Here is a 72,089-nt window from a genome sequence, read left to right as displayed (position 1 = left end):
AAGGCAACTGGCCCACGAAAAAGTGCTAGCCCCACGAATAGCTAGATTTTAAAATTAAACGACACCCATACATTCTATTGGAATTTGAAGACTTTTTTTTTCTCGAGTAATTTAGTGCGGAATACAAACCCTACCCGTTTTTCAAATGGTAAGGTTTTCGAAGCAGTCAGTGGGATGGAATTTGGAAGACCTGACCCATAATATTACGCAGGTCGGATAAGTTTTTGCAAAATCAAATACCTCCTTGCAAAACTATATACCGCAAAATTAGATTGGGCAATGTCATTTTAACTAATCGCACGGAGAATGAACATTCTAAAAAAAAGGCAAAAATGGAATGAGTGAGCGATTAATATAAATTTACTCAAGATTGTGGATTTAAGATCATCTATTTTGGTACAAAGCCCTAGAAGACGTGACAACTCAGGATGTGTCATAAATTCAAAAAATATTGTTTACAACTTTGAACCATGTTAATGTCACTTTTAACTCCATCGAGTTTAAATTTAACAATAATGAATAATTATGGCCTCATTATATTAAAAGTGAAAACCTCCTCGTATTAAAAGTGAAAATGGTTTAAATTGGGTTTGAATCCACAGGGATTCAAATTTGAATAAAAAAAGTGAAAACGGTTTAAATTGGATCTGGATCCACAGGGATTCAAATTTAGATAAAAAAAATATACATGGGATCTAGATTTGGAGCCAAATCTGATCGGATCGAGAATATCTAGAATTGGATACAAATTCAAAAAGTATACATGGGATCCGGATATGAATTTGGACCCGATCGGATCCAAATATATCTGTAAAATAATATATAATATATTAATAACTAGGTTGGATCCAGATCCGATCCACTTATACCCAAACCCAATCCAAATTACTATTCAGATTCAAAATTTGGATATGGATCCGACCAATCAGATCCAAGGCTCCACACTCATATCCAAATAGGATCCAAAATTCAGGTTTTGGATCAAAACTGGGTAAACACTCAGCCCTACGAGCATACGCGTAGAGGTGGCAACATATTGGGTTTGGGTCGGGTCTAGCTGAGGCCGGACCCAACCTTTCAAGTACAAAATTTGGACAATACTCGGGCGTGAGGTCGGGTTTGCTTGTCGGGTCCCACGTCTGGTCGGATGCATTGCAGATCCCGATGTTATAAACTCCTTATTCTATACCGTGAATTTCGAAAGTTTCAAAAGAGCTGGCTCTAACCTAGAATTCCTTAATTATAAAAAAGTTTTAGCGAAAGAAGATGTGCGGCACACGCGTGGCGTTTGCTACGTGATTGGCAGTGATAAATTATCGTTTAGAGAGGAAGCTTTTCGAAAAGTAGAGATAGAGAGAAGGAGCCAGCCGTACTGAGCATTGGTTTTGCGAAAGGAAACTACAAGCGCTTGCGTCCAAAGCGCAGGAGTAGAGAGAGAGAGAGAGACATTTGGAGGGGCTCGTATAATGAATCCAATCCGACGCGTTCTGCATCTAACATGCTTTGGCCTCTTTTCTAACTCCCCCTTTTCATTACCAGAAAGGTTTTGGCCTCTTCTCTTCTTTCTTCTTCAACCATTCCCACACATCTCAATCACCAATCCCACATGAGAGAGTGAGAGAAATGGTCAGTTTTCTTTTATGTTTGCAGCTGGAGAGAGAGAGAGAGACAGAGAGAGGGAGAGATGCCTTCAAGCTGTGACAGAGAGATTTGGTCAAAAGTTTTTGTGGAGGGTACATTGTGCTTGCACCCATGAAATTTTATGTTGGTTACTAAAAGTGAAGAATTGTATTTACTTGGTAGTGTGCTTCCAGCTTAATTAAACAAATGGACCTTTTTACAAGGAAAAAGTTTATATAAGGTTGACCCCTAAACAATCAAACTAAGGCGCACAACAAAAATTCACTAGCAGTAGTTGTTTTGATGTCTCAAATCCAATCATCCCGACGTTGAGACACATGAACATAAAAAAGAAGAAAAGAAATTGAACTTCGAGTCTTGGAATTAATTTTCAAGTTTTTCAAGTATTCATGGATCTGCTTCATCTACACTATTTTTTAAGCTTTAAATTTTACAATTAGAGATGAAAATAAAATTTCAAGCTATCATAGAAATTGCTGGTATTGAAACAACATCATCTCGACATCGAGATGTATGACCATGAAAAATAAAAAGAGTTTAAGTCTAAAAAATAGTGCATTTTACGACATATTAGATACACCGTCTATTTTCAAGATTTCTATTATATATTTACTGTGGAAGTAAGGTGCACATAAACAATCCAATTGGAAAGATTATTCCAATATTGATGGTCATCTCAACCCGAAAAGAAGAAAAAAGGATTTCAAGTCTTATAAATAATATATCTAGCATTGTATATATAAATTGTCCATTTTCAAAAAAACTTAAGCATTTATAAATCTAATCAGTCGGCACAACAAGATATAATACAACATCGGTTGGGAGGTACGGTATGATTCAAGTAGAAAGCTCCAAAATGGTAAAGATAAGACCCAAAAAGAAATGGATGGAAGTGATGAGAAAAAATATGGTTACTTATTGTCTTACGGAGAGTAAGACCCTTGATAGACTAAAATGATGAAACACGATTGTGCAACTGATCCCAAATAATTGGGATAATACTCAAATGATGATGATGATTATGACGATGGTAGATTTACTCAATATAATTCATTTTTGGAGCTTTAAATTTTTACATTAGATGGTGAAAATAAATTTTTAGGCCAATGTAAGGATTTCCGGTACCACAACAACATCTTTTTAGCTTGATTTAAGGGTTTCCTTCGATTATTAAGATTGACACCCTAAAGAATTTACCTCCAACACTCCTCGTGTAAGGTATACTTTCCCAAACTTTTGCTAGTATGAAAAGGATGGGACCTTGTACATAAAGGAAAAAGTTTATAAAAAACTGAGGCTGTAAACAATCAAATTAAGATGCACCTTAAAAATTTACTAGAAGAGGTTGTTTGGATACTGAAAAACCCTCAATTAGATCATCTCACTATGGAAATAGTGCATACTGTAATGTATTATCTAGACTGTCAATTTCCAATATTTTCAAGTATTCATAGATTTGTACGATCTGCATTGTTTTTTAGTCTTCGAATTTTATAATTAGGGATGAAAATAAGTTCTCAGGCTATCGCAAAGATTTTTGATACTAAAACAACGTTTTTGGCACTTTTTGAAGGTGCGCCCAACTTTTTTGACACTATTTGAAGGTAAGCCTTACTTTGATTGATCAAGGTCACAACCTTATACAAACCACACCCCTACATAAAACGTGTCTATATACTAATTACAAATAGTGGTACTTTATACCTTATACCTGCTCTTTGCACCTCTTTCTTCAACCCAACCTAGACAAAGTGACATAAGGTGGACTATAGTTTTATATTTGCATTTATTTATGGTGTGCACCATTCTATGAAAGATTATAAACCAATTCCATTGGGTTGAGAATCTAAAACATTGACTTTGTTAATGGGTTTATTATTAACAAAAAGAAAAGCTAAGAATGTCATGAGGAATGAAATCATACCAAGGTTGGAATCTTAATTTACTAAAAGAAAACAAAGGCATCTTAGAAAAAATTTGTTGCCATGTTGGTCATTTGGACAAGACAAGCAAAGAACATTTGTGTTTGGAAAGATCCCACTTCAAATTCCCCCAACCCACCCCTAATGTGGGATGGAGGAATAAAGATTGCCTAGGAGTCACACTCTACAAAGCTTTAAAGCAACTCTACGAACCTATGTGATCTCTCTCTCTAGGGAGCTATCTCCTCTCTCTCTCTCTCTCTCTCTCTCTCTGAAGCTCTCTCTCTCTAAGAAGATGAAGCTATGTGATCTCTATGTCTCTCTCTCTAAAAAGCTATTATATCCTCTCTCTCTCTAATAGTTATGTGATCTCCCTCTTTCTCTCTCTCTCTCCTTAGGAAGCTATGTGGTATCTCTCTCTCTCTCTAGGAAGCCATGTGATCTCTCTCTCTTTAGGAAGCTATGTGATATTTCTCTCTTTCTCTAGGAAGCGATGTGATCTCTCTCTCTCTCTCAAGGTCTCTTTCTTTTGTGCATGCCATGTGATTTCAAAGTGGTTTGTTGAATGCCAGTAAAGTGGACATGCCAACCACCTCTTTTGGCCTTCTTTCGTAGTTGCCCATCAATTTATCCATTTCACATCTACCCAAGCAAAACAAGGAGAAAGTTTGAAAAGTAAATAGAGAAATGATCCCAACAACATTAGTTGGGTTCCAAAGGATTTTTCATGCGACCCATTCATTGCCAATCAAATAGAGGCATCCAAACGGACTCTAACTATGATGCCGACAACTTTGTTTTCCTTTGGGTCGTGGTGCTAGCACCCCCATATCTAGTATAATGTTGCGGTTTTCAATCTTGTTGACATTATTTAGTAACGCCTTCAGAAAAACTAACTTCTTAATTTATATGAAAAAATAAGTTAAGTTGGGGCCCGGCTACCCCACTTAATTACCCAAAAAGCAATTTTGTTTTCTTATGTGAAAAATATTATTTAATGGGTCAAAATTCTTCATGAAATTATTACATTTCAAGACATCATAATTAATATAAAAAGATTTATTTTTAAAGTTTTATTTCATTTGAATACCATATCGAAAATATCTTCAAAAATATCCAAATTACCCCTATTCAAAGGTTGGGAAGCGTGAACAACTTGGGGCATGTTAATATTCAACCCGCAAAAGAAGCCTGAACTAAACAATAGGAGTAACCATTGTGTGTGCAGTTTAGGGTATTTTTTGAGGAGATACACGAATGAAGCGAAAATTGAAAACTAAATTATGTAATTATACTTTTAAGGCCCCTTAAATAGTATTTTCCCTTTACAAAATGTATCCAGGATTCTGAAAACAAATATTTTTCCTTCAATTTTTGGGAATCCTAAAAATGGCTCTTATGTTGCTAGTGGGTGATGGCACCTTTATTCATGGGTGCGGCAAGGCCCTTTCTCAACAGGCTTGTTTCCAAAACAATTTTTTCTTGGGCTACAATCTTTTCAATTAACTCTATATAATTGATCCGGCAAAAGGCACACATGAGGTGCCACCGGTGAAAGAGATAAGAAACCATTATTTTTTACTGTTATTATATATGGTCCTCATCATCATTATTATTTATTTATTTTCTTAGATTTTGGGTTAGAAGTGGACATATCAGGTTGGGTAAGGAGGTCAAGGGTTTGAATCTTTGTAGTACATTTTATTAATAACAATAATAAGAAGCAGAAAGAGCAGCAGCAGTAGCATTAATAATAACAGTTTTATTATTATTAGAAAAATTTATCGAATTATCTGTGAGCAATTTAATAAATTGCTTACGAGTAATTTAACATCTCACCCATATCTTTTGATTTAATTCCAGCATACCCATAAAAAAACATATGATCTAGGTTCAAATCATTGGAATGTTTTATGGAAATGTATACAATAAGGATATTTTATTTTGATATATGGAAGGCACAATCATTATCGACTATTAGTTATAAAATCAGGTGGTTGGGAGTGTGCCATTGACTTGATATAAAGTCAAAAATAAATTTGTTTAAACTATATACCACTCTCTAAGCTGTTTGTTTTCACATTTGATGACTAAGAGTGATTATGATCTCCTTGTCTTAAAAGTGAATGGTCTTATAGTATAAGATCCCATGTTTTATAGTTCATCTCTTATAGGTACTTTCATAAGTTTATATCTAATGAGTAGTTTTATGAATTTTTATATTATTATTATTATTATTATTATCATTATCATTATCATTATCATTATCATTATCATTATTATTATTATTATTATTATTATTATTATTGCTTCCATAGATATCCTGAAAATGATTTTTTATTTTTTAATAATTCAGTGGGTAAGATGGCCCTTTCTTGTTTTTACTGATAAATTAGGGAGTTAGCTCTTTTTTTTAAAGTGTTAGAGAGTTGTCGGCAAGATTGAAAACCACAATGTGGTAACCAGTAGTGGGTGCTACCACCACAACCCAACCTTTTTCCTATTTCCTGAAAATGGTGAGAACAACTAAAGGTAAAACATTGACATCCTTGATTGTTTTTGTCTTTTCTAAATAGAAGTGATATCAAACTTTAAATTTGGAAAGAAGCTCTGCAATGTGAAATCACGTTTGTGCAGATTATTTGTCTTAGGAATATCTTTTGTGGATGGCTTGGTGGTCCTTTCCAACCCTTTCCTACCGATTCAAAGATGAAATGATTGTTTTCCATATTGGCCAATCTCTCCCTCTCTCTAAGATTATTTACAAGTATTTTTTTAACTCAAGTCTGTCACTCTCTCTCTAAAAATTTTTGAAAGTATTTTTTTTAACTCAAACCTCTCTTTCTCTCTCATGCATGCACAATACATCTACATATATATGTTTACATTTTTTATTGATACTCTCTCTTTCAGTAACCCATTTTTTAAGCATATTTATATGTAGATGGATGGAGATGACCTGATGTTCGAGAAATCAAGCTTATGAGCCCAAGGCATGAAACTAGTGTATCTGAAAAATCAATTTGATTTTATATTGGGAATGTCAATAATAGAGGCTGTTTTCTTACTTAAACAACTGATTGAGAAGTTTAGGGACAAGAAAAAAGACCTCCACATAGTCTTTATTGATTTACAGAAAGCTTATGATAGAGTATCTCGAGATTTGATTTGACAGTTGTTGAAAAAGAAAAGTGTTTCTAGACACTACATCAACTTGGTGAGAGATATGTACGATAGAATGCAGACTAGTCTATGAAGAACTAGTGGAGAGACGAGTGAGTTTTCAGTGACAATAAGTTTATATCGAGGATCAACATTGGACCCGTACCTTTTTGTATCAGTTATGGACAACTTAATTAGGCATCTACAGGATGATGTACCGTGGTGCATGTTGTTCGTAGATGACATAGATTTGATTGATGAGGCCCGAAACGATGTCAACACAAAATTATAATTTTGAAAGGATGCTCTAGAATCCAAAAGTTTTAAAATTTGTCGGACTAAAACGGAGTATATGGAGTGCAAGTTTATTAATATTAAGAGTAGAGACGAGGAAGTAGTTCAGATTGATGGTCAGGAAGTACAAAAAAAGACCGCACTTTCGATATCTTGGGTTGATGATCTAGAAAAATTGAGAAATCGACAAAGATTTTGCACACAGAATTAGAGCTGGGTGGGCCAAGTGGAGATGCGCAACTGGAATTTCATGTGATCGCAGCATACCAATAAGGCTGAAAGGTAAATTTTATAAGACAATGGAGAGACCAGCTCTGCTCTATGGGGCGTAACATTGTGCCGAAAAAAAACACTATACCCATAGATTGAGTGTAGCCGAGATGAGGATGTTGAGATGGATGAGCGGTAAGACAAGACGGGATAGAATTCGAAATGAATCTATTCAAGAGAATTTAAGTGTGGTATCAATAGACGATAAAATGAGAGAGAGTAGATTTAGGTAGGCTGGCCATGTGTGACACCGACTAAGTACAATGCATATTAGAAGGTGCGAGATAATTCAAATGGAAGACTGAAAATGGCAAGAGGTAGGCCCAAAATAACGTGGTTGAAAATAGTATGAAAAGATATGGGGACTTATGGCCTCAATGAGGATATAACTTTTAATAGATGATCAATTAATTGAAAAAAAGCTAAAATGATGATGAATAAGATGGAAATCTCGAAACAAAAAATCTCATCCGTCCATGATCAAAAATCAACGCTGATACCCACCCTTTTGCTTGTACCTTCTTTTTATGTTTATATTGACCTCAATCATCCCCTCTTCCCCTCTAACCGAGTCATTCAGCATTTGACAGTTCTGACTCGTGTAACGCAATCGTTTTGGTCCAAACTCTCTCCTCTCTTCTCTCTCTCTCTCTTTTAGTAGTTAATATCCCAAACTCTCTCTTTGAAGTATTTAATTTCTCAACAACGCATACTCTCTCTCTCCCTCCCTCCCTCTTTATAGAATTTAATATCTCAAACTCTCTTTTTGTTGGGCTGTAATGGGCCAGGCTAAGCCTGCCCTACCTGGCCCTAGCCCTCTCAGGGCTGGACTAGGTGGGGTTAGAAAAATTAAAGAATAATACAGAGAAAGTAAAGAAAAATGAGGGCTCAGTCTGCTCTATCATGGCTCTACCCCATTCCGACTCGGCCCTGAGGCCACATTTTACGGCCCAAGCCCAAATTTTTTACAACCGGGCCACCCGACACCACCCACTGATACCTTCAAAAAATGCTGACTCCCTCATCTATATGAAAAAAAAGGGTAAGGGTCTGTCTTCCCACTGAATGACCTTAAAAAATAAAATAAAATAAAATGCATACACTGTCCCCCCCCTTCTCTCTATACGTATAACCCAGCTCAATGGATTATATTACAATTCTCATTTGGATTTTATTTCCCAAACTTTGTTTCTTAGTTATCCTTCACTATAGAGGGCGTAAACAACTGCGGAGACAAAGTATGATGCATTTTAAAATTGGGGCAAAGTGGCTTGCAAACCTTTGAGTAATGAATTGCAGTTTAGTTTGACTTTCTTTTGTATTATAACAGCCATGCCACCACATGGTTGCTAATTGCCACTAATTATGGCATGACATTGAGATAAAGTAACCTAAAAAGTGCACACATCATTGACCCTGGCGGAAGGATCTTAATTAGAAACTTGTAATGTGGGTTTCCTTTGCTAAAAACAAACTAAGTAACATAAGAAATGACAAAACCACCCTTAATTTTTCTTTGAACTATCTATTCTACCCCCAATCATCAATAAATCACAAATTCACAATTGGGTTATCCATTTTATAGTGAACTGTGAATTTAAAGGGCTTATATGCTACTAGACTATTTATCTTTGGTACAAGAAAGTTACAAGCGCCGTAATCATTAGATATATAGAATCTAACAGTTTGGAGTGCATCATAAACTTTAATTTTTTTGTCTTTAAAAATATTGAACCCGATCAGTGGCACATTCCTAATCGTTTGGTATCACATCCAATAACCAAAGTTGGTTGTGGCTTTTTTGTGACAAAGGTAAATAGTTTTATTTTTTTTTTCTAATTATGGAAAAAAAGGATAACTATGGATCATTTTTCTAAACCAATGTTTTTAAACGTGGAATCGGGTTTTGGATTGATCGTCCAAAATACAATAATAGAGTAAGAGAATAACCATGGATCATTTTACTAAACCCTTGTTTTTAAACCAGATCATTTTATAGATCTAGTTTTAAATGGTGATCTAAACCGAAATGATTGTCCAAAAATTGGTAAAAGGGTTTAGTAAAATAATGATATGGACTGGTTCTAGAGGGTGGGAGATTCAAATCTCCCACCCACCGAAATCTATTTGCTCAACCATTGCCAATCCAAATTGCAGGGCTTTCGAACCCTTGGCTCGACACGAAAAATAAATGCTAAAGTTTGAGAATCTTTTTAGTTAACAATTTTCATTCCTCAGCTGATGTGCCCATAGTTATTTTCCAACTACATCTTTGTTAAGGGAAAATATCAATTAAGGGGTTGAACTCCCCCTATTTTCCTCTAAAGTCACTGAAGGGGTCAGATCATCACAACTTACACTTGATGGTTTTCTTTTAATTTTGTTTTTCAATTAGGTACGACCACGTAGAAACAAAACAAAACAAAAGGCTGATTATTTTTCTCAAGTTGCCTTTATTCAGATTTAAGAAATCTGAACAATCAAGAGTATTTTAATAATTTCAAAAGCATTCAGTATGTTATGAAATTACTAAAATGCACCTTATTATTTGGGCTTCCTAAACCTAAATAGGAACAATTTGAAAACTTCATAATTTTTTTTTCCAAAAACATATTGAAATGAAATAAAAAAATGAAAAAACAAACTCCCGAAAGTAAATTGTAATCATTTGACCCCCTCAATGAGTTCAAAAGGGGTTTCAACCTCGACCCCTTGCATGACATTTTCCTATTTTGATACCTATCCACCAAGAAGGGTAGATTAATTGGATAACTTCTTCCCCGCCCCTTTCATTTGCACGAGGGCATGTCATGTCAAGGACTGCATATCTCGTACGTGTGCCAAGACTAATAATTACAGCTTGGGCCAAGATGCTGTAGAGAGAGGGAAGAAGAGAGAAAAAGAGAGAAGGGAAGAAGAGAGAAAGAAAGAGAGAGAGAGAGAGAGGAAAGAAGAGAGAGAGAGGACCCCATGCCACTCATTAGCCTCCATCATCTTTTAGATGCTTCTTCCTAGCACTTGGTGTCTCTTTCATGTCTGGCATTCTTTCTAGTTGGGATACCTTTCTTATCCTATTAATGCTTTTTATCACCTTTGTTTTGGTTTTTGTCTTTCCTTGATGGGTGCACATGGTGTGGTGGCTCATCTACAAAAAGAGACTTATCAACCAAAAACAAAGGAAAGGAAGGAGAGGGGGAAAAGCAAAGGGGAAAAAAGGAGGAAGAGGAACCATACTTTTATCTATTATTTTACATACATACATTTGGGTCTCATACATATATATATATATATATATATATATAAACATATGCTGACACCTTTTTTTCATCCACCCTCTTTCTCCTTTTTCTGCCTTCCAATAAGTATTTGTGTTTTTTCTTCTTTTCTTTTCTTTTTTAACATCTTTTGGTTCTTTTTAAGCTTTTTTTTTTTTTCACTTTCTATTCTAATAAAAACAAACATAAATGGATGATGTCAACGACTTTTCAAAAGGGTAGCCACAAGGAGAGTATCCGGAGGTCTTTTGGATTGGGAATGGCGGTTTTGATGGTCTTATGTGACAGTGATGTATTCATATTTATTACCCTTAGGAATTTCTCAATTGACTCCTATGTCCTCAAATTTTAATTGTTTTTTAGGAATTTACCGTTGAACAAGATCTATGGATTTTGAAAAAAATACGAGGAACATATAAATTTGATTGGGAAAGGGTTGGGGTCGTGGTGGTAACACTCCCCATACCTTAGTAGGGGCCCGTATTCCCTACACTTGGTCCCTTGGGCGAAGGACCTGTACATGAGTCTTTTCTCGATCTAAAATTTTGAGACCCACTTAAGAATATTGTGATAATCATTTTCAAAAAAGAAAATAAAGTTTGGGTTCTTACACAGATAGATCCGCTCCCATCCGAAAATTGGATGGTCCTTGTTCATTCCTTGGATATACTATTTTTTGCTAAATATATAATACGTTTTAAATATTTTTAAAATTGTTTTCTTTGAGTTTGATCACTGGGTTGAAAAAGTAAATTCGAGGTCGTAACAATACTCCTAGAATGGGTTTTTCCAAAGGAAGTGAATAATGGAATGCTTCAAATCTTTGATCCCTTTCTAGATGTTATTATTCTTTTTCTTTTTTTCCAAATTTTATTTGTAGAGACCCCCCACCCCGCGACCGCCCCCAAATGAGAGTGTTTTGACATATAAAATCCTACAAATGAGAGTGTTCTGACGTTGGAGAACCCTTCAAGTAATCGATATGAATGGACATGAAAAAAAAATAAAAAATTTCAAGTCTAAAAAGTAGTGCATCTTGTAACAAGTTATTTGAAGCACCTATTCTAAACGACATCTCTAGGTGAAATTTATAGGCACGCCTTATTTCTACATTATAAGGAGACAACCATATACAAACCCCACCCTTATTTTTTCATCAAAGAACTTTATTGAAATTTCGTAAAAAGGGGGAACAAAAGTTCCCATAAGGTTTAATTTGGTCAATCTTAATAAAACCCATCACTACTAGTGATGAAAATCAGTGGGAAAAAGAAAGTAAGTAGAAGTGGAATTTGATTGTTTAAAAACCTAATGTATGTGAAGGTTTTGGATAGGGGTTAAGGAGTAGAAGGTGGTGGGGTTTAAGGTGTCGGGCGTGGGTTTCTTGTTTGTGACCCCCTCCCTCACACTTTTGCAAAGGCTGCCAAGACATGGCCTTCAATTACAACCTTCCCACTCTTGTAGAGGAGGGCTTGGTTCTAGAGAGAGAGAGAGAGAGAGAGATAGAGAGAGAGAGCTTTATTGGGTGGAGGAATATGCACTTTGCTCTCCTGTCCAAATACCCACAGCTTTAAGCATGTGATATGGAGAATTTGGCTTTTGTTTTTGGTCGGGGTGTGACAGGAGAAGTCACATTTTATATTCCCCTAAACCCTATTCCTTATCTTGTCTTTCATCATGTGCCTTAGCTCCAAGGGGAAGAGGCATCCCCTCTCTTGTTCATTTCTTGATTTTCTTCCTTCCCACAAATTTATCCCTTTTTAGGCATTATTTTGGTGTTGTAAACCTTCTAATTGATTGTCTTGTCCTTGATATATGTGGATATAAAAACAAAAAATAGCTTCAAGTCTTAAAAACGGTGCATCCTATAACATATTACCTTGGCTATTTAACTACAAGACTTTCAAAGGTTCATAGATCTACTCAATCAACACCAATTTTTAAATTTTTAAATGTTATAATTAGGTTTAGAAATAGAATTTCAAGCTATTATAAAGGTTTCTGCCACCAGTACCTTCTATTAGGTTTGGAGTTGTGCCTTACTTTGATTGTTTATGGTTGGCAGCTTTATATATATATATATATATATATATATATATATATATATATATATATATATATATATATATATATATATATATGGGAAAAGTTTATATAAGGTTGCAACCTTAAAATGTAGAATTACATATGCACCTCAAAAATTTATCAAAAAGGTTGTTTTAATGTTGAAAAATCCTTCATTTGATCATCTTGACATCGAGATGTATGAATATAAAAAAAAAAAAAGTTTTAAAGTCTAAAAAATAGTGCATCTTGCAACGCATTATCTAAACCATCCATTTTCAAGATTTTCATATGTTTATAGATCTCCTTGATTTTAACCATATTTGGAGTTTAAAATTTTCTAATTAGATATGAAAATAGATTTTAAGATAATACTAAGAAATTTTTATAACAAAATTACATATTATGATAAAAGTTGGATGTGCACCTTAATTGGATTGTTTAAGGTTGCAACCTTATAGAAACTGCACCCTATATATATATATATATATATATATATATATATATATATATATATATATATTAGAAAAGCAGGTTGATCTAACCGGTAACCACCCGGTTAGATCAAAACTAGATACTGGCCGGTTCTAGTTTTGGTGATCGGCTGATATTTAAGAAAAAAAATTCAAAAGAAGTATATAAATTCTAAAAAATAAGGAATCTGGTTTGTAATATATTTTTTAATATTCTTTACATTATGGGAAAGATTAAAATTTATTTTGGTCACTAATACTCACTTTTATATTTTCTCATATTTAAAAAAAAAATTTAAAAATACCCCTAGGCACAAATCAATTTTTTAAAATTCATTTTTCATTAATTTTCAACTTCATTTGAATGTGTTTTATTTTAATCATTCTTTATATGTTTATTAGATGTCTTTTTGTATCTTTTTTATTTTTTTGCAATACTTTTTCACCGCTCGGGACTTAGAACTCTTGAATCGGCTGGTATACCTGTTAGGGTAGTTAAACCGCTTCCTAGCCCATGTCCGGTTAACCGTTTCTATACCACTTTACGAACATTGATATATATATATATATGTGTGTGTGTGTGTGTGTGGTTTCCATAAGGTTGCAACCTTAAACAATCCAATTAAGGTGCAACTCCAAATTTTATTATAACATGTAATTTTGATCCAAAATACTCCTAGGATTATCTCAAAATCTATTTTCATATCTAATTGTAAACTTTTAAACTCTAAAAATGCTTAAAATCAAGGAGATCAATAAGTATATGGAAATCTTGAAAATGGACGGTCTAGATAAAGTGTTGTAAGATGCACTATTTTAAGGACTCAAAATTATTTTTATTTTTTAGTGTCATATATTTCGATATCGAGATGATAAATTAGAGTTTTTTTCAACATTAAAACAACATTTTCCGATAGATTTTTGAGGTACATCCGTAGTTCTACATTTTAAGGTTGCAACCTTATATAAACTTTTTCTTTATATATATATATATATATATATATATATATGAAAAATACTACGCAACGCCTATAGGTAAAAATGAACAGTGATTTACCCCTATCACCATCCAAAGTTCATCGCGCGGTCACGATTGTCCGGCAGTGTTTTATTTTTCATTTTTTTTACAAATCGGAATGACCTAAAATTTAGAGTGTGTATTCATCAAAAATAGGTGAATCTTTGAAAAATATAAAAAAAATATTTTATATGAAAATAATTGATCAAAATACCCCTGAAATGTTTCAGGGGTACTTTGATCAATTTTGTTTTCACGGATAATGTTTTTTATATTTTTATTAAATGAAACTCAGTAAGATGTACATACCCTCCAAATTTCATGTCATTCTTATTTACATAAAAAAAATGAAAAATAAAAAATATCGGACAATCGTGATCGCACGATGAAACTTGGACGGTGATGAGGATAAGCGAAATCACTATTCATTTTTGCCTATAGGCATTAAGAAGACTTTATATATATATATATATATATATATATATATATATATATATATATATATATATATATATGAAAAGATTATGTCAGCCCACAGGCTTACAGCTACAGTATCAGCTAACGGCCTAGATTGAATTTGGGCCCAATCCATAGGTTACGACTTCATGTTGTTTTTTTATTTTATTTTATTTATACAAATTCAAATAACTTGAAATTTTGAGCATATATTCTTGTAAATTGTAGAATCTAATATAAATTGATCAAAATACCCCCCGAAATATTTCTGGGGTACTTTGGTCAAATTATATTTTACGAATTATTATTTTTTATATATTTATTAGGTACGCCTTTTTTAGTAGAATGTATGCTTAAATTTCCAAGAGATTTGGATTTGTAGAACAAAATTGAAAATTCAAATACGAAATAAGATCGTGAGCGTCAGATCGATCTAGATTCAATCTGGTCATTGGCTGATACTGTAGCAGTCAGCACCTGGGCTGACAACATCCAATATATATATAAATTTCATGTGCCACCCCTCTCCTAACCATCCGATTTCAATGGATGGTTGAGATGGCCCAATTGCTATGTTACACCAAAATATTATTTTATTTTCCTTTTTTCTACAAGTCATTTTGGCACCAAATTTGTGGCGTCGTATCCTCTCATAAGGTCCCACCCATCAGAAATATGAAAAAAAATATCTGAATAAAGTATAGTAACCAAAATACCTCTGAAAATTTTAAAGGTAGTTTGGTTATTTAATTTTTTAAAATATTTTTTAAGTGCACCTTAGATCATGTTCATATTTTTTTTACATATAACATTAAAAATAAAATACCCTGAGATATCAAAACTTGATCAAACGCTTAGAGATTCACTTCTGACATTATGGCTGAAGTTATCCCAACCATCCATTTAGACCAACAATCGGGAGAGAGTGGCATCTATAAATTCTCTACGCCGATGGGTATATAGAAAGCTTTCCATATACACACAATATTAGTACTGTGCAAATAATGCACATCAACCTTTGTTCTGATGCACGCATCTATCACATTCACCTTTTTATGTGTTCACTTTATTTCATGTTTTTTTTGCCTTCCACCACCTCTCTCTCTCTATATATATATATATATATATATATATATATATATATATATATATATATATATATATATATATATATATATATATATATATATATATTGAGGTTCAAGTTAGAAGGGATTGTGATTTGTGTATTTATCAAAACAATCATTATTTTTTATTAAATAATTATTTAAATAGGTAATTATACTATTAAGCAAAGGTAAATTTGAAATTTTTATAAAAGTACAATGGCATTTTAGAAGTTAGTGTATTGAAACTTTATTTGTAAAGAGACATTGTCTTTTTTAAAATTTTAATTTTACGTCTTATGGAGATGACAAAAATACCCTTTGTCTTGTAGTAATATTTACAAATTTGCCCCACAAAAGTAACTTTTTTAAAAAAATAGACAGTAAAATTAATAAATCCACCATTCACAACTCTTTATATCTTGAACTTTTTTTGTAATATATATATATATATATATATATATATATATATATATATATATATATATATATATATATATATATATATAAGTCTTCCCAATGGCTATAGGAAAAAATGAACAGTGATTTCGTCAACTCTCATCACCGTCTAAAGTTCATCGCACGGTCACAGTTGTCCGATAATATTTCATTTTTCATTTTTTTTTTTACAAATCGAAATGACCTAAAATCTAGGATGTATGTACATCTTAGTGAGGCACACCTAATAAAAATATAAAAAAATATTGACCAAAATACCACCAAAATGTTTTAGGGGTATTTTGATCAATTTTTTTATGTAAAATAATTTTTTGTTTTTTTTTGTAGATTCGCCTATTTTTTATGAATACACACTCCAAATTTCAGACCATCTTGATTTGTAATAAAAATAAATAAAAAATGAAACACTACTGGACAATTGTGACCGTGCGATGGACTTTAGACGGTGATGAGGGTAGGAGAAATCACTGTTCATTTTCACCTATAGGCGTTTTGTCATATATATATATATATATATATATATATATATATATATATATATATATATAGTGTATTAGGGTGCTCACATTATGGAGTAATTTATCATTATACTCAACAAATTTTGGACATTTCTATACCCTTATTTTGTACATGGACTATTTGTTTAATAATCATATTTTTGGTCATTTGGAGGGGTGTGACGTCATCCATATGGGATGTAACATCACCCATATGGAGCACACTAGTGGAATTTAATGCACCATGTGGGTGATGTCACACCCTTTGTAAATGACGTCACACCTCCTAATGACCAAAATACTCTTACTAAGAAGAACTCCATGTATAAAATAAAAATATATTAATGTCCAAAATTTGTTGAATACAATGATAAATTATTGCATAGTGTGAGCACTCTAACATAACTATATAATATATATATATATATATATATATATTCCTCTACCAATATGCACAAACACAAACCATAGACATACCCAAAAAAAAGTCTAAAGAACAACTGATGTGTCAAGTCCAATGGCTTGGCACACTTGTTTGAAGAGCATCATTTACTCTACTGACGGTCATTCCCTACTCAATGGAAACGGACACAATAAGGCAATTGAAGTTATTGTCCAATGCCACATCAAGAAGGACTTTGTTAAGTAACAATGACCTAGGGCCATTGAAGTGATTGTCTGATGCCACATAGAAATCTTGTTTCCCCTAAAATGGACAACACTCACTACGGTCTATTTTAGAAAAACTAATGGACACTTTTCATGACCAATATCTCCTATACCTTGAGACCGTCACATGGATATGGCTAGATTCTCAAGAATAATATTTCACTTGATATCATGGGAAATTTTGTCTTTGTTGCAAACTGTTTCTTGCAAGTTATGACAAAATAAATGCATGGTTTCATGTAAATAAGTGGTTATCAGAATAAATAAAATACAAAAAAAAATAAAAATAGAAGCTTACAATAAAAATGGAGTGGGGAAATTTTTGTTATTTTACTTGAATAGAGTATTTTTGTTAGTCTTATATTTCACGAGATTTTTATGAGGAGCTATCATCATCCTCAAAGCTTTTTCTCAATTGTTTAAGACTAGCAACATGAATCCTGATCTGCCCTTTAATTCTGTCAAGGGACATCACCTAAGTCATTTGAGGGCTATCTTGCCAATCAAATTTGGATAATAGAATTTCTCATTATAGGGGTGTCGCTTTGGGGGTTTGATAATCATCTTTGAAATCAGGTCAATTTAGGAACTTTTATAGGTGTGGGAAGTCTGTTTCTAGTATTGAGGTGCCTCGGAAAAAGATAACTCTTCTAACCCTGATAAGAGTTCAAGAAATAAATAAGGACCCAGCTTTTATGAGTCCCCCGACTCATACTATTCTTGTGCGGGCTTCCTCTAACATCGATTTTTTATATGGGAAAGTATAAAATGAGACCATTTACCTTTGGTACAAGGTGAGATATTAATCTTGACCAATAGATGTGGAATTGAGTGGCTACAATTATTCTATTAACCAAGGTCAAACTTTAAAAGAAAATTTATCGAACTTCGTGACACATCCAGGCTATCAAACTTCATATCGGATGGTTGTAAGTAATTGTGACCACCTTGTATCAAAGGTAAATGGCCTCATGTATACAATCCCTTTTTATATAGATCTTGGACCCAAATTTGTAGATATCCATGATCTACACCATGATGGTCATGAATATAAAATATAAAATAAGATAAAATAAAGTTTTAAAATAGTTTTTTTTTTTTTAAATTATCCTATACATTGCATAGGAGTCTTTAGTTGCGGAGGTTCATCTTTATCTTAAAGATGAGCGTTTGCGAGTCAGTGGGCCAGTGTGTCTGCCGACTCACAAAATACTTTTCCATAAAATAAAAGGATTGTCTATAAAGAGACCATTTATTTTTTTGTACATGAAGGTCATCATCATTCACACTTATTAGATATCAAATTGGATGGGTTGGTGTGAGTCACGAAGTCCAAAAATTTTGTTTTGGTACTTTGTGTCTATTCAATAACACTCTTATAACTACCCATTGTAAAATTTAGTCAGTTTATCACAAATATATCTTATTTTTTATCTATTTAGAAAAAAAAAAAAACCCCTCAACTTTCATAAACCTCACTCACACCCTTTTTTTAAAATTTTGGGTTTTTTTTTACCAAAATAACATTCACGATAGTTGTATAATCGTGGAGCGCCATTATGTTACTTTAAATACTGTAAAATCTAACCCATGTTATATGGCACTTGAAACCCTACCCAAAACCCTTTTATCATTTATGGTTCTGTTTGTGTTTATCTCTCTAATTCTTTTTATATTTATCTCTTTTTTCTCTCCCTGAACCATTGGAGAGAAAGATTTAAGAGAGAAAGAAGAGATAAACATTAAAAAGAATCAGAGAGAGAAAGAAAAGATAAATATAAAAAAAATCAAAGAGAGAAAGAAGAGATAAATACAAACAGAACCGTAAAAGATAAAATGGTTTCGAGTAGGGTTTAAAGGGTATGTTACTATTATAGCATTTCGAGTGCCGTAATAACAAACTCCTTATGGTGTATAAAATGCCCGTATAATATAGGTTACTTTTTATGGTACTTAAAGTACTGTAATGGTACTTCACGGTAATACGACTACCGTGAAGGTTATTTTAGTAAAAGAAAAAACCAAAATTAAAAAAAAAGGGTGTGGACGATGTTTATGAAAGTTGAGAGTTTTTTTCTAAATAGACGACAATTAAGGTATATTTGTAATAATTTTTTTAAAATTTAAAAGATATGAATGATTTGTGACCTCCATATACAAAAAATAAAAGGTCTCTTCTGTAGAATATCCCTAAAATACCTTGTGAAACGATTTTCTTGTTTAATAAGGCCTAAGTTTATATTCAAGTCTAGAGAAAATCTTATTAGTTGGAAGAAGGGATCACAATGTAGTGGTTGTTTTAATAAGGCCTAAGTTTATATTCAAGCCTAGAGAAAATCTTGTTAGTTGGAAGAAGGGATCACAATGTAGTGGTTATAAATGCATTTGATAATAAAGCATGAAGGGTGAGGTTTGTGTAATGTAGCCTCCATATCCTCTAGAATTATGACCGCATCTCTAAATTTTGTTTGGAGTAGTAGTTCCAGTATCAGAAACCTCATAATGGTTTCAAAATCTATTTTTATCTTCATTTATAAAACTTAAAATTAAAAAAAAGGTACAAATCGAGCAATTCTATGGACATTTGAAAACCTTGAATACAGATTATCCAGATAATTTGTTACAATTAAAAATTCTTTTTTTCTTCATATCAATGCATCTTGAAGTCTAGTTGATCAAATTGGAAGGTTTTCCAACATCGAAACACTCTCACGAGAGGATTTCTGAGGTGGACATGACTTCAACAGTATAACGTGGACACCATATATAAACGTTTTTCAAGAGTGAGAGGATATAAATAAACTTCCAATTCTATTTGGGTCTGATCCGTTTATGTGTGGGTATACTGGTATTGAAAAAGACCATACAATCTTCACAACAAATACTATGTTGATTAGTTTGAAAATGGAAGCTTAGGGGACAGTAATGGAGTAGGTGCTAGAATATCCCATCCTTCATTCTATAGAAAAAGACAACAGGCATGGGCCAAAACCATGGGAAGGAATAGTTGCCCCTTACAAGCTAAGGAAAAGGAAAGATCAACCAACTATCATCAAGTAACAGCCCTAGTCCTTGTTAAGGTTGAACAATCAACTTCACCATCTATGTAATGGAAGTCGAAGAAGCCTCATCCTCTTATGAAAGACAATCGAGGCTCTCCATCTCTTGCGAAACAGTGAGGGCGATTCCAAAAATGTTATACAACGGACAAAGAGAAAAAAACAGATACCGCGGTGGCTTATTCCAATTTTTGATCCAATTTCAGATATCTTGCAGGGCCCAAATGTCGCTGTTACAGGGAAAACAATTATGAAGCAGATGCCGTTGCCAAATCTGGCTTCTCCTTCTCCCTAAGGCCCCCCCCTTTGTGCTTCCCTTATTCTATTGTTTTTTCCATATGTTTCGTTTCCTTGTTTTCTCCTTCTTGTATATTTCTCCTAGTTCAAGGGAAGGTATCAAGTTAATCAATGTCAGGTTTCTCAGGGAGGTCCAATATATCAAGTCGCTCTTTAATAATGTCCTGGTGTGCAGGAAGAATAGGCACGTTCGAATATGAGTAGATTTTTTTTTTTTGTGGGTAATTCAGTGGGGAAGACGGGGCTCCTTCCTGATTTTTTTTTTTTGAAAATAGTTTAGGAGTTATTTCTTTGAAAGTGCTAGCGGGTAGTGTCAATGGGAATGAAAACCATGACGTGGTGACTGAGCCATAGGGGTGCTACCATGACGACCCCAGTCCCTTCCCAATATGAGTAGATTTTTGTTACTTGAATGTTACATGATCCAAAAATGATTATGCTCTCCCAAGTCTCAGCAACTATACTATTACTTGATTCCACAATTGGACATAAAGCTTCGTAGATGAGTCCTTAGATTATAACATAAGATAAACAACTCACCGCATTTTGAATACAAAAAAAATAATTTGTGTTTCAAGGCCAAGGCCACTTGCTGGGAAAAAAAATTCATGCACAATGTATCCGCTAAGTAGATGATTATCTTTGGTGAACTTCCCACACCATATGGTGACTAGCGTAGGTGACCTAGCCATCCCGTTATGGTCTTGTTGTGGCCTTTGAAAAAATCTACCCTCTAAAATGCAAACTTGGGTTCACTTTGGGGAAGTTCTTGGTTTCATTATTTGCCATAGAAGCATCAAAATCAACTCTATGATGATCTTGGTCATCTAAGAAATGCTGCATCCATGGAAGCCAGGAGACTCAATAAATGACTTCTAGGACCGAACCTATCAAAATGAAATCGGTACATCTCTTAATCCCCTTGGTCTGATCAGGCCCTATAAAGGGAAAGGTCCTTATACTCTGCTACTAAAGGATCTTTAGGGGTACTTTAATACAACACAATGATGAGGGGAAGGAATTTGCCTTATGCCATATCAGTCATATGATGATTACAGAGGAACTCAAATATGCACCCTTAGAAAAGATGTGCCCCATGTAATGTTCGTAAAATCGAACCGAAACAGTTAACCGGGCATGGGCCCGGAAGGGATTTAACCGGTCTAACCGGTAAACCGGCCGATTCAACCGCTTTAATCGGGCAAGTCCTAAACGATAAAAAAAAATGCTGAAAAAATAAAAAATATACAAAAAAAATCTACGAAAATATGAAAAGCATATAAAGAATGTGATTAAAAACAAAACCTACTCAAACGAAGTTGAAAATTAATGAAAAAATTGATTTTAACGAATCAATTTGTGTTTAGGGGTATTATTAAATTTTTTTGAAAAAGATGAGAAAATAAAAAAATGAGTATCAATGACCAAAGAAATTTTTAATCTTTACCATAATGTAAAGAATATTAAAATAATGTTAAAAAAATCGACTTGACCAACTATTTTAAAAAAAAAATTAAGAAAAAATTAAGTTATATATAATATAGGCCCTTCTTTGTGGCAACTGAGTAGTAAATGGTATATTGGTTAGTGGGTCTAATCATCAATTAAATAGTAAATAAAATGGCATTTAAAAAAAACACTATAATCTAAATAGTAAATAAAATGACGTTTTTTCAGTAGTAAATAAATGGCGTCTAAAAAAAAATGCACTGCTAAGTAGTAGATAAATGGTGGGGGTTTAAAATAGAGAGCGACAAGGATTTGAACCACAAATCATATGAAATCTTCTCGTCAAAGGTAACCAACTTATCATTGTAACGTAGCTGATTCAAATTTGAAGTTATATTTTATTTAACATTTAAAATACCGGTGATCACTAAAACCGCCCAAAACCGAAACAGGCCACGGGCCGGTTTCGATCTAACCGAACGGTTAGCAGTTAGATCGGTCGATTTTGTAAACACTGGCCCCATGTTGATCTTTGTTTTTCAAACGTTTGTCACTACCTACTGGCTTATCTTCTAGCATAGCTCATCTGCAGGACTGCCCAGTTCATATCTCATGACATGACCGTTCTTCTCTAGCTGTCTATCCAAGTGAATTTGATTTAACTTGTCTCTCAAAATAATGGTAAAAGGACATGCTCTAGTTAGCTCCCAATCAGTTCACAAGAAGAGATCCCCTTTGAATGAAGATTTACTTGATGAGGGGGTCCTCATGATCCAATTACTTGTAGAAAAGGAAATGCATTTTGATGGGACTTCACAATGTCAAGGGGTATTTACAGCGCAAATATGAAGAGATCTCGAATGAGATCTCCCCAATTTTATGCTTTAAACTTAGACAATTAAATTTGATAAGGATTCATGGGGTCCATCAAATTATGGTTCAAATAAATTTATGATTTTGGGAGATCAGCCTTCTCTGAGAAACATATGTAGAACGAGCATGAATCACACAAAAATCACAATAAAACCCAAAAACTAAAATTAAATTGAATTAAACTAATGAAGCTAAAATTAAAGGAAAAGAAAGGAAAATTTATCTTCCTAGGGCCGCTTAGCCTTGTACACCTGAAGACTTGGAGTTGGTGCTCGTATCAGAACGTGGGTTATTTACACCTTTCTCCTTCTCTTTTCATGAAGAATGCCTAGGACATGTTCATCCTAGGTCTTTTAGTTTGCTTAGGTGTTTATACTCAAAATTGTGGGCAGGGGACTTCGCCCCTACCTTGGTTTCGGGTGCAAATACATCAATGAGTTGGTAAAGTATGGATTCCGTCAATTACTTTTTAAGGGAGAGTCGGGTCCAAAGACCTTTTCTCTCTCTGATCGCCGATAAAGTCGGCTTCTCTCCTTTCTTTATCTTAGAACTCAACAAAGGAAGCTTTCGAAATGAAGTTTGAGAAAAAAAATGAGATTTTAGAAAAATAAATTTAGAAAGAGAGCAAGGAAAGAGAACCACAAATAAACGACTACGCTAGGGAGAAGAACATAAACATGGGTAAATAATCTAATTACAAAATGCAAGAATAATAAGAAAGTAAAAATCATGGAGATAAGTGAAGAAGAGGCTAATCTATACATACATAGCATAGAATGAAAGAGAGAGAGAGAGGATTGTAGAGATGCAAGAATGACTATGAAGAAAGGCGAAGAGGTCCTCCTCGATGAGGCACATAGATATAAGCAAAAGATGAGAATAAAAATAATAAGATAGCATGGATGGGGTAAAAAGAAGATAATAGATACTAAACTATTGAACGAAATATAAGGAAAAAGGTGTAAACATAAGGGAGAGTAGAGAGATGAAAGAGCTGAGATTTGAACCATAAGAAGAGGGAAAGAAAGAAAAAGAGAAAGTAAATATCCTAACTAAAATGGAAAGAACATAATGAAGAGAAGAGAATAAACATTAAATAAAAGAGATGAGATAAGGAGAGCGGAAAGAAACATAAAGACATAAGGCCTAGCTTATAAGATAGGGGAAAGTAAGAAAAGAAGAATAGGTAGCATTATCTGAAGAGCATAACGAAGACGGGAAATCAAATACTAAATAGAAGAGATGAGAAAGGGGGAGAGATCCATATCATAATAGGTAAGAGGGGAGAGAAACAAATACATTAAGGTACAAGAAACAAATGCAATAAAAAGAAAGAAAATAACCATTTGGCAAAAGAGATGAGGGATTGGATGTGAGGAGAAGATCGACCCTACCAAATAAAAGAAATAAAAAAGAAGAACAAATGCAACCAATCAAAAAAAATAAATGCAGCAAATAAAAGGAAATGTGATCATACCATAAAAGGGATAGGAGGAGTAAAAGAGTATTAAACCTACCCTATGAGATAAACAAAAAGAAAAAGAAAAAGAAACGTAACTAACTAGGACAAGTAAATGAAAGGAGGGGGGGAGGGGGGGAGAGATCTACAACATAAAATGACAAAAGGGGAAGGAGAAAGAGACACAACAATCCTATCGAGAAATTAATAACACCAAGAAAAAGAGGATAATTATTCAATGAAGAACGTGAGAGAAAGGAGTGAGAGAATAAGATCTACACTACTAAATAACAAAATCATGAGAGAGAAATATATATAAGAAACCACAATAAATAAATATAAACCAATAAAAGGAAAATGATCATGCAATGAGAAGGAAAGAAAATAGAGAACTAAGTATAAATAACTATGCATATTAAAGACTAAATTAAATGAGAAAACAAAGGAATATAGGTAGGATCATAAATAGGGAAAAATATACATAAAAATAGCTAAGAGAAAAATAAATGCAATAATCAGAAGAAGAAGAAGAAAAGAGAAGTTAAATCATGAAATGAAGAAAGGGAAGAAGAAAATCATAACTATGAAAATAGATGCTAGAAAAATCAATGAAAATAGAAAGAAAACTATATTTAGGTCTGGCCCCTAGGCCCGACACCTAGAGTCAGCGTCGATTCAGATTGTAAGGTTACAGAATCAATCCCAAACTTTCTCGATTTTAACAGGGCAAGTGAAAATAGAAAGAAGAGAGCTCGAAAGGTCTGATTATCCAGGCCGCCTTCGGTTTGAAGTGTACCTCAAATGAGTTTGTAGTTATAATTTTGGATTGAAGGGTTTGGTAGAATGGGGGTTGCTCAAGGGGGCTCATCTTGGGGCTTTTCTCATAATCTCAAGCTTGAGCTCCAAATCAAGGAGGGTGAAATTTGGGCATAGCATAGGCTCAAAAGTTATCAAGATCTCAGACCTTTAGAATGAGGCAACATGAGCTATTTATAGGTAAAATGGATCCATGACAGCCTGTAAGTTAGTTTTATATAATTTTCAGGCCATCAAAACCTTGATGACACTAGTTGGTAGGTTAGTTTTATATAATTTTCAGGCCATCAAAACCTTGACGACACTAGTTGGAATGGCGTCATGTCATTAATGCTACAATATTGAAGATCAACAAATATTAATTGCTCATTAATATAGCTTTGGTACTGCCTGTCAGAATCTAGTGCCATTAGCAATGGCGTTGGCGACATTTTGACTGCCTTCAAATAATGTTCTGGACACGTGTCGCATTCTGATGACTATGATCTGGTCCAGATGGACCAATTACAGCTTGAAGCTATTCCTTCTGACGCCGACGGCATTTGGGCTGCCACCAGATATTAGTTGACATGACGTCTTGGTTGTAACTTCGCCTGATCATCAACCAATGAAAATTTGACAACCTTGTGCCTTACTGACGTCTGACATGTAAGTCTGTACGGGCCTGTCATGTTGATGCGTACGGACTGACATGCCAACCTGTCACTTCAGTCACATCGCCCAGGTTGTTTCCCGCCCAGTGGAGATCTCGAGACCTGGTGCTAGTTGAAATGGAGCTAGTGTCATTCCCAATAGCGCTAGATTTCTGTTCATCTTTGGAGCTCATAGGGAGGCCTAGAATCTAACGCTAGTTGGAATGGAGTTGGCGCCATTTGAAGTGGTGCTAGATTTTTGTCTTTCTCGGGCCCCCATTCTATGATTGAGTTGACTTCGGTATTCCATCATCGGACTCTTTGTAGGGCTTTGGTGTAACATCAAAACCTTTCCTTCTAAAATGTTTCATGGTCAGGTCGTTCTAAGTCTATGTTGTCTTGCTTTGCTTTTTGACGCCTTTGGTCCCACCGGGTCTATAAGGGTTTGATGGAGGCTAGATTTACAGAGAAGGGGTTCCAGTGGGGTGAATATTTTAAAATATTGGGGTGGTTTAGCTATGATATTTCAATCAATCCATAACTTCTCCAGTCGAGATCAAGGTGTTAACATTAGGGAATTCACATGCTAAGACTTCTAAATTTGAAATTAGGGTTTTTAAATTGTAGAGCTTAGACTTAGGGTTTCACCTGGGGTTAGCATTTCCTCAATCTAGGATTTAGGCTAGCCTAGGGATTTTTGGGTGCTTTCCTAAGATTTTCTAGCATTTTCTTGTCTCTCCAATTTTTAAAATATTTATAGGGATTTGTTGTGAATTTTTATGGATATTTGGGTTGTAGGTATTTTCCTAGGGTGTTGGTCTATTTTTCCTAATATTTTAGACTTTCAAATTTCTAAAGGATTTCTTTAAGTTTTTTCTAAGATTTTTAGGATCATTTTTCTATATAGGGTTATAGAGGGTTTATATAGAACTCAATTTGGGTTTAAAGAAAATAACCAATTTCAAATGGGCTGCCTTTGATGTACCCCGTTCTTTGAGGAACAAGTGTGCGGCAAAGAAGTAGACATCTGCAAAAAGTCTTTAAACTTTCTTTTCCTAATATCAAATGGCCAGAGGGCACACACGTCAATTTTTAGCAACCTCGAGATGCTACATCATCCTATTCAATCACCTAGGCTGATTTCATCCTAGAGTTTTGATTTGAGCTTTTTCTTATAATGTTTCTTTAGTCTAGTTATTATTGGACTCTGAACTAGTTTTTTTTGGCCATGCCATTTAATCTTAGGCTGTCAATTTTTCAATTTTAAAATCTTGAACTTGGTCACTTTTCCTTGGTTCTCCTTGGGGTTTTTCAAGGCTGAACTTTATGCTAGGAAGGCTCTCCTAAAACTTTTAGGTCATTCTTTAAGAAATTTTGAGAAGGCAAAAGCGCAACTATATTATGTGCGACCTTTCCAACTCCTTTGTTTTAGAAAATATTTTAGAAAATTTAAAAATATATGGAATTCTCAAAATCAGATTCAAGCACCGGGCGTATAATTTTACAAAGGATTTAAGATTTTGAATTTTTTTAAGAATATAAGACATTTCATAAAACAAATTGGTTAGAAGTTTAAGCTCCTACAAAAATGGAGCCCTCTAAGGAATTTTACATCATGCAGCCATAGACATTTCTCGATGAGACAGTTTAACGTCATGCAAGCAGATTCAACTTGGTAGTTTAATGTCATGTTATGGCAGACTGATGCACTCTAGCACTTTAAGGCCATGCAATGGTGGGAATTATTTGAAAACATTTTTTGAAATACATCTGACCTTTTATATCATATGGGGTTAGACATTTTAACTTTTGAAATAGATTCGACATCTTACATAGATGTTTTAACTTTTAAAATACACCTAACATTTTACATCATATGGGGTTAGACTTCACATGACCTTTCAAGGTATATGGGGTTAGACATTTTGAAAGGACTTGAATTGGTTTTTATAAAGATTTTATTGATTCTGTTTAAAAAAATGATTTTGAGAGTGAACGACAGTTTAGGCTCATGCCATTGTGGAGCATTTGTACTTTTTGTTTTAAAAGAAATTTGAAAATTTTTAAGAAGATATTTCGAAAATTCTTTGAAATAATGGGGTTTCAATTAGCCACTTGTGACCTTTTTGGTGGACCTTATGAGCTCTGCCCATCCCTAGCTAGAACTGTCAAAATGATGAATCATTATGTACTTATTCATCTTTGAATTTTGGCCTTTGTGTTGCAATCCAAAAGAGAGTTCTTTGAAATTTTCAAACGAACCAATGCCTTAGAAAATGTGGGATACTACCCTTAAGTGCTTGGAATCTTTTAGAACTTCTAATTTTGTTCCTCCACCATCTACCATTCAAGTTCAGATGGTTGCAGCCCTTTGGTTTTATTTGGAGAAGTCTTAACCATGATCCTTAGACTATGCCCCTTTGATGCTTTGGGAAACAAACCAGTATTGACTTTGAATCTGTGGCATCTTCATTGTCTTTATGATATCAAATTGCCCTATTCTTGACTCTTAGAAAAAAATTTCTTCGAATTTATAAGCCTCCTTAACTTTGGATTTATTTATTTTTCAATTACTCATAAGGGGTTCCTTTCGGATTTTTAGCTTGACGGCCTTTTTTTCAATGCTTGAAGTTTCTTTCAGATTTTCAGCCCAACATACTCTCTTTTTTCTTTCTTTTTCATTCAACCTATGATTTGACTTTGATAGGTGGTTAAGGCTTGATATTTGAAATTTTGTGTGGATTTTCCCTTATTCAGCTTTATGTTTGAAGATGGGGTCTTCTTTTCTTGCTTGAAATTGGTGGTGCTTCTCCTTGTAGTTGCCATTTCAACTTCGAATATGGATCACAAGTTCTTTTAGCCCCTTTGAACACAATCATCTTTCACATTCTCTAGGTGATAAAGAGGTTCTGATCTTGGTTATTTTTGGATTTCCTTTGGCCCATGTTGATATCTTATGTTTCTCCAAGAGTTGCCAAATTCCTGTTGTTTTCCCTTTGAACTACACTACTTGAATTTTAGACTCAGAATTAGTCTCGACTTCTTAGTCATTGAAGCTCTTACTTGGGTGGCTAAACTCATTTAGTTTTTCCTTATCAAAGGGATAATTTTTAATGTATGATTCCCTAGGTGGATCATCCAGGAAGTATTTTGAAGTTGGTGTAGGTGGCCCCTTTATAACTTCTGATTCATCCTCTTATGCTCCTTGAAGTGGGAATATTGAGTCCATAGTCTAGAGAATACTCAAGCTTAAATCTTTTATGCTCTAATCTTCTGATTCAACCCAAAAGTGAAGTGGGTCTACGCCCTTTGGGTTGGGTTCATTTTCCCACATGTGTAGGTTGTTGATTCCATTTATTTCGAAGAATAGATTAATAAGATCATTAGCCCTTGCTTTGATATGCATTTGTGAGGATATTCTAGATTCATTGTTGGCACATGCCTTCAACTACGATTGGAGTTGTAGACACCCTATTTTCCAGTTTTAGGAAATTCCAGCAAATAAAAAACCCTGGAAACCATAGGGACCTACCTTGGAGTTTCCCTAAACCCATTCCAAGCAAATCCCCAATTTTTGCTTCATCCAAATGTCATATTTTTAACCTAAACCACACTAAGGACCATACTGCATTTCTATGTCCTAGCGCATCCTACTCCCATACACCATACACCCCATTAGACCCTTGATTAATTAGACTCCTAGTTAATTATAGCATAAACCCCCTTAGCCAACTTTAAACATACTTGGAAAATCCTAAACTTACCTCTCTAGGGTAAGCCCCCTTTAAAATCTACCTAATTAAGATAAACAATCCTCAAGTCCTTAAGTCCATTATAAAACCTTCCTAAACTACCTAAACCCTAGATTAAGAATCCCTAAGAGTTATTAGACATTGATATCCCTGTTGACCATCCCAAACCCTTGTTGACCCACAAACTAGAAAAAGAATAAAAAAAAAAATATTTAAAGGGGTCTTAACCTCATGTAACCCCTCCATTTTAAACCCCATCTTAAAACTTCGAAACTCTTTCTAAACCCCAATCTTTAAACCCCATATGACCTCATAGAAACCCCTTAAAAAAATCGAACGCCCCACCTCTTAAACCGTCTTCCCTTCTAGTTTAAAAAGGTGGGGCAAATAGGTACAATCCCCTTGCACCGACTCTTCTAACTCAGCCCTCCAATTCCATGTACAGGGTGGGCTGGGCCCAGCTTTGTTAATATGTAGGCTCACTTCACTTATTTTTCCTTTATTTTTTCAATTTTATTTTGTCTATTTTCTTGTTCTCTATTTCTAAATCATCTTCCAAAAGATTTATTTCCCTGTAATTTTCTAAAATTTCTTTGTTTTGTTTTTGACCCGCACGGCCGGTGGTCCACAAAAGAAAGGACCGTAGATCATTTTGCTTTCGTTACATGAGAAATGAGGTGGAGATCACATTTTCTCTACTAAAAAAAAGTTCTTAAGCATATATGCTCGACCTTGAGGAATGGAAAAGTACGTCTTAAAATGGAGTGTCTCTCTATCTCTCCATTCGGCCTTATGGTACTAGTCTTCTCCCCTATTATTTAATTAATGGGGTAATTATAGGAACCTATTGATGGTAAATATGGTCGGATCTTGTGCTTATCCAATACCAATGGGTTCAAACCAATGGTTTAAAAACCGGATCGGTGATCCGGATCGGGCTTTTCAAAAACCGATCCGGATCGGCGAATCGGCGATCCGGATCGGCGAATCGGCGGTCCGGATCGGAATCGGGTGAATCGGTCAGAATAAAGCTTCAAAAAAATCCGAAAAAATTATTAAAATTCATTATAAATATTGTTTTTTAGGAATTCAATAAAAAATGAGGGTACTCCATTAAGAATTTTCATGTTTTTGGATGAATATGCGAATATTGATATGTTCTTTCCCTGCATGAACCGCCATTCAACATTTAATTTACATCACACAAAAGGATAAACATAGAATTATCATGGAATAAGTATATCAACATACATGGACTACAATAAAGCATAAAATTAATAACATACGATCTAAAAATAAAATGATAGACGACGTTGTTGTTCTTCTTGGTCACGCTGGTGCCATTGATTGAATTCGTTTGACAATTCATTGATTCGATCTAAAAACGAATCATCGATATTAGCGGGCGTCTGACTATTCCCAAATCCCTGAGTGTTAGTGTTTTGTTGTGTTCCCAGTCCAAAATCCCTGAAGCTTGTCCATCCTTCATGCTCACCTGCACTGTCGTGCTCATCCCTACAATGTTGCTGTTGGGACTCGATATGTGAATAATATGGCTGGGATAGGGTGGCCTCAGAATCATCATCTCTCTCATTTTCTCTTAGACCCCCTTCCCACTCTCCCTCATTAGGTGCAATATCATCGACATATTGTGGATACATTGGCTGGTTGCTTCCTCTTTCATGCCACTCATCAGTTTCTTCAATATCTTCATCACCGATAGCCTCAAGGAACGCTCTCTTGTGCAACACTGGCTCCTCCTCTTCGACTACCCATCGGTCTGCTGTGTCTGTGACAAATATTGTGTCTAAGTCTATCGGCCCATAGTCTTCAAGCTTCCTTCTTATTTGTCGCTCTCTGAGGTTTAAATTATAATGAACGTAGACTAGTTTATGAAGCTTCTCAGAAGCGAGTCGATTCCTTCTAGTAGTGTGCAACCATTGGAACGTACTCCAGTTGCGCTCACAGCCAGTAGCAGAACATGTCTGGGAGAGCACCTTGATTGCTATCCTCTTTAGGTGAGGTGCAACAGTACCATATATCTCCCACCATTCAGCTGGATTAAAATGTAAAAAGCATTGTAAGGGCAAGAACAATTCATAAGATTAAATATATGAATAAACAAAATATTAGCGAGGGGATAACCTGGATCCATCATAGTTCGAGAATTTCTGGCAAATCTAGTTCCGAACGATCCTATAGCATCCCTATACATAGCAAGCTAAAACAAATATATTACGTTTTAGTGCATTATTCCTCACAAATATAACAACTCAATGAAGTTCTTACCCAAACATTAAATAATACCTCTTGTATTGCTGCTACTTGGTTTCGATGGCTTCTCTCCAACCTTGCAATAATGTATCTGACCCCTTCCATAATCTTGTGGGGTTGTTCAGGTGTCAAATAGAAAAATTTTGGGTTGAAGTAGTAACCTAAAAAATATATAGGTAGAAAAATGTCATTTACAATTTCATAAAAAAAATGATTTAAACTGAAACATTGTAATGATATAAATATATATTTACCAGCATAATGAATTGGACGTCCGAATTTGGTGTTCCACCTCTTTTCTATAATCTCGATCACTTTGATAGCAAAATTACACTTCTCCCCAATAGCTGATTTCGCCCTCTCAATACCTTCATAAAGGATACCCATGGTAGCTTTCTTATCAGCATCCACCATTCTTAACACCTTGACCAAAGGGGTAGTGGCCTCTACAACACTGGAACATCGAGATCAGAACAACCTATTTGAGATTATGTTATCCACTTTTACAACGGTACTGGACTTCGAGAGGCGGTCATTTAACCACTCTTCACGAGTAAACAATCTCTTTAATGCACCTTCAGATTGTCGAATGGAGTCCACAGCTAAGTAATCGGTCGCAAAGCGGGTTATGGCAGGCCTGATTATCTCTTTTTTCTTAGAGTGTTCTCTAAACAGAAATAATATTTTCGAGTGGTTGTATATAAATCTCGACACCAACCTTGCTTCATCTAGAGTCTCCTTCACAATTTTGATCTCACCGATTTCCTCTAACATAAGATCGATGCTGTGTGCAGCACACGGGGTCCATACTAGATGCTTCCTCTTATCCATCAACTTGCTGCCCGCAGAAACACATGCACGCGCATTGTCCGTAAAAAACTAGACTACATGCTTATCCCCCACCTCCTCCACTATCTGATCATATAGTCGTACGTAGAAGTTTGCATCCTTCTTCGTCCCTGATACGTCCTTGCTAGACAAAAAAGCTGTACCTTTTGGGGAATAGGCCAAGAAGTTTAAAAACTCCTTTTTGCTAACTTTATTCAACCAACCATCACTCATGAGAGTAATTCCTGTCCTTGGCCAACTCTGTTTATATTCTTCAATCCACTTTTTAACTTCCTCTACCTCTTCGTCTAATATTGGCCCACTGAGCTCATATGCCGTCGGGGGTTTTACCCCGGGCCCGGCTCTCTGGATTGCTCTAACCATAGGTGGAAAAAATGGGCTATTGGCTGCATCAAAGGGAATCCCTTTATCGTAGAACCATTTACCAACATATCTCCCTAACATGTTTCTTGTACCTTTAACCATGCCTTTTAAGGTCATCTGTTGTGACTTAGGCTTTGAGAGAAATGGGTCTTTACGACCATGACCTGCAATACTGGCACTCCTAGGTAACTTAGAAACAATTTCTTCAACAACTGATTCTTCTTGATACATATTGCCACCAACCTCTCCATACATATTTGAGCTGGGCCCGCCATACATGCTCGAGCTGGACCCGCCATGCATATCTGAACTAGGCCCACCATGCATATCGGAGCTAGGCCCACCATGCATGTCTGAGCTAGACCCACCAGGCATTCTAAACCCACATTCCCTCTGATATTGTTCATGTAAACTCAATCTTGTGGCCATGTCCAGCTCATTATTATATTGCTCTTTTAGGTCATAATTATATTGCTCTTCTGTATCATTCCTGCTTGATGGTGTATATAAACTAGCTATCTCCTCAATCATCCTATGTTTGGCAATTTTTTTACCTTTGCTAGCATTAAGAATTGCCACCATCTGTTTTTTTACATTACTAGGGACACTAGTGCATGCAGAAACTTCTCCCTTAACCCCTGCCAAGTGTTGCTTGAACCTATGTACCCCACTACTTATCACTCTTTGACAGTAATTACAAATAATTTTGTCTTTCTTGTTGGGATCAAGTCTGACCCCATGTTGCCATGCAGGGTCTTCTGTAGATCTTGACATGATTCAACTGTTTTAAGATGTAAAAAGTTTAAATTAACCTGACAGTTCAAAAAGAAAAATAATCACCATATGTAGTGATAATATGTTGCGGTAGTTCATGTAGTCATATTCGTTGTTATTTGTTATTGCAAAATACCTTTTTTGACAATAATATTTCGTACATATCAATTACAAACATTTAGAATAATACAAAATGCAAGCTCCAAACATGGCTACAACTCAATTATCAAGAACATACATTTTTTGCATTAAAAAATTAATAATAAAAACAATTCTTCAAAGAGCCGGCTAACATCAGTCATTCCAACTTAAAAATCCATGAACAACAGATAAAAAAAATACAGTTTTGTATTGAAAATATAATAACATGCATTTTTTTGCATAAATAATCCATCAACATACAATTTTTTCAACAAAAACTTTAACAATAAAAATTTAAAATATGGTTTAATACCTCATGATAATTAAAACCTTGTCACGATTTTCACATCTTTTCGGAAAATCATCAATTTTCAAAAAATTCGATCATGAAAAAAAAAAAAAAAAAATTACAGCAAACTCAAACAATAAAAATTAAAAATTAGGTTTAAATGTTTAATACATCATGATAATCAAAACTTTATCACGATTTTCACATCTTTTCGAAAAATCATCATTTTTCAAAAAATTCGATCATGGATAAAAAGAAATAAAAAAAAAAAAGTACAGCAAATTTTCAAAAAATTCGATCATGGATTAAAAAAAAAAAATTAACAAATTTTCAAAAAGTTCGATCATGGATTAAAAAAAAAAATTCATAAATTTTCTAAAAATTCGATCATGGATTACCAAAAATTCGATCATGGATTACATAAAATTCGATCATGGATTACAAAAAAAAAAAAAAACATAAAAAAAGAAAAAATTCGATCGTGGATTACAAGAACAAAAAAAACAATTCCATCATGGATTACAAAAAATTCAATCATGGGTTACAAAAAAAAAAAAAACACAAAAAATTCGATCATGGATTACAAGTAAAAAAAACAAACATTTTGATCATTGATTACAAAAAAGTCGATCATGGATTACAGAAAATTCTATCATGGATTACAAAAAATGCGATCATGGATTACATAAAATTCGATCATGGATTACAAAAAAGTCGATCATGGATTACAGAAAATTCTATCATGGATTACAAAAAATTCGTTCATGGATTACATAAAATTCGATCATGCATTACAAAAAAAAAAAACAAAAAAAAACAAAAAATTCGATCGTCGATTACTAAAAAAGAAAAAAACAATTACATCATGGATAACAAAAAATTCAATCATAGATTACAAAAAACTCTATCATGGGTTACATAAAAAACAAAAAACAAAAAATTCGATCATGGATTACAAAAAAAACAAACATTTCGATCATGGATTACAAAACATTCGATCATGGATTACAAAAAATTCTATCATGGGTTACAAAAATAAAAAATAAAAAATAAAATTCGATCATGGATTACAAGAAAAAAAACAAACATTTTGATCATGGATTACAAAAAATTCGATCATAGATTACAAAAAATTCTATCATGGGCTACAAACAAAAAAAAAAAAAAAATTTGTTCTTCACAGAGTCGTTTTACATAAGCGATTTTAACTCAAAAATTCACCTCCAAGTGAATAAATTACATCCAATTGACTATATTTTCTGATAAACAACAATATAAGGAATCAAAAACCTAAATTTTTAACACATTATTTCTAATATATCATGAAAACAAAATCAAAAGGCGGAAAAAAAAAAAAAAAACAGCGGAATTTGGTTCCGCAGACATCTCACTGTTCATATCAAATTTCTTGTTGTAATTGACCAGATTACGTAAAATTGAAAATTTTAAAGCATACTAGACACAATAAAGATTAAAAACCCTAATTATTGAACTCATTTTGTTCAAAATATGCCATGAAATAAATCAAATGGCGGAAAAATAAAAAAACCCAAAGTTCTTACCTGTTTTTGTGAACCGAAGCTTTCAATCTCCAAAAAAGTCTGTTTTTCTCAACGATTATCACAAATTAGTAACAAAATCTTTTGATTTACAGCTTTAAGATCAATATGCCTACAAATTTTGAAAGATTCATGCCCTATTTGGCATGAAATTTCAGAAATGGCGGAAACCCTAAACCCCGAATTTTTCTTGATCCAAAAACAACCAATTTTTCCACCATTAAATCGTTGAAAAAGCTTAATAAAGCTGTTTACAGCCTGCAAAACAGATCACGTGCCGAAAAAAACAAAAAAAATGATCAAAAAATGACAAATTTGAAAAAAATCCGTGAAGAACACTGTGCAACCCGTGTTCTTCACAGACTCGCCGATTCCGCACAGTGAATCGGCGAGTCACTGTGCGGAATCGTCCGGTACTCTCTAGAACCGGACGATTCCCGGTTTTTGAACCGATCCGGTCCCTTTTTCGTGAATTCCGAGTCGAACCGGGCGAGTCCGGTTCGACTCGGCGATTTTTAAAACGCTGGTTCAAACTGTTGAGAGAGAGAGTATTGTAGTATGGTCCTTACCCAAAGGGTAATATAATCCTTTAATTCTTTTTGGTACCATATATATATATATATATATATATATATATATATATATATATATATATATATATATATATATATATATTACCCTTTGGGTAAGGACCATATAAATATATATCTATATATATATATATATATATATATATATATATATATATATATATATATATATATATATATATATATATATATATATATATATATATATATATATATATATATATATATATATATATATATATATTATTTTCATTGTAAATGTAGAATGCAGTGATTCGTATGAAATGGGTTTTTCTTCTTCTTCTCTTTCTCGGTTAAAGTTCCCAATCTAGGGTTTTCAATTCTTAACATGGTATCAGAGCCAGTTAACCCTATACATCTTTCAAATCAACCATCTTGACATCAAGATGCATGGACATGAGAAAAAAATAGATTTCAAGTTTTGGAAATAGTGTATTTTGTAACACATTTTTTGAGCATTGATCTTTAAGATTTTCAAGTTTTCATAGATCTGTCGATCTATACTATTTTTGAAGCTTCAAACTTTATAAATAAATATAAAAATATATTTTAAGGCTCTTACAAAGATTTTCAATATTAAAACCACATTTATGAACACTATTTGAAGGTAGGCTCTAATTTGATTGTTTAGAGCCTAGGTGTCACACCCCAAGAATTTACAATATTGATATTCCTGAGATGTGACCGTCAAATCATATATACATCTCTTGATAGGACAAATTTACACTGACGAATTCTTACAAAGTAACAAAAAAAAAGCTTAGACACAACTACAATATCTTCCAAAGTTGATCTTGACGAGGACACAAAATGAAGCCGCAATTATCCTGAAAAATGTTTACCATAGTTTGATGAATTTGGCTACAGTAAGTGATCATCATAATCCTAAAAATAATCATGGTTGAAAGATATCAATATTTTCCAAAATGAGATCTATTAACAGAAATGCCTCAACAATTTCACTTTCAATAAATGCATAATTTAAGTATAATCCGAGTAATTGAAATGCTTATAACACTTTTAACGACAGACAAAATTCAAAGGATTTCACAAAATACCCTACTGGCGTCCCAAGTAAGTCACCTATATACCCCATCAGCGTCCTGATGGGTCCACTTAATCCCTATCGACGTCCCAGATAAGTCCACTTAATCCCTGCAGGTCCACTTATACCTTACCGGCGTACCGGAGTCCACTTAATCCCTACCGGCGTCCCAGATAGGTCCACTTATACCTCACCGGCGAACCGGATGAGTCCACTTGCATACTTAAATTATTTCTAAATCTCTTTAAACATTCGAAAGCAGCAATATCATGTACTCAACATATCACTGAAATCATTAATATGAATTTCACATAAACCATTAATAACAGTCACTCTCTATAACATTTCAAAAATAACCAATCAAATATTTTGGGCTCAAATTTAGAAAGGTAGCAGTTTGTAAAGGCATTCTAGCATAATTGCCAATTTAATATGTATAGAAAAACTCTTATAAAAATTCAAGAATACGGAATTATCACAATTTATGGAATATCAATTCACAAATAAACATTTCACAACAATACTATAATCAATTGCAAAAATGTCAATTTTTAAATAATAAGGCAGTCATTTGCATATGAATTTTACAATGTCTAAATATTCAAAACAGTAGAAAGAAATATCACAATTTTACTAAAAGCAGAAATATCACATTTATTTCTAACAATAGACAAGAAAAATAAATAAATTTATTTTTTTAATTTACAGCATTCAAAATTTCTAACATAGATAAAATATCACAATTTTTATTAAAAAGATTATTTTTCAAGATAATGAGGTCACGTGCGCATAAAATTTATCGCGCCTAAAATTCATGCTAATAAGCAGAAATAATTATTTCATTTTATTTTTAAAAAGAATGGATTATTTTTCGAGACAATGAGGTCACTTACACATAAAAATGATAAAATAAAGATTCTAGACGGAAATATCACTATTTATTAAAAATAGACTATTTTTCAGAAAGACGATGTCACTTACACACAAAACTTATAAAATAAAGATCCTGGACGGAAATATCACTATTTATTAAAAACAGACTATTTTTCAGGAAGATGATGTCACTTACCCACAATTATTTGAGAGGGAGCTTCCGATAAAAAAATTCGGTTCGAGAGATAAGTTCATTGTGTTTCGACCAGAGAGAGAGATCTCTAAATTTTGTTTTAGGGTGGGAGTGCTCACATCCCCTATTTAAATTCTTATAACGTATTATTATATTGTTTTATTACGCTCTACCTCATACCTGAGGTGTCGCGTTAAAGCAAACTTTTATCGTACGAAAACCACGTTCGCTAAAGGACGTTGCCAGCTGCAAGCAGCAGGAGGCAAAAGGAGGCAAAGCAAAAGTTAAACCAAAGTAAAAGTTTTGAAAAGTAGAGATGGTCCCTAAGGACCATCATGTTCAAACGAATCATTATGTATTCAAAGTTTATTTTCTTCTTTTCCTCTTTTTTTTTTTTTTTTTTTTCAAAAGTTTAGGATTGTTACACTAAGCTTTATACAAACCGCACCCTAATCTTAAAGGCCACCTTGATGGGTCTAGTGGACCACTAAATGAATGTGTCTTTGAGAAACCAAAAGCAAATCAAAGCATCAATATGGATGTGTCAGAGGTCTCCTCTAAGAAAAAAAATTAATTCTAAGTTTCTAGAATGGTGAATGAAATATAAAACATTGATGAGCTGGTTACTTTCTACCCTATCTGATGACTTGCTCATTGAAGTGATGCACATAAAGACATCTCAAGAAGTGTAAGAGATCATTTATAACACATACCACAAGGAAACATTTGCTAATGTCCTCCAACTCAATATTGAATTGATTAATTTACAGAGAGACTCTAAATCCGTGACTGAATACTTGAACAAGTTCAAAATTATACGTGACCATCTTGCAGTTATTAGTAGTCCAGTAAGTGATCAAGATATGGTTCGTTATACACTCAAATGTCTAAGTCCAAAGTTTAAGTCTTTTGAGACCTCATTATTAACCAAACCTCAATTTCCTTTATTTTATGAGCTTCAATCTTCTCTTCTCACATATGAAGCTCAATTTGTATTTTCATCAAGTGTTGAGAATAACCCTCAAGCACTTCTTAGTACACCATCATGGCAAAGAGGTGGCTATAGTCGAAGGCGTGGATGTTATGGAGGTAGAGGTCGTAACCAAAATCAACAAAGTATTCTCGAAACCAATCCAACTTATCACCGACCCCAACAACCAAGAGTGGGCACACAGTCTCATGGGACTTGCAAGTTTTATGGACGACATGGGCATATTGCAAAAAACTGTTGGGATATCAAGGGTAACTCATCTTCTCACAATGCATTAGCTTACAACTTCAGCAACCTGGCAGTCACCTCACCAACCAATCGCTCTTGGATTATGGACACTGGTGCAACTGCTCACATGACAGATGACAACTCACAACTTTGAGGTACGATTCTTTATCACGGTTCTTGTATGGTATTCACATGAGGCAGTACTGCCTTACCCATAACTCATATTGGAGTTGTCTTTATTTCCACTTCCTTTGGCTCTTTAACCATTCCAAATGTCTTACTTGTACCCAAATTAAAGAAACAACGTATAGATGTATCCCAATTTACTAATGATTTTCAGTGTGGCTTTGAGTTTACTCCTCATGGTTGTGTTGTGAAGGATCTACAAAGCAGGAAGGTGATTGCTGAGGCAAGGTCTTTATGTACTCTAAAATGATCAATTGTATGGTCCTATTATGTCCATCTCAAAAGCTAAAAGAGGAATGTCGTTTTTGTGGCATGAGCGCTTAGGTCATCCGAATTTATTTGTTGTTTGTCATCTTGGAAGATAATTAACTCTCCTAAATTTTGTTGATGATTTACCTTCCAATTCATTGTGTTCATCTTAACATTCTAAAGTTGTATTTAACTCCACTGATAGAAAAACTACTGCTCCACTTGATCTAATTTACATTGTTAGTGTGGGGTCCAGCACCAGTTACATCATTACCAAGCTCTCGGTTTTATATAATTCTTGTGGATGATTATACTCGATATACGTGGGTATTTTTCTTGAAACAAAAGTCTAATGTTTTCGATTGCTTTGTTAAGTTTCATACCTAAGTTGAACGCCAATTTGCTTGCAAACTCAAAACTCTTAGATCTGATAATGGTGTTGAATTTACCTCTCACACTTTGAGAGAATATTTGAGTCAACATGGCATTCATCATCAATACCTATGTCCATATACACAAGCACATAGTCGAAATATAGAGCTATGAGTATTGTAGCAGCAGAAATTACTTGGTTACGTATGCTACTTCAAGAAATTGGGGCTTCAATGACTAAGTCCACCACTCTAGCTTGTGATAATCAAAGTGCAATGCGACTAGCTACAAACCCTGTATTTCATGCTCACACTAAACATATAGAGGCCGATTATCACTTCATCAGAGAAATCTCTTATCATATGCTATTTCTATAGTATTTGTTCCTTCATCACATCATATTACACGTTCACCAAAGCATTGAATAGAGCCAAACAACTTGAGTCAATAAAGAAGCTCTCAATGCACCAAATGCATGTTCCGCTTGAAGGGGGTGTTAAGAGAGATAGTAGCATAATATAGTCCTTACCCAATGGGTAATATAGTCCTTCAATTCTTTTTTGTAATATATATATATATATATATATATATATGTCATTGTAAATGTAGATTATAGTGTATGAAGTGCGTTTTTCTTCTTCTTCTCTTTCTCTGTCAAAGTTCCCAATCTAGGATTTTCTATTCTTAACACAAACTACTTCTCTCTAGAAAGATCTTGAAAGGATAAACCCCACTTAAATTTAAACTCTAAACAATCTTAGCATAAACATTAGTTCAAATTTGAAACGAAATTGACTCAAGTATAAGCTAGGTTCAGATTTGAACTGAAACCAACTCGAGATGTAGCAACTTCCAACTCGGATTTATTTCTTTTCCTTGGCCAGTGGCGGTCACACTTGTGTGCAAATGAGTGCACTTGCTTTCAGATGATGCAGCTTTGTGATGGTGAATCCTTTTGACATGAGATTTTACAAGCCGATAGACTCAAATTGAACTTCGATGAAAGTTCAGTGGCTAATCCAGGCCTGGCAGAGGTGGGTGGTATCATTCGTGACTGCCTAGGAAATATATTGTTAAAGTACTCGGGTCCAGCTGGGAATATCACGGCAAATGAGGCGGAGTTGAGATCATTGCTTCAAGGTGTTAAATTAAGTAAGCAATTTAACAAACCAGTTATGGTAGAAAGGGATTCACTTAATGTAATTGAGTGGATAACGAGAGAAGTTGATTTCCCTTGGCTTTTACATAGTTTAGTAAGAGAAGTAAATGTGGAATGTGAAGATCTGACAGTGAGGTTTGGTCATGCTTCTCGTGAATCAAATATAAAGCCGATCGACTTGCTAAGAAGGCATTGCTTTGGTGAGTTTAATTGTTGTTATTTTGTGATTGCTTTTGTTTTTGAACTTTTTTTTGTTTTGATATTACGATTGTAATAACTGGTTTCTGGGCTTTTTGGCTCAAGTATTTTGATGTTTGAGTTTATGATGATATGATTGGTTAAATATTTCTCAAAAAAAGAAAGACTTAAAGATGAAACAATTTCCAAATTTCACTCCAAATAGATTATTAACTAGTGAGATGATTAGCTGAAGTTGAACCATTTATGCTTTTGACTTTGTCAATAAATCAACGTTTTGTGGGCCCAACCGATTTCATCGTAAAGGATTATAAACCTTGAAATTTTGATATTCTTGTAGAGGAGTTTATCAGGAACACATCCACAAAATTTGGTGAGAAAACTCTACATATATATATATATATAGGAAATTTGGTGAGAAAACGCCATATATATTGGGAGACATCTTAGACTGGTGGTGAGGCTGTTGAATAGTTTTGAAGCTCATGTTGCACTTCCAACTGCTTTTTCATGAGAGATCTTTGGGCCACCACCTTCCCTTAGACGATGGGATCTCGATTCAGGAACCCATTCAAGTCTTTGAAAACAATTCCTTATAGATTTATAAAATCCCAATTTTAGTGGTCAAGGATCATATTGCTTGATAAAAATGTTCCTGGCAGCAAGTGGATATAAGCCTTGGCTTCCTTAGTGTGTGAATGAAGGGTCAAATTATCTCCAAATAAGCTGAAACTTCAAGAAGAGTCTCCCCATGCCTCACATAGGATATCTAAGACGTTTCAAATCAATCCCAAACATCATGAAGGGACCGATGGTCAAGCCCTGGCTTCAGGTGGGTTCGGAGATGTATCAAATGAAGTCCGAATCGTATGAAATATAGTGCCTTGCTATGAACAGCTCCAGAGTTTCATCATATTCTCATATCATCGGATGGGTTTTCACAAGGACAGGTAGCATAAGCCCCTCTCGACGAACGATGGACCTCCAGACACATCCAATCTTATCCAAACTTCCCTGAATTTGGTGGAGAGGAATATAAAGGATTTGGGAATGTATATCCCAAAGTTTGGTCTAAATTTCAGATTCCCTGTTACTGATTGGTCATTGTGATATGTATGGTAACCAGCTGCTAGGCTTTTTAGGGCATATTGCACATAAACTTTGGTCTAAATATCCGTTCTTGCTGGTCAGGTCTTGCACTGGTCTATTGCACATAAGATAAGATAGTGCCTAAAAGATGGTGTTTACCCTCGAGTATTTTAGTATCTCAAATTTTGGGGATGCAACCTGTTCAACTTATAGATCAACCTCAATAAAAAAGATTCCGAATTGTACCTTATATGCACTTGAAAAAAATAATGTTTCTAGACTAAACAGAGACATTCAATTTTTAGATGTTGAGATCAAAGTGTTAAAAAACTCAAATTTCGAAAAAAAAATTTAGATTAACTATCTTCTGATTTTAAGTGTTTCCCAAAATTTTAGATTGAAAAAATTCCTCCCAATTGGGTCTTCTGGTTGAGGGAGTAGAAATAATCTAAGCATAGTATATGTGCTCCTAAGCTAATTTTTAATGAGAAGTGCACAACCCAAATAGTGAGATAGGTTCACTATTGGTCACAAGTTAGAGAGATTAAGATTGTCTATAAAAAGATTATTTATCTTTTGTACATGAAAGTTATAATCGTTATTGTCCTTTAAATTTCAAAACAAGTGATTATAAGAGTGCCATTAAATACACAAGAAAAAAAAATTAGACTTCGTAACTTATGATGATTGTGACCTTTATATACAAAAAGATAAACAATCTCTTTATTTATAATTCAAAACAATAAACACAGAAATTCAACTAAAAGAAACAAATGCAAAGAGTTATGTGGAGAGAGAAAGGCCCCTCTAACATACACCCCACTTGTTTACAGCGAAGTAGGGAGCACAACAAGGTCCTGTTCACATCGGGTGCACAAAAATATGGTAGGAATCACATCATCACCGTCCACTCTCGAGCACCTCGCGTGTTGCCAAACCTCACATACATCACAACACACCATTCTCTCTCCATCCTCCTCTCTCGCTCCGCACAAGCAATCCACCACCCCTCCCTTCTCTCTCTTCCCCTCGCACCACACCGAGCCACCAGGCACCCTCCCCCGTGCCACCACCTCGTGCCCAGACTTGACCATCCGACCCACTGGGTCCGAGGCTCTCGCACCCACCACCTCGGCCACGAAAATACCCCTCAATCCAAAATAAATTTCACCGAAAGCGCTCTCCAACTCTCTCTTCAAATCCCCAACACTCGCCCTCGCTGGAATCGATACGAACTCGGCCGGAATCACAACTGACTCGGCCGAAACTCTTGCTCCCGAAATTTCGCCATCCGCCGAAATGTCGCCGTTCTCGAGTGAAACAGAGCACAAAACCCGAACCATGGCTCCTTCATGGCTCGATCCGCCCCTGTCCGTGGCGGCTTCGTAATCTTTGACCAAGTGTTTGGCGTCGAGCACTGCCCTTACCGCCTCTTTGATTGCCGGGAGATGGATTCCAGTCGCCGGAAAACCAGAATTCCGGCCGTTATCCCTGAGCACGTTCTTGTACAAATAGGCCAGGTCCTTGGCCACCTGGGACCTCGAAATCTGAGAGTGCGCCATCTTCACCCCTGAAATATAGTTTTCCGGCCCTGAAAACGGATTCCGGCAAAGATCCTCGAGCCTATATTCGAGCACTTTAGTCACAGGATTCAGGACTCGTCTTATGACTCGATCTCCGATTACTTGATTTCCGAGTGCTTTGAGAACAAAATCCAAAAGCCCTGTATCCCCTACATAAGCTCGAGCCGAGTCTCTAACCTCTTGCCTTGAAACCCATCGATTTTTAGCCTGGTTTAGGGCTTCGATAATAACACAGGTAGCCATTTCCAGGCGCTTCGCCGACCATCTACAGGCAGTTGCTGGCGCCGGGAATCCATTTTCCGGCGACGAAAGGCAGTTTTCTGACGACGAAAAGCTGTTTTCAGGCAGCTTAGAGTGGAGGTCAAGGAGCAGTTTGAAGAGGTCGGATAGGGTTTGCAAGGGAGAGGGAGAGAAGGGCTGGTAACGAGAGAGGAGGAGGGGAAGGTGGACGAGGGCTAGGGTTAGGTTTTGGAGGGGGGTTGAGCGCAGGGCGTGGAGAGCCTTGAGGTAGGCGTGGTGGGTGAGGTTGAACGAGCCACGGACGAAGCGATAGGACCAGCGACCGAACCATGGCTCGCCGTCGGCCACACCGTGGAGCAGGCGCAGGTGCATGCGCCGCGTCTTAGCCTCGTCCACTAGGCTGATCTTCCTGCACTAATCCCGTTTATCACAAGAGGCGACAAGCCATCCCAGGTTAATTAGCGGGTATTTGTTAAGGAAATCACTTTCAATGGTTAAGGTTTGCAACACCCGGGCCTGCTCTAGTCCAGCCCTAGCCCTGATCCTAGCCCGGTCCTTGCGCGGTAGAGCCAGGCCGGGCTGAAAACAAATGAAGAACGACAGGACAAAAAAGCAATAAAAAACGAGGGTCAGGTTGGTTGGGTTGAATGGACCACAAGGTCCTACTTTTTTTTTGACCGGGCTCCCGACCCATTGCCAGCTCTACAAATCGTAGACATGAGGGTTTAAAAAACAGCAATCCGGATTGGGAGCCAAAGGGGCTAGGTTGTTTCCCCCAAAATATCGGGAATCGGCCCATCATTCGCTCTATGAACCAGTCGGTTCCGGTAAGTTCTCTAACAGAGTTGGCTTGGTTATGTCAGATAACTGACCTCACCTTTTATATTTTAAATTTTTCAAATTTTTTGTTGTCCAAATTCTTTTAATTAACTCGGACATAACTGATTTTCTTGATAGGCGATCCGGGTCACCGATCTATTTTTCTAAACTTTGGTGGATGTGCTTATCTTTCTTTTTAATGGAGATTTATCCAAATATATCAAAATTTCAATTATTTAGCATTTTATCCTAAGCATATTTTGATAAATTTCAAAACCCATTTTGATGTTTGAAATTTGATCATTGAACTTGGATCATAAAATACGAATAAGACGTTAAGAATATAAATCTTAGGTGTAGTTTGATACATTCTCTTTTTTTAATCTAAAGAAAACAATAAATCGTTCACTTCTATGTTGTTTTTCTTCACTGCTCTTTTTCTCCCCAAGGCAGGAAAAACCGCCAAAAATTTTCTCAGCGACAAGTTGTTAATATTTACTTACGGGATTGTTTCCTATAAGACCATTTAATTTAGTACAAAAAGGTCAAAATCAGGATTAATCATTAGATGCCAAATTAAAAAGATGAAAATGTGTTACAAAATTCACGAAATCTTGTTTTGAACGTTGTGCCTAAACAATGACAAAATTCTGAACAATCCATTTCAAATCTAACGGTCAATGGTGATTTTAACTTCGATGTATAAAAATTCAGTGGTCTTATTTACAATATTGGCCATGCTATGGAATCACAATCTACACTCTTCCATTATTCACATTTGATGGCTTAGATGATGTAAAGGTGCCATAGGAAATTTATTTGTGCTCTTTGGATATAATCGTTATGGGTGTGTCACGAAGTTCAAAAAAAAAATTTAAAATTTTGATTCAAAGTCAAGACACTCTTACACCCACCTAATTGGGAATCTGATGGACAATGAATATTTGCTACCTCCTTGTACTAACAACGGCGGATCATTCCTTCCAAGCAACCTACATTTAGCTACTATAAGGGCCTATTTAATTATGGCGATAAATTCATGTGCACCACAAATTCTACCGTGTGAAAAGAATAATGGAATTGAAAAATTTGAAGAGTGGAGAGTTTTTCAAAGCATGAAACGAAGTCGTCTACTTCTGGATTCCTTTTTTATTTATCTAGGGAGATTGCTCATTTCTGCCTTTTGATAAAAAAAACAAAAATATGGGATGGAAATTTTTTAGTTAAAATTTATTTTTTTTATTTTGAACCCAAACTACATAAATCATTTTTCTCCCCACAACCTAAAAAAATAACTTTCTTGTCGAATCCCCCATCTCTCTCTCTAATTCAACATACACTCTGTCTTCTACCTTACGCTCTCTTCTTCCTCTAAGAAGTCTTTATATATTTGTTTCTCATATATATCTTTGTTCCTGTACATAGATATCTCGTCTATCTTGCACTAGCCTTTTTTTTTTTTTTTTTCTTCTCTCTATATGTGCCATATTTTTCTCTTTAGAGATCCTTTTTCATTTCACTCCTTTTCTAGGTACAAATGTATTTCTTGTCTCTATGAAAACCATTGTTAGCAAAATCGGCCATTCGGAACTGGCTAGTTAGCTAGGAACCGCTAGGGTTCCGAGTCCCATTAGGAGCAGTTTTGGGGATCTCCTAGCTTAGGGTATAACCCCATAAAATTTCAGGCCCAAAACCGGCCGGTTATGGATCGAATCGGCCGTGTTTTGGTCAAACCGGCCGGTTTTTCAACTAACCGAAATGGTTAATGAATATAACAGATTTCATGAACAATTAGCATAATAGCCTATTACTTTCAATTGAAGCCGGTATTTGATGCAGGAATTCACATGTCAATTTTTCAGCTCATTTTATTCTTTATTTTGCCATTTGTTTTTGTATTTTTCATGCTTTGTGGTTATAAAACACTATTTATTGTCTGTAAAACAAGAAAATTTGAATCCAATATTGAAAAATCAAGAGATTTTGTAGACTGAAATGGTGAATTTTCACGCCTTTTGAAATTATCACCATTTCATCAATACCACCTTCAATAGCCAATGGTTTTTGCTGAAATTTTAGGGTTTTTAATCCTAATCGAATCATCTACCATATACCTCTTTCAATTTGTTTAGAAAACAAAAGATCGGGGGTTGATTTTGGCCCGAAAAGCTGTTGCTCGAAGAACCTATGTTTCATCCCAAAAAATAGAATTTAGATCAATTTTTTGGTCTTTCTTATCAAATTGATTTGTGTATTTTGATTATCAAGGCTTCATGTATCACATAAACTAAGTATGCTTATTTATTATTGAGTAAATATTTTTATATGAATTTTTTTCTTGCTCGATTTCACATATCTGGATTTTTCATGATTTTTTCAATTAAATAAAACATACTTAATATTCTTTTTTATGATTTTTGGTGCATTTGAAAGGGTGATCGAAGCCTTTACTTTCTAGTTCTTGTGTGTTGATTTGTTTGATTATCCAAACATTAAAGGTCATTTCTTGTTTGAAATGTTACTTGATTTTAGGAGTTTTTGAAAAATCAATCTTTCATAAAAAAAAAGTATTTTACATAATAAAATTATTATTATTTATTAATATGGGAAGTGTTTTTCGATTTTTCTTAATAAAATAATATTTTTTGATAAATTATTTATTCTGATAAAATATATTGTTTTGATTTATATGATAAAACCTAGATGTATCGGCCTCTCTACCTTGTGACATCTTGTCTGTTACTGATGAAATTCTAGATGGACATGTAAAAATTGGTGGATCAATTTCTTTTCTATTGTTTCTAATTGTGATTAGTAGTATCTTGAAGTAGTGTAAAACTTGAAACTGAAATGCGTAAATATATATGTATGCTGATATTTTTGTAGTAATAAGCATAGACTAATGTCATTGTCAAAAAAAAAAAAGCATAGGCTAATATAATATTTATGCCTAGTTGTAACACCTAAATATATAAATTGCATATTTACAATGGGGTAATACATTTGTGGTAAGGTGTTGTAAACTTAGTATCAGATTTCATTCTAGAAACAAAAAGATTTATGTGAGCTGCTTAGGATCATGTACAGGGCCATAGTATTCAAATATTACTTTATATAAAAAGTTGTTTCAATTTTTTTTTGTAAGATAAATGTATGTAATAAGATAGGAAAGAGTTTATATAAGAATGCAACCTTATAATGTAGAACTATGGATGCACCTCAAAAGTCCATAGGAAAATGTAGTTTTAATGTTGAAAAACCCTTTGATTTATCATCTCAACATCGAGATGTATGATCATGAAAAATTAAGTCTCATAAATAGTGCATTTTACAACATATTATCTACACCGTCCGTTTTCAAGATTTTCATATGTTTATAGATTTACTTGATTTTAACTATTTTGAAATTCAAAATTTTATAATTAGATATAAAAATAAATTTTGAGATAATCTAAAGAACATTTTACATCAAAATTATATATTGTGATAAAATTTGAAAGTGCACCGTAGTGGGATTGTTACGGTTGCAACTGTATGGAAACCACACCCAATAAGATGTTATAGGAAACCACAGCCAATAAGATATTATACATTTAATCTAAAGTTTTTCGTTTTTTTATTTTTTTATTGTTTTGAAGGTTTTTGACCCATTAATATATATATATATATATATATATATCCTTGTTCATATGGTAGACTAATACTATGCTTTTTCCTTTCCCAAAAAGCATTGGGATGTTCACTACATATAGAGGTTTCTATTTGTTTTTGAATTGATTGAATCTTTTGTTGAATCAAAGGTTCTTGTATTTGTTCTTCTATATACTTATATTTAATTTCTTGTTTTAAAGTGTAAAGAAATTTTTCTTTATTCTGTAACTGACTTTTAACATTATTAATTTCTTTTAATTTTGGTTTATGAATAAAGTCAAAGTGTATTGGTACATTTTGATAATTCTATCCTAATCTTGTCATAGATGCGAAACCTTTACATGATAGATTAAAAAAGAATCATCCACCTTGGACAAATATCCATACTAAAACAGTTCTACTAATTAAACAAAAGGTCAAAACATTGTTTGTCTTTCTCTTCCTCATCCTACTGCTTTCAAGATAATAGAATGTGATGCTTCAGAAATAGGTTTGGGTGGTATTCTCAAACAACGCATTGATAATCAGGAACAACTACTCAGGTATACCTCGAAAGCCTGGAACCCAACCCAGAAAAACTATTCTATGGTGAAAAAAGAATTATTAGCCATTGTTCATTGTGTTATAAAATTTCAAAGTGATATTCTCAATCAACAATTTCTCATACGCACTGACTGCAAAGCAGCCAAATATATATATATATATATATATATATATATATATAAACACTTAACCGATTAGTCCGGTTAACCGCCCCAGTTAGTCTGGTTCGGCTTCTAACCCCTCCCAGCCCTATGTCTGGTTAACCGTTCCAGTTAGATTTTGCGAACATTGATGGAGACATTCAATAAAAATAAGTAGAACTGTATTTCTATGGTTCCATACAAATGCCATCTAAATAACAAAAAATCATTTTACAGGAATATTTTTAGCAAGAAAAGTATTTCCTATAAAGAATAATATGCAATGAGACTAGTTACCTTTGGTACAAGGTGCTCATAATTAATATTCACTATTGGATATGAAATTGGATGGCTGTATTTATTCTATTGACCAAACTCAAACTTCAAAAAAAATTTCTTGAATTTTGTGACACACCTAAACTATCAAATTTCAAATCGGATGGTAATAAGTAATTGTGATATCCTTGTATCAAAAGGTGATTTATGAATATAAATAATAAATAATTGAAATTTCAATTTAAAAGTCCTTATATACATGCTTTTCTCATGGATATATCATTGTTTTCAGGTGTGGTTTGTACAAGGCTGAGGCTCGAAACAATCAGCGCACCTTCAGATACTGTCAAAAGATGTTATTTCAATACTGGAAATATTTGTGATAGGCTGAAAATTTATTTTCATCTCTAATTAGAAAATTTAAAACTTCGAAAGTAGTGTAGATCGAGCAGATCCATGAACACTTGAAAATCTTGAAAATTGACAGTCTGAAAATACATTACAAGATGGACTATTTCTAAGACTTAAAATCTATTTTTTCTCGTATCCATACATCTTGAGGTCGAAATGATCAATTTGAAGACTTTTTGCTTCAAAATAACCTCTTTTAATGAACTTTTGAAATGCACCGTAAATTGATTGTTTAAAGCCTCAGCTTTATATAAACTTTTTCCCTTTTTTTGTACCCTCCAGAGAGTATCAATGAGTGGCATTAGCACGATTCGAAACTTTACGTAAAGGGGTACTACTACTACGACCCAGCCCCTTCCCTAACAACGCAGCCTATATCGAATGTCACAAGCATGATTTTGAGTTATGAGCAACGCAACTAGAGTTTGAACCAACAACTTTAAGGTAAAAAATCAACTCTCAACTGAACCATGGGCTGAAATCCATCGAACTTTAAGTGTCTGAAAAAGTAAAGATCATTTTCCTTTAAAAAAAAACAAAAAAAACAAAAAACAAAAAACAAAAAAAAAGAAACAGAAAATTTGGACTGACCTTATCCGTAAAGTTGTGCACAGCCTGTCCCAGAAGTCCATAATTTGGTGTCCTGAGACAAATTCGGAGCCCATCTCTTTTCCATTTAGGCATAGCAAATGCCCAAACCCATTCAAGTGGACCACGCCATGCATTAGGTGGGTCCCACATGGCTCTCTTGTGTTTAAACACGTTTGTATAAAAGTATCATCGCACGTGCTGATTTCCTTGAAGGGCACCACGAAGTGGTATTTCTTGCTAGAGATTGGATGGTTACCCCATCCTAAACAAAAACAACAACCAAAATAAACTCTTAAATCATGCAACAAGGGAATGTTATATGCCCCACCCGTCTTCTTGTGCCGATCCTCATATCTGTATCATCCAATTATTTTTTATGGTCCATAAACGAGATTTACATATGGATATAATTTTATTTTTTATATTTAAAAATAGTCTCATGCATTTCGTATTTTACAATTAAATCTCATTTTTAAAACATAAAGTATAATTCAATTTTATTTCCTTTTTAATACATCAAATATAACTCAAATTTGATATGTTCATAATTTTTCACCATTACATACTCGTAAAAAATATTTTTAAAATTAATTTAAAATAAATAAATTATTGAATTACCCCTTTTACATTATTTTTAAAATATTTTTTATAAGTTTACATTAATAAGAAGTACGTATATACCAAATTTGAGCATAATTCGATAGAGAGAAAAGAAAAAATTAAAATACACTTTATATTCTAACAAATGGGACTTGAATATAAAATATGAAAGTTATAAGTCTATTTTTCAAATATAAAAAATAAAATAAAATTTATTTGTAATTTCTCCTTTAGTTCATTAGAGCCCACATAAAAGTTGTGTCCTGGGATAATATTAGGTATCAAATTTTTCTACAATTTCTTGATTTTTTTTTTTTTGTTTTTGAAACTACACTAAGGGCATTGACCATCCATTCGATAACGGTAGGGATAAACGGATATTTCTCTTTTGTTGTTTCGTGATGTTATTTTTGGGATAGGAATATGTAGCCATGCTAGAACGCTACGACACATCCTCCCTTTCTTATCTTCACTGGACCCTGACACTATAGCGCGAGTCTGGCTCATGTCCCTCAAAAGTTGTCCCAGCTTTGACAGGGCCAGGGAGAACTTGACACAAGGCTAGCCTTGGCCCGATCTGGGCTGGGCTTCCTGGACTCAAAGATAAGAAATAAATAAATAAGTCAGGCAGTACCAGCCCAGGCTTCGCATACCTGGCATCAGGCTACATTGTCGCCAAGGCCCTACTCTTTTTAGGCCTGCCGACGCAGCTTGCCCTTTTCAACTCCATCTCTCTCATTTTTATGGGTAAGTGAGGAGAGAATTGTTACCTTTGAACTTAAAACAGCGTTGCAAATTGTCAAGCGCTGACCAATTAAGCTCGGGCTCTTTTTTCCGTATCCCTCTCTCATTGCACACATGCATTTTTTCATAAAATTTTTCCCACGTGTGAAACCCATTACACCGTAAATAATACCATGCAATGTACTGACGCCGTAATTCTACATTAGAGCAAGATTAGCTCCTTATACGGACGGCAAAGATATAAGGCTAGCATATAGTCCTCTAATCCACACCGTCCATAGCACACAAAAACAACAAGGCAAATATGTTGCATTTACCTACGAATTTGCAGTGATCGCAATGGGGATTGAGCGACCTCTCCACCTCCTCCTCCACCACTATCAGAGACACACGTGCGGGCGCCCTATCGTATGGCTCCAACCCAAACAACCACACGTGCGAGCCCCCTCTTTCCCCTGTCTCCTTTCGTCCAAAACTAAGCAATACCTCAATATTTCGGCGAAAATCACCGACAAAATTGGCCGGAATCCCAGGGCTCATGAAGGTTTTGAACCGGAAAACCTTATTTTCTGGCCTCTTTCTCTTCTTTGAGGCCGGACTTCCGGCCTCTGCAAATGAGTTTCCGGCCATTTGGTAGAGAGAGAGGGGTTAAGTGTTGTGGGGCCTTGTTAGAGAGAGAGAGAAGGATTAAAAGGAGAGAGAGACGTGGTGGGGTCACACAGTTAGTGCTGGAGAAATTAAATTAGAGAGGGGTGGAAAGCACAGAGGGGGTGAGAAAGGGTGTCGTTATAAGCGTGATTAATTACTAAATTGAGATTTGCTTTGCCAAATCTTCGTATCGATAAGAACAAAACCATGCAGGTATAGGTGGAAACAAGGGTTTAAATTTTGATTTATACATAAACTATGCTCTTGCAGGACCAAGATATATATTTACACTCTCATACAAATCATCCGATTAAAAGACCTTCATCTATAGGAGTGGTTTGCATAAGGCTGAGGCCCTAAACAATCAAAGTAAGGCACACATTCAAAAAGTGTCCAAAAGTATTATTTAATACTAAAAATATTTGGGAAAACTTTTCCATGCGGGCTGGACCGCATTTCTACAATATGTGGTCCAAAAGTATATAGCATCCATCTTAAAGATGGATGCAATTAGGCGTTCCATCTAAAAACAATTATAACTAACAGTCCAAATGTTTTTTTAATATAATTATTATTTCTAGTTTTCAAAAAAAAAATTATATTCGTGATCTCCATGTTAAAGATTATATATTCTCTAAAACTTAGTATCAAATTATATTTAAAATATATTTATTGCCAAGCCTGTATTTCTACCATATGCGGGCTGGCAGCTTAGAAACAGTGTCCAAATCTTTGTAATGGCTTGAAACTTTGTTTTCATATTTAATAATAAAATTTAAAATTTCAAAAATAATGTAGATCAAGCAAATCTATGAATACATGTAAATCTTGAAAATTGACGGTTCAAAAATTCATTACAAGATGCACTATTTTCAAGACTTCAAATCTATTTTTCCTCATGTCCACGCATCTAGGCCGTATTCTATTTACAACCGTTGGTGAATGTATTAAAAAAAATAGAAAAAGAGGAAGAAATATCCAAAATTAAATGGACAGTCTGCATTCTAGGAAGTGCTCCTAGACTCGGACTTGGCCCGTTGGTAAGTCCGAATCATGGTACATATTGTAAGTCCGAATCTCAGTTCTTTCTCATAAAAAAGTAACATGAACTATCCTTGAGCATGATTTTGAGTAAACGAAAAGGCCTACAAGAGTATAGTAGCTTGCTTCATAATGACAAAGTTACTACATTAAAGAAGAAGAAAACAAACAAAAATGGGGTTATAAGTTCGGGTGATGTGCTGAGACGAGTTATTATTGATATAAGGAAGTCACGAATATTTTTAACATTGGATGTGAAATTTAATAGATTGAAGTATATTACAATATTTGAGAAAATTTATTTTGGACTTTGTACCCCATCAATAACACATCTTCAACCACTTAATTTCACATCAAACTGTCAATAATGATTGTGACCTCCATGTCTTAAATGTAAATGGTCTCATTGTATACATTTACTTTTGAAGCACGGATATCAGTGTCTCATGCAATACTTGAGACAAAATGGTAATTACATTAGGACTCTTGTCTAATTATTATTTATGAATAAAATGTTGAATAATAAAAAGAAAATTTTAATATGAGGTTGCAATCTTATATTATAGAAGTGCACCTCAAAAATCTACTAGAAAATAGTATTATGAAGTTTAAAAATCTTCTGATTGATCATCCCAACCTTGATATGTATGAATATAAAGAAAGGAAAAAAAATAGTGCATTTTATAGCAAGTTATTTGCATTGTTTGTTTTCAAGATTTTCAAGAGTTTATAGATTTGCTTGATGTGTATTATTTTTAAAATTTTTAATATTTTCAAGTGTTTATAGATTTGCTTTTGATATGCATCATTTTATAAATTTTAAATTTCATAAGTAAAGTTGAACAATTATTTTCAAGCAATCGTAAGACATCTAACACCAGTAACTACATCTCCCAACAAAATTTAGAAGTGCACTTTACTAGTAGGGTATGAGGGGGCACCTTATACAAACCTCTTTAGTATATGTTGTCTAGTTTTATCTTTTAATACCACATGAAAAGTAGATAGGGAATTGTTAAAATTAAAAGACTGTAATGCCAAAATAGCATGAGTTCAAATCTTACTATGAGATCCTTCATATTGTTTATTATTTTTATATATGATATGTGCCCGCACATGAGATGAAGTATTGCAATCACACAGACTTATCGTTATTGAAATTAACCGCAGCATAATCACCCTAGCAAACATCGGTCTTAAAGACACAGAAAAGGAGCTCAATCATGTGTATAAACACAACTAAAAGTAATAATATTTTTTTTATTATTCTTAGTATATACCAGGTGCCCTCAAATGTTGAGATGTATCAAAATACCGATTTATATGAACGTCAAATAAAGCTATGTTTTTTAACATAACCATGCTAGGAAATACCCGTAGTAGAGAAAAATAAAAAGAGCACAACGACATGTTTAGTGCTATAGATACGATTAAAAGAAGGAAAAGTTTATATAAGAAATGTAGAATTAAAGTTGTACCTAAAAAATCCATCATAAAATGTTGTTTGGAGGTTGAAAAACCCTCTAATTGATCATCTCGATATCGAGGTGTATAAATATGAAAAAATAAATAAATAAATAAAGTCTGCGAAATAGTGCATCTTTCAACACATTATTTGGACCGTCCATTTTCAATATTTTTATATGTTTATAGATCTACTTGATTTAAACCATTTTTAGAGTTTAATAGTAAACATTTTCAATATTTTTATAGGTTATAGATCTACTTGATTTAAACTATTTTTAGAGTTTAAAATTTTATTATTAAAGATGAAAATAGATTCTCAAGCTATCCTAAGAATTTTTTATATCAAAATTACATTTATAATAAAATTTAGAGGTGCACCATGGATTGTTTAAGTTGCAACCTTATGCAAATTACACCCATAGAAGAAAGGGTAAGAAACAAATATTCAATAATCTATTGGTAATGGACAAACATTACACAAATATACATATTGTCTCTCAAAACACTAACATATTACAAACTTCACTTCTCAAAAACAAAAGAGAATGCCAACAACTATCACTCATTTTTAGTGTAACTAAAAAAAAAAAAAGGTGAAATACAAGATGGATGAATGTGAAAATAAATGTTGGCTTCGTTATTGCAAGGTAGGCTAGACCAGAAAAATGTAAATACCATGTCTCACCCAAACAAAGCCCCCATCCTCCTGGCTAGACCAATCGATGACAAAATGGATAATATGGCCATGCAAATGAAAGCGAGCAAGATAAAGCCAGTTGAGACATTGCCTTTGTCGAAGAACTTGTCAAGCTTTGAAGCTTCACTTGCAAATTGATCCTCACCCAGAAATCTGAGGGAATCTATGAAACCATCCAAGAGTTTCTTCAGTTCTACTGTTACTCCGAACCCTACTCCTACTGCCGAGGCTAAGAATAGAGCAATTATCTACAAAACCACAATTATATTTAGACTTAATTTTGGGATTGAGGAGCTTTATATGAACAAAATTTCTTATTGGTTGAGGTAATTAGCCCTGCAAGGCAGTGATTTCTATTAGAAACTCAGAATACTGCAGAGAACTCTCTCTCTATTGATTTTATCAATAATATACAAGGCCCCGTATAAATATACGACTAATAGTTATGGATAGACACCAATAGTTATTGATAATTACTAACCAAGGTAGAGATATATATTGACACCTAACCTTATTAAGATATATATATACCCATATATATACATATCCATACTGATATGTATTCATAATGATGTATATCAATACATATCCATATGCTAACACTCCCCCTCAAAGTTATGGATAGACACCAATAGTTATTGATAATTACTAAACAAGGTAGAGATATATATTGACACCTAACCTTATTAAAATATATATATACCCATATCCATACTGATATGTATTCATAATGATGTATATCAATACATATCCATACGCTAACACTCCCCTCAAACTCAAGATGCTTTGATACAAAACAGCTAGAGTTTGAACAATAAGTTACATCAATGAACGAGTTGGATCTTTAAGTCTTCACGTGCATGGCGTGACCAATAGAAGCAGTGGTCAACAGTGGTCTCCATGCTCAGATTGCTTGAACAACAAGCACAGAATGACACTTGGAAGAGCCAACAGAACTTGGTGTGGATCCGAGATAGATTCAGCAACTCGTAGTCCGAGACAGATTCATCAACTCGCAGTCTAGAATGCAGGCCAGAACAGAAACAAAGGTTGCTTTGCAAAGAGTTGACACACGACTCGACAGAGAGGTGAAACACAACTCGGTAGAGAATCAAAACACGACGCAGCAAATAGTCGAAACACGACTCGGAAGTCTTTGACAGTGCTTCCTTAGTCTATGAGTTTCTCTCATTAAATTGAGAGTGTTGATCGATTCAACCATAGACGAAAAGGAGAGCTGAAGTTTTTATGCAAAAGGGAAGTCTTTTCATGCGGTGGAGGCGAGTGGTGTTGAGGGTGCAGGTAGGGCTCACGTGCAAACAAAAATCACAAAAGTGCGAACTAAATCACAAATACTGGTGTGTGTAGGTAGGGGTTCAAAATCAGAGAGCGCGAATAAAAACATGGAGCCAGGGATGTCGTGCAAGACGGATCTTGTGCAAGGTGAAAAGTAAAGGGCTAAAAGTCAAGGGATCAGTATACCAAAGTTTTGCACACACGTCAACACTACGAAATCTCCTTGTGGAGAGAACAAATTTGTGGGATCTATTGGGAAGCGAACTATGTGAGATCTGTTGGGAACGAACTATGAGAGGACTCTCTCTCTCTCTCTCAATGGGAACGAATTCTTAGAGAGAGAGAGGGGCAACAACTTTAAGGAATTGAATGAAGACATGCATATCCAAAAGCCAAGGCTGAGGCAGCAAAGTACCAGAAGCTTCTTGCCAGCAAACTCAAGGAGCAGCATGAGAGGAGGAGCGAGAGTTTTGCCAAGCCAAGAAGAGATCGAGTCTGTCCGTTGTATCAAAGCCAGTCAATGGCATAGGGTTGTAGCCAGAAACACATGAAAAAATGTAGAGATAGAAAACCAGATTACTTAAGAGAGAGAGACTTTGTGTTTAGAGAGCTGATAGCATGATGCAACCTTAGATATGAGGTGCGAGCTCAGATCTTGAGGTTGAGGAACAACACTAACAATTTCATCTTAATTCGTATGACTTCCTTATCTTTAAAACACTTTCTTTTACTTTCAATGTAGTATTTTCTAACTCAATTGATAAAGGGTCAGTTTGGAAATACTACTAATTAATGTAAGCCCGCCGCTCTACCTTCTTTTTATTGAAGGTTAGTAATAAAGACTTAAAAAAAACAAAAAGAGAAGATAAAAATTCATAGTTCTCAAGACCATACCAAACCGGTGATTGAACCTGTCAAACTATACCACCCATTGCTTTGGCTAGTATGGTCCAAAATAAAAACTTGGTTTAATCGATAACCTATCAAAACCCATGTTTGATTAGTTAAGTTAGGCAAATTTTTAATAAGTTATACATTTCTAAGCTGTTATATCTTATTTCTATTATTATTTTTTAAATCTAGTCCAAACAATTCGATTGGTAGTTGAACCGATTTTGATTGGACTAAAACCCTCATGGCTTCAGCGACTGGTCTAATCGTGATGACATTGAAGAAAGTTTTCTTTGGAATCAAGATAATGGGCTGTGCTCATGTAAATTGGGCAAAAAAAGATATTTCACTCCAAATTAGCAAGAGTCGAACAAAATTCCGACTTCTACACTTTTAACTAACAGAGGCAGCGCAAGGGACTTACATTAACTGGTCCATCCAAACTGGCTAAACTTGAGGATCTCTATCAAAGTTTATTTGCACTAGGGTTTGTTTGAGATGAAATCATTTGGAACCTTTAAATGACATGGGTTAGGGCACTTAGATGAATGTTTCAGCTAAAACATCACAAGGGGCATCAGGATTTTGATACACTACATCAAGTGGTTCACAGAAACCCGAATGATGCGATCTAGTTTGACCATGGATCGGATTAAACAAGACCCAGGCAATTCAAACAGAGTTCAATGATTTTGGAAATGAAAGTTTATGGTGAGTCTGCTGACTCATGTATCCACCTTGGTTTTCTAAGGGTATTAGGACCATAATGCATATTAAATGACTGCAAAGTGTATTAGGACCGTAATACGTTCTAAATTACTGCAAATCTATTTCCGCCTCAGATGTTTGGAGCTCCAAAAACAGTACAGATTTGATGTTCAAAGTCCAAAAATAAAAGTACAAGATGATTAGTTTTTAAGACTCCCAACTGAATTTTTTTTATATTCATGAATGTGGCGTTCAAGAGATGATAAGACTTGTTGGATCCAAATCCCTCTACAATTTTTGAAGGATAGGCACATTATAATTGCTGCAACCGGACCCACTTAAGCTCTACCCTTTTGGACAACCTACTTCATTTGATGAAGCTGAGTTTTAGTGCCAATCAGTTCAACTATCTTTTGATCCTAATAAGCAATGCTTCTGGTGGCCCTGCAAGATTGGGGTGAGTGACAGGTCTGGTTTGACCAACATGCGTTCTATTCATAAGACATGAAGTCTCTTTAGTTGGATAAACAAGTTGGGTGAGAAAATCATACGGCAATCCACTCGATAAGGGACTTGCTCAATCAAAACTGATTAACTCTCAGTCGAACGGGATGGACTAGAATTTTAAAAAGTAAAAAATAAAAATAGGAATAATATGCTAATCCGCAATTCAATTGGTCAAACCAACAAGTGTGATCCAGTTTTAATAACCATGTGACATAAAATCTTAATAATATGTAAATGAGAGATCTACAACTAAAATTCCTGAATGAAGAGACGTTTGCTATGTAACAAGGTGCATGTGTGTATCAAAGAATAGAGACCGAGAGAGAGACCTTGTCACCATAGAAGTCGAAGTAGGGGAGACAGATGTTACGTATCAACCTTTTGCTGGTGCTGACCCAGTACACCGCAAAGGGGATCTGAATTAGGGAGTATGCACACCCAATTACACTTGCAGAGAGCAAGTACCTTCAAAACAAAAATACAAAGAAAATTTATGTTACCCAAAAGACTCCGGAAATAATTTATATAAGGTTGCAACTTTACTTAAAGATTCATTGGAAAAGCTTGTTTTGATGTTGGAAAATTCTCTAATTGATCACCACGTCATTGAGCTGCATGAACATGAAAATAAAAAAGATTTCGAGACCCAAAAATAGTACATCTTGCAACACATTATTTGGAACACCCATTTTCAAGATTTTCATGTATTTATAGATCTACTTGATTTGAACCATTTTTGAAGTTTAAAATTTTATAATTAGAAATGAAAATTGATTGTTAGGTCATCCAAAGAATTTTTTGAAGACCAAGAATAATTTCTTCCAAAATATAATGTCTTGGTCTATAACATTAACCCTTACTACCCACTTTTTGTTTACCAATAACCCTTACTAGCTACTAATATCTGGAGACTTAATTAAAAATAAAATAAATTAATAAAATAGGAAATATTGGTGCATCAGCCGACACCCCTATTCATATGCGCTTCCCTTCCAATCTTCATCATGGAGACTCTCTATGTTGGATAAAAAATTTACAGGAACCATGATCGAAAAAAAAAAAAAGATGAAATTATCAACCTTAAAAGTTGTTTATCTTGAAAATTTTCTTGCACCAGTTAATTTTAGTTCTTCATAGATCATCAAATCTGACTATTTTGGGAGCTGCGTAAATGTATTCCTATTTATTTGGGACGTTCTATATCCTAAATCCATGAAAAGCCAAGGTGGACTCACACGTCTGAAGACAAAATAAAATTTCTCATAAATAAATAACAAAGGGTGGTTTATACTATAGAAGTAAGACACACCTCTAAATTTTGCTTGGAGATATAATTCCAGTTTCAGAGACCTAGCTAGTTATAAAATTCAAAAATCTAAAAATGGTACAGATCCAACAAATTTATAAATACTTTAAAATTTGAAAATACATTGTCCAAATAACTTGTTACAAGATGCACTATTTTTAGCACTTAGCGATCTTTTTTTTCTTAATATCCATATATTTCGAGGTTGAGAACATCACTCAAAGGGTTTTCTAACATTGGAAAGCACTGTTAAAAAGCATGATCTAGGAACGGAAACCGGCCATGGGCAGGGTCTAGGTAACCGGCCCTAATCGGGTAGGTCCCGGTCGGGCTAAAAAGAGTTAAAAAAATTTAAAAAGAATCTAAAAAAATCCCAAAAGATATGAAAAGTATGTTTAAGGTATAATTCAACAAAATACATCCAAATTCAAAAAATTAGACAAAATACATCCAAAATGAGATTAAAACAACGGTAAAAAATGGATTTTGAAAAATCAATTGGTGCCTCTAAGGGTGTTTTAGAAATAATCTAAGAAAAATAGAAAAAATGTAAACACAAGTATTTATGGCCAAAATACTTCCCAATCTTTTTAAAAACAATAGAAAACATTAAAAAAACTTATTACAAACAAATTTATTTTAATTTTTTATATAATTTTTTTGAATTTCTTTTAAAGTTTATGGATTGACCACCCAACCGGCTAAAACTGGCCAAGGCCAGTACGTAGTTCCAAGTAACCCGGCCGGTTTTGCAAACACCAGATGAAACACTTCTTCTAAAGGATTTTTGAGGCACAGCTTACTTCAAAACACCTCATTTAAACTTTATTCATAAACAAAAACTAAGTCTATCGTTTATTCTAAGAAGAAGATTATTAGTACCTATAAGCTTTAATGTCTTTGAAGGTGACCTCCGACTTATCTGAAAATTTGACTTTGTCAGTTACAAGGATGATTACCGATATAGCAAGGAGAATAAAGGTGAGGATTCGAAGAAGTATGGTGGCAAAGCGTACAGCTCTAGTCGCCATTTTTGCCTCATAAAAACCACATAGCTCTTTAGGTATATATGCTAAGATCTTTTACCTTGGTTTCATCTTTGTAATATATATATTGTGAGATTGAATAGAGACCCCTCTTTTGGCCATATCTTGGCCGGCCTTAAATGTCTGTCTTTCATTATGTCCGGTTATGTGGCGATACTATCAAATGCTTGTCTTTTGCTTGGAAAATTGTTGCATGCAGCGAGGCCCGCATTTCTGCATTTGGTGTGCTCGAGCTATAAAGCATCCATCATAATGATGGATGCAGATGCAAATAGGCAGTCCATCTTAAAACAATTCAAACTAACAATCCAAATTTTCTCAATAGAATTATTATTTTTAATTTTCAAAGTTTAATTTTTTTTCATATTCATGTTCCCATGTTAGTAAAAATTAAGTCCAAAAGAACATCTCAAAAATAGATTCCTAAGAGGTGACTCATTTCTATCCTTTATTTTTTAAGCCATGGTTTTGAACTGAATTTCCAAGGTTGCAAGGGAGTCGAAACAAAACTGATGTGATACAATGTCTTTTTCCATGTAGAAAAGGTTTATATTAAGGTGAGGCCCTAAACAATCCAATTAAGGCGCACCTCAAAAATTCATTAGAAGAGGTTGTTTTGATGCCCAAAAATTCTCAAATAGATCATCTCAACCTCAAGATATATGGACATGAGAAAAAATTAATTTCATGTTTTGAGAACAATGTAGCGTGTAATGCATTTTCTATACCATAAAATTTTCAAGTGTTCATAGATCTGTTCGATCTACGCTATTTTTAGGATATAAATTTTATAATTAGAGATTAAAAAAAAAAAGAAAAATTTCGCATAGAAACCTAATTCCTCATATTATTTCATGGTAGACCCTCCTTCCATTTTTCTTTCAAACTACATAAAGAAACCCTAAAGATTTCATCATACCCCTTTATCTCTTATCTCCCTCTTTTATTGACTTTTGATCATAAAAATTAACCCCAAAAAATCTTTTTATACCATTTCAACCCAAAAAAAATTTTAATGGGTAGAAAGGGAAAAATAGAGTTAAATAAGTTTTTTGATTGAAATGGTATAAAAAGATTTGTTAGGGCTAATTTTCATGATCAAAAATCAATAAAAGACAGAGATAAGAGATGAGGGGGTGCGGTGAAATCTTTAAGGGTTTCCTTATGCGGCTTGAAAAACGAAAGAAGGGACTACCATGAAATAATATGAGGAATCAAAGTTCTATATGAAATTTTCCCTAAAATAAATTTTAGGGCCATTAGAAAAATTTCCAGTACTTAAACATCTTTTAACACTATTTGAAGGTGTGCCTTACTTTGATTGCTTGAGGTCTCAGCCTTATACAAATCACACTCTTTTTTTATTATAGATAGGTTTTAGGTGCAAAAGTGGATGCACCTATTCAAATGTGGTCTCTTTTTTATAATTATGATAATTACGATCATGAATTTGAAAAAAAAAATGAATTTTGAACTTTGAAAATAAATTGTTTTAAAATTTATTTTTGGATTGTTAGTCACTATTGTTAAAATTGTTAAAATGTATTTTCTAGAAATCATATTAATTTTTATTTTATTTTAATTGATGTAGTAAGGTTGTATTTATAATTTTGTGTAATAAGAAGGTATGGAACTACTAGGTGGTTAGTAGTTATTGTACTTTATATAGTTGTAAGAACCTCTATTTAAATAAAAGTATGTTGTGGGAAATTGGGATATGTATCAAGTTTGTAATACTTTTATATACCCTATTTTATATCTTGAAATGAAAGTTTTTCTTCCACCTCATCTTGATTGCTTTTCTTCTATCCCTTTCCTTGTGAGTCTTAGGCTAGTGTGACATGGTTATACTAATTGAGAAGCAGATTGTTCCGAAATTGTGGCATCCAACTTTCTCCACATGGTATCGGAGCAACAAAGGTGGTGGTGATATTGTCTTGACTTCCTTGGTAAAGAAGATAGATTGTTTTTTTGAATATCAATTCAAGTGGAAAGTCGATTGGTTTTAGTGTTGAGTTGGGAAGTCGACTCAAAATGATCTTTCTATTTCTCAATTCTTCTTATAAAGCTCAAGAATATTTAGTTGGAGATCTCTCATTGATCTGGAATAACCTATTTTGGGGGAACGAATGAAGCGAAGTATCACTCGTGACTTAAAAAGGAAGTATTGCTTATGTTGCTTCTATTCAAGGGTGGGCTACACAATCATCCTTGGTGGAGTTTGAGAATCTCCTTGGTGGCCTGTCAAATGGTCAGATTTTTATTTCAAAAAGTAATGGAGATGACCGCATCACACTTGAGAGCTAAACGTTGTCTCTTTCTAAAAAATCACTTTAAGGGGAGTGTTAAAATGGTTAAAGTGTATTTTCTACAAATCATATTAGTTTTTATTTTACTTTATTTTGAGTAAAGTAGTAAAGTTGTATTTGTAATTTTGTGTAATAAGAAATTATGAAACTACTAGGTGGTTGGTAGTAATTGTAATAAATATGGTTGTAAGAACATCTATTTAAAGAGATGTGAGTGATGGGAAAATTGGATCAAATGTATCAAGTTTGTAATACTTTTGTGTACCCTAGTTTTCATCTTTGAATGAAAGTTTTTCTTCTATTTCATCTTAATTGTTCTACTTCTATCTCTTTTGTTGCGAGTGTTGGGCTAGTGTGACATTATTATACTAATTGAAAAACATATTGTTCCAATATTGTGGCATCCAGCTTCCTCCACAACTATTCAATTTAATTATTCACATATTAACATATCTGCACTATTTTCTGAACTCTAAATTCATTGACCTAAAGCTGAAATACATCTAAAGTGACTTAAGGTGCATTTCCAATCCCAGACTCATCTCTAAGATGGATTCATAGAAGGAGACTGGCCCTTATTTAGACCTTTAGCTTTCATTAATTCTCATTATTTCACAATTTTATTGCTTTAGGGCTTATTTAGAAGTATTCATTATCATTGATAATTCATTGTTTCTTAATCAAGATAACAAATGATGATGATGAAGAATAATGAATTATTTGTTATTTTGCAGTATCCCTTATAAAATCATCTAAGATAAACTTATAAGTAGTTTTACACATTATTTTATCCTTTTGAAAACAAGTTTTTTACTTTATTTAAAATAATTTACTAAAAATCACATGTTTTTAGCTAGAAATAACTGAAAAATAACTAAAAATCATTGAAAACGTTATTATATATAATATAGGACATGTACCAAATAGTCAACAAAATAATATTATATAGAGTACATTAATTTTATTTAAGACAAGTCTGCTCATTAACTATCACCTATACATACCCTTATTTTTTTAGGCATTTTCCTATGACGCATGAATATCAAGGTCGTAGAGCACATATACATGGATTTTTTAGCAAATGGAAAAAGAGTGGGGCCTGAGGCTATAATATGACTGAAATTCTCCTTTTAAGCTTTTTTCAATATGAAATTTGAGGGTTTTTTCCTATTGGTGCGAGGATTTAACGTTAACAACGCTACATCGCAAGTTCGATTCCTACTGCTCAACTATCCAAAAAAACAGGGATGAAGACTTAGCATTTAGAGAAAATACGGTGGCCCATAGGATTATAACAATAGTAAAGTCACAATCGTCACTTCTGTCTCTCAAACTAAAATCATCCAAGGTGGTTTGGGACCTAGCATTAGCAGTCATGCATCCATCAAATCCTGGGTATACAGATTCTATAATTTGCATCCATCAAATCCTGGGTATACAGATTCTATAATTTGTGAAACATAATTTGAGAAGCTAATTATATGGCTGGTGAACTAGCAAAGAAAGGGCATATCATGATTCCTTAGCAATCTCTCATGTTTTGCTTTAATGTTGCATTTGTTGTATTAACCTTTTGATCTAATAAAATTAAATATATATATATATAAAAGAAAAGATGGGATTAACCCACTAGCTCATATGAACATATGAAGCCAATGTCCCAGATTGATTATAGACTGATCTAACGATAACAGATGTCTGGTAGTGTTTGAATTTTAGTTTTTTTTTTTCTACAAATTCAAATCAGTTAAAACGTTAGGTGTGTTTCATCAAAAATAGTTGAATCTTCAAAAAATATCCAAAAAATATTTTACATAAAATAAATTGACTAAAATACCTCCGAAAAGTTTTAGGGAGTATTGTGGTCTTTTTTTTTTTATGAATAATTTTTTTTATATGTTCTTATTAGGTACGTCTTGATGAGAAGATCACGCTTTTAAAATTTCAAGTGATTTGGATCTGTAGAAAAAATAATAAAATTCAAACACTACCGGATATTCGTAATCATCAGATCGGCTTAAATTCAATCTAGACCGTTGGGTTCATATATTCATATGAGCTAGTGGACTAATCCCATCTTTTTTTTATATATATATATATATATATATATATATAGAAAAGATCGGATTAATTGAATAAGTAGGCCTGACCTGACGAATTTTTGCTTCACTAAGTGATACTTTTGTGGGTGGACCCGAGATATCTGTATGTCCTTCACAAGCTTACAACAATTTTCACCGGATAGGATAACAAATAATTTATGGGAAAATAATACATTATATAGCGATACAGAACATGGATCAGCTTCATATGGGTTTAGATTATGGTTTAGGGTTTACAGATTAGAATCACTAGCAGAAGTACGTGCCCGTTATTTGATTCTATTTGAAATTACATAGGAAATTATACTTTTGAAAGAGACTATATAAGTTAGACTCCGGGGATTTTCAATGACTAAAAGCAGGCTATTCTTTTCATTAGAAAGGTATACAAGTTATCACCTTCTCAAAAAACATCCTATAAAAATTATTTTTCAAACTAGTTGTATTGAAACAAATTTGTAGGATACAAAACCAAGTGATCATCAAGACTGAAGTGATGGCTCGCAATAAAATGATGGAAATATCATTCTTTCTATAAAATCCAAATGATGTGCAGATGGCAGTCGAAAACTTCTGGATTAAACAAAAAACAATACATTCTAAATTTGATCATACAGTAAGCTTTTTCCATAGAAAACAACCTGCCATATACGCAGATAAGATTTGGGAGATATGAAAGAAAAGAAATAATAGAGTTTTTGAAGGTAAAACAATGGAGTTGGATGTGGTGAAGAAAAGGATTACTCATAATATTTGGAGTTGGTTCTCTATCACTACAGAGGGTTTTGGGATCTCGGAGACAGTTGTGTCGGTGAATATTACAAATCTAATAAGCCAAAGGTCAATCAAGGTTTGACCAAGATATATTTGGTGTCCACCGGTGCAGGGTACAATCAAGTTGAACTTTGATAGGAGCTTACATGGTAATTCGGGTGCAGCTGGTTTTCAGAGGGTGATTAGAAATTCATATAGAGAAGTACTTTGATACTACGGTGGTCCATACAGGGTGGCGACTGCAAATGTTGCATAAATGGAGACTGTGCTCCAAGGTATTCTATTTCAACATTTTCGGACCCAACTCTGTATAATTGAAGGAGATTTATGAACATTATTAATCGGTGTTTGAAAGAATCTAGTACACCATGAAATTTAAGAAGTAAGTGGATGGAAGTAATGGACATTACGGGTCAAATATCAATATATTTTCAGCATGTCCACAGGGAAACAAATACGATGGCGAATGGTCTTTTGCTAATTTAGGGATTTTGATAGATAAATTGCTGATTTCTGAAGATCTTTTCCTTTAATTTTTTTTCTTTTCCTTTTTCGTTTTGTTATGTACTGTTGATATATTAATGAAGTAAATATATTCTTTTGAAAGAGAGAGAGAGAGAGATAGAGAGAGAGAGAGAGCTGAATTTTGATCATCTCTTAGGGAAAAAAAATACCTTAGTTTGATTTTTATCCAAGAGCACATTGTGATTTTTTTATTTTATTTTTTTACAGTTAGCACATAATTTAATATATAATATATAATATACACTATATAATATATACTATGTACTATATAATATATGATATATATATTGAACAATATGTAATAATATTTCTTTTATATTATATTATATAATAATATATTATATAACATAGTTCAACATAATTCTATATTAATATTATATAATTCCGAATATGTTATATAATAACCATGTTATATAATATAATCATTTCGTTTTTTTATGACTTTTTATTTTTTAAATTTTTCATTATTTTTTAAAAATTTTGAATTTTTCATTTAATTACATTATATTATATTATATTATGATTTTTATCTTCTTTTTTACTAATATAAGATAATAATATATTTCTATAATATGTAATTATTATATAGTATTTAACAGGAAAATTATCATAGCTATACTTTAATTTTCGTTTAATTAAAAAAAACTCTCAACTTTCATAAACCTCATCTATACCTTTTTTTTCTTCAATTTTGACATTTCTTTTACCAAAATAGCCTTCATGGTAGTCAATTTACCGTAATGACTACCGCATTATGGTAGTTTATAATAAAGCATTCACGGTAATACGACTACTGTTAAAGCTATTTTGGTAAAAAAAAAATTATCAAAATTGAAAAAAAAATTTGTATGGATAAGATTTATGAAAGTTGAGAGTTTTTTTTCCAATTAGATAGAAATTAAAGTATATTTCTAATAATTTTTCTATTTACTATATATTAAATCGATAATATGTAATAATCTTTCTTTTATATCATATTATATAATAATATATTATATAACATGGTTCCATAGAATTATATATTGGGTGCGATTTCTATAAGGGTGCAACCTTAAACAATCCAATCAAGGCGCACCTTAAAATTTTATCATAACATGTAATTTTGTTATTAAAAAATCTTAATATTAACTTAAAATATATTTTCATAAAATTTTAAATTCCAAAAATAGTTAAAATCAAGTAGACCTATAAATATATGAAATTCTTGAAAATGGACGATCTAGATAATGTATTGCAAGATGCACTATTTCCAAGACTCAAACTTTTTTTTTTTTCATATTCATACACCTCCACGTTGAAATGATCGATAAGAAGGTTTTTTCAACATTAAAACAACATTTCCGACAGATTTTTTAGGTGCACATGTGATTCTACATTTTAAGGTTGCAACCTTATATAAACTTTTCCCTTAAATATTATATACTATATAATATCTGAATACGTATATTATTAATTGCTGCCGTGGACATGAAATTTTATATGTATGATAATATGCATATTATCAATTATTGATGCGGACATGAACTTTTATAATATAATAATATTACACATGGGTTCAGGCATAAGGATGCATCCATAGGTGTAGAGGTAAGGTGCACCTTCAAATTTTATCATGGTATATAATTTTGATGTAAAATGTTCTTAGGATTATCTCAAAATCTATTTTTATATCTAATCATAAAATTTTAAATTTCAAAAATGGTTAAAATCAAATAGATCTATAAGCACATGAAAATCTTGAAAATGGACGGTGTAAATAATATGTTGTAAAATGCACTATTTTTTAGACTTGAAATCTTTTTATTTTTCATAGTCATACGTCTCGATGTCGAGATGATCAATCAAAGGGTTTTTCAACATTAAAACTACCTTTTCCAATGGATTTTTGAAGGGCATCTATAGTACTACATTATAAAGTAGTATCCTTATATAAACTTTTTCTATTATATATTAGGGAAAATATCTACATATCCCCTATTTTTAAGTTTTATTTCTTGATAAACCCAATGTTTCAAAAAATATCCACCACTTTAAGTTTATTTTTTAACCTAAACAAATATGATAAAGACATGCTCTTTCTAAATCCAATCATTTCTCTTTCTTCACTTATATATCCCAAACTATTCTCTTTCTCTCTCTTCCTTCGTCTCTGACTTTTTCTCTCCTCCCGTGTTTTTCCAAACACTTCTCTCTCCCAATAACCTCTCACCTCCATGAAACCCGTCTCTCTCTAAAAGTTTGGGAGGATGACTTTTAAAATACGTATGTCTTTTTAGATTTTAAAAGAAATAAAATCTACAATTTTTATGTCTCAATATCTTTTAAAACCTTGAGTTTATTGTAAAGTGAAACTTAAAAATAGAGGATATGGAGATATTTTTCCTATATATTATTTTATATCATACTATATTATATATTATATCATACTATATTATATATTATATTATATCATACTATATCATATATTAAACAATATTATCATATAATATAATACGATACAATCTAATATTATAATAAAATAATATTCTATGACAACATAATAATATGCTGAGGATCCCATTTTCTTGGCGCCAGACTACCAAACACCACAAGTAATAACGGAAGCTATTCTTTGGACAGGTACACCCCGCATAGAACTCTGCTACATGCGCCTTAATCATAGAAGATATGGTAATGTTTGACAAAATTAGAGCAAGGATTAAAAAGTTGTTGCAAGTAGAGTCAATTACCTCAGTCACCTAGACTCAGTGACTTATAACTCGACTTGTCTCGATCTGGGTTTGTCTGCGATTATGGTAATTGAAATTCAAGCAATCTTTCAAACGCTATAGTATGAATGCGGCTTACATCTTGAATATGGTATGTTTTATCATATTTTTTCAAGTGAACGATCTGCAACAATTAAAACAACTAAAATCAAGGAGATTTCTCCAAAATTACATGATAATTGGGCTCTCAAATAGTATGTTCCATCAGAAAATGATGCCTCTGATTCATGCCAAGAGATCTCAAGGACCACTACGTTGTTTTCTACAACTACAGCTGTGCCTGCCATCTCCGCTCAGGCTCCCCACGTATATATTTTTTGGATCATTCCATTGCTATCGGATATGTTTTAAGAGACTGATGTCACGGAATTGCAAATTTGGATGAATTCAATGCATGCTATTGTGTATAGTTTTACAACACTTAGCAGTTAGTCTGAATAATCTTCTACTTTCCATTAGTTATATATGTTTTTTCTTTTATTAGGGATTGGGCAGCATTCTGTACTCTTCTAGGCATGTTGAAGCATTTACTCTCATTGATCTCCATGTACTTTGCTGTATTCAGTGAGCCATGGGTCAAATTACGCTTTTTACTGCATACACATGGAACAGGCACATGTGGTTATCAGAGTTTTTAAGAAGAACATTGAGGAACTGCTCCTGAAAAATTCTGACCAAACACAATTCTTAAGAAGTATCAAAATTCTTAAATGTTAATACAAAAACTGATCAATTCCCAATTTCAGAAAGAAAGGAAAAATAACCACAAGAGCATCCTGTGTCTATCCTTTGTGTAGCTTTTCTTTCTCATTGGTAGTTAAAACTATGATGCTCTTTGGATAGAACCGATAAAATTGGAACAAAGTAAATTACAATGCAGCTAGAAGAAACATTTACATGGTACTCATTATATGAGGTTTAAGGTCACCAAGTAGCATACCTGGAACCTGTTTTCTGCATAATCTTCATATTTGTTCCTTAAAAGTATCATAAATATTGGTTTAAGTTATACTTTTCTTCTGCTTAAACAGTCATCAAATACATACAATTTTTTACCATCAAATAACCACCCAGCCAACCACTGAGTCCTCGACACTCCCTATTCAAAAGTGTACTCATATTTTCCTGGAGTGAACACGTAATTTGATATCAAATCCAGATCTGTATTTAATTTGCTTAGACCCTCGAAAACGTGCTTCCTTGGGGCGATTTCAGTGGATTGTGTTTTCATAAAGGGTTCATTATAATCATCCGCTATTTTTAAAGGGTTTATAGGCAGACAAATAGGAGGTATTCATAGTTCTAGATAAGGTAACATGG

General features: G+C 33.8%; 2 protein-coding genes and 1 long non-coding RNA gene across 4 annotated transcripts; all 3 read right to left on the bottom strand.

Moving 5' to 3' along the window:
• Positions 1–43,787: 43,787 nt before the first annotated feature.
• Positions 43,788–46,927, bottom strand: MS1 (RING/FYVE/PHD zinc finger superfamily protein). The gene has a single exon (XM_020670353.2). The coding sequence runs from the start codon at positions 45,279–45,281 to the stop codon at positions 43,914–43,916; it is 1,368 nt and encodes a 455-aa protein (XP_020526012.2). The 5' UTR covers positions 45,282–46,927; the 3' UTR covers positions 43,788–43,913.
• A 4,387-nt stretch (positions 46,928–51,314) lies between these two features.
• Positions 51,315–53,479, bottom strand: LOC148782219 (uncharacterized). Its single transcript, XR_016053904.1, has 2 exons — positions 53,002–53,479; positions 51,315–51,602 (listed from the first exon to the last, which is right to left on the bottom strand). It is a non-coding gene; the product is annotated as an uncharacterized LOC148782219 (long non-coding RNA).
• A 2,785-nt stretch (positions 53,480–56,264) lies between these two features.
• Positions 56,265–66,000, bottom strand: LOC105421049 (CASP-like protein 4D1). 2 transcript variants are annotated; one of them, XM_088864518.1, is made up of 3 exons: positions 62,128–66,000; positions 60,269–60,404; positions 56,265–56,700 (listed from the first exon to the last, which is right to left on the bottom strand). In XM_088864518.1, exons 1-3 carry the CDS (start codon positions 62,274–62,276, stop codon positions 56,551–56,553), a joined length of 435 nt encoding a protein of 144 aa, XP_088720644.1. In that variant the 5' UTR covers positions 62,277–66,000; the 3' UTR covers positions 56,265–56,550. The 2 variants fall into 2 exon arrangements, with proteins under 2 accessions (XP_088720644.1, XP_011625256.1); XM_011626954.3 differs by having other exon boundaries at positions 56,265–56,785; positions 62,128–65,959.
• Positions 66,001–72,089: the final 6,089 nt, after the last annotated feature.

The sequence above is a fragment of the Amborella trichopoda genome, chromosome 4 (assembly GCF_054954075.1).
Source record: "Amborella trichopoda isolate Santa Cruz 75 chromosome 4, AtrichopodaSantaCruz75HAP2 v2.0, whole genome shotgun sequence".
Classification (NCBI taxonomy): domain Eukaryota; kingdom Viridiplantae; phylum Streptophyta; class Magnoliopsida; order Amborellales; family Amborellaceae; genus Amborella; species Amborella trichopoda.
Note: the sequence above shows the minus strand (reverse complement) of the source record. Positions and strands in the feature narration are given on the sequence as shown.

Bases quoted from the DNA above. Each gene is read 5' to 3' on its own strand.
- MS1 (XM_020670353.2), bottom strand. From the start codon at position 45,281: ATGCACCTGCGCCTGCTCCACGGTGTGGCCGACGGCGAGCCATGGTTC.
- LOC105421049 (XM_011626954.3), bottom strand. From the start codon at position 62,276: ATGGCGACTAGAGCTGTACGCTTTGCCACCATACTTCTTCGAATCCTC. The intron at 60,405-62,127 runs GTACTAATAATC...TTTGTTTTGAAG, and splicing joins AAAGACATTAAAGCTTATAG to GTACTTGCTCTCTGCAAGTG. The intron at 56,786-60,268 runs GTCTCTCTCTCG...GTGGTTTTGTAG, and splicing joins TCGACTTCTATGGTGACAAG to ATAATTGCTCTATTCTTAGC.